The sequence below is a fragment of the Tympanuchus pallidicinctus genome, unplaced genomic scaffold (assembly GCF_026119805.1).
Source record: "Tympanuchus pallidicinctus isolate F22 unplaced genomic scaffold, pur_lepc_1.0 scaffold6, whole genome shotgun sequence".
Taxonomy (NCBI): domain Eukaryota; kingdom Metazoa; phylum Chordata; class Aves; order Galliformes; family Phasianidae; genus Tympanuchus; species Tympanuchus pallidicinctus.
In genome coordinates, this window is record NW_026294780.1 from 37,530,173 (window position 1) to 37,602,261 (window position 72,089).

The window sequence follows — 72,089 nt, forward strand, 5'->3', positions numbered from 1 at the left end:
TTAACATAGCCGTCAAAAAAGCATTTTCAAAGCATTAACATTTTAATAGAGAATAGTTTGGTCTTTCAGCATAAAAAAACCCCAGAAATATAAAATAACCTCTCACCCAAATGGTTCTACTAAATTACTGATTCTTATATTCATTAATCCCTTTGATATTTAAACAGGAATTTCTTGATAAAGGGTGAGATTTCACGCCTCTCAGGGTGATTGTTTCAAGACTACATTAGTCCATTGCACTTTATACTTCTAATGAGCGAGAAAAATATGATGAAAAAGATGTCTACTTACAAATATTGTTTAATTTCCACATGAGCACAGACTAATGTACCATATTCTTCTAAAATAAATGAAAGTTAAAAGTGGTACAGGAAAGGAAAGAGAGCATGATTGTGAGAGTAAGATCACTCAGGTAGGAATTTAAAGATATGAGTAGAAAAGGAGAGAATGGAAGGTCTGATATGAAAGAAAAATCTATACAAAATCCTGATAAAAAGAAAAAAGAAATGGAAATGTTAACTCCAAGGCTAGTAAGAAGTCTGCAGCTTAACATCTAATTAGGTTAAATCTAAACAGTGCAATGAATGCTGTGCCATGAAGACATACCTGAGCTGACAAATTAGTTTGTTTAATGGAAGTCATATAGTTGAGCTACCTTCATTGAGGCTAATAAATCTCATTACTTCAGAGAACTTATTCATCCCAGAGGAAAAATACAAAGATGCAATAAACCATTAGACAGAGCAAATACTTCTATCAAAACAAGGAGAGGGACTAGGAGAAAGAAAAAGCGTGAGTGTGCAATCCAGAGGTCAGGATTAGGTTATTTCTTTGGAAATAATTACCAGTATATTCCAGTTTAAATTGTTTGTAGAATTTGAATCAAGGAATTACAGTCCTATTATTAGACAATGCAAGAGATATTTCAGTACTGCAGGCACAGTACAGAGTGTTCCTGTTTATTGTGTGGTAATAGTTAAGTTCAAATATCTGTTTCCTTAGCTGTTCTTTCAATGTGAGTTCATAATTTTATTTTGTTTCCATTTATTTGTTGGAATTTCTTTTTTTTTTCAGCATTCCTAATTGGCCTAACTTTATTTCTCTTGCTAGAGTACTTTGGCATAAAATTTCTTTATCTCAGCTATTTCAAAGTCATTAGTAATTTAATTTTCCGTCTCAGTTATTAATGGACCTTCTTTATAGTGGTACCGATTTTATCCTGATATGTTTATACAAGACTATCCCATTGCCCTCTGTAACCTCATTGAGAGAGAGATGGTGCAGTTTGATTACAGGCAATAATAAGTGGTATTTTTCCAACCACTTTGTAAGTTAAGTTTATGCTGCCAGTCAAGCACAGATCCAAGACTGTGTTCAAATTCAGATGTAACTGTTCACTATCAAGAAGTAGTTCAGTCTCCATCAGAGAATTTATTCAGGAATACTTCCTAAGTGAGAAGTTCATTCATTTTATGATGATACATGACCACTATGCTTATTCTTCTGTTTTCTGGATAGAGGATGAAGGAACAAAAGCATGCTGTTTCTCAGTCCTGCAACAGGTACCTTCTAAGAATACTTTTACTTAGTAATTTCATCAATATATTATATAACTCTAATAATATAATGTATTATTCTCCTGTAGAAATTGCTTGTTTTTCATAGGCCAGTGAATTTCAGACACCAAGTACTCCCAAAAGAAGCAAGTAGATAATCCTCATTTCATTGATATGAAAGGACTGGAATCTTGTCCAGGACAAAGTCTAAAAAAATCTGTTGTTTAACAGATAGATTAAAAAAACAAACAAACAAAAAAAAAAACATAAGGAAACAAAGAAAAAAAAAAACAACTATTACTTTGAAAACTAATTTATTACTGCATGAATTATCTGATCAATAAAGATTTTGCCACTTCTTTACTGGTCCATATGGAGCTCATAAATGGCAGATCCATTTATGACTGTTGTCAACGGTTTACGGGCTGGTTCGGCCCGGTTCCGTGACGAGCTGGGTGGAGGGATCCTCAGATCCGCACCTCCAGAAAAAAAAGGAAACAGGGGACCCCAAAATAATTAAAAACAGCGGCACTGATCTGAGGAGAAACAAACTAATTTACTAAGTATATTATCGGAATGCAAGATAACACACTATAATACAATATAATCAGAATTGAAGCTAGTAAATCAAATATAATGAGGGAGAGAGAGAATGTCCGAAAGGTGGATAGGCTTCACCACAACGCTGAGGTGAGATGCGCAGTCCAGTTGAGCAGCAGGGAGACGGAGCAGCACCCACGAGGAAGGGCAGGCGAGAAAAACCTCATCAGGTGACCTTGCCAGGAGTTAAACCTCCTCTCCCTGACCGCAAGGTCCCCTGGGGAATGTAGTTCTTCTTCTCTTCTGGGCAGGTACCCAGGACTTGAGCATTGACAGTTGAAGTCCCAGTGCCCCACATGATGTTATGATGTGGAATACCGAAAGCCAAAAATCACAAAACCATGACAACTGTATACAAGATACTTCCATTCTAACTAGCTTTCTTCAAAGGCTGGTCACTCTGTTCTTCCTTTCATATGCGTCTGTGAGATTTTTCAAAGTTTTTCCCTCACAGATCTGGACTTCTTTTTCCTACATTATTATATTTACAATATTTATCACCTTTGATATTTTTTTCCCTGTGAGTGGCTTTTATGTGCTCTCACCAGTGCTTTACATGAAAGCTGAACATACACATAGGCACACACCCAAAAAATAAAAAATAAAAACAAAACAAAAGAACAACACAAAATTAGAGTAATGTTGGAGGTGAAATGAACTTTTGGAAGTCTTCTAGTCTGATGTTCCCTTCAAGGCAGATTGCAAATGTTATCAAGGTCAAATGTGGTTTTGTCTAGCCCTGTAAATTTCCAAGGTTTTTGAAGCTTCTACAGCCACTCTGGTAATGTTTCCCAGTTCAATAATTATCTCTTGTTCCATTATAGGAGGACAGATAGGAATAGTAACCACCAAGCATTTAAAGCTTGATTTTTCTGCTGGCACTTAAATAATGATGCACATTTTACCATAATGGTACTTTATATTCCAATAGCTCTTCCAGTGTTACAGCACAAAACTTTTAGGGAAAACTTCTAACAAGATCAGTATAAAAACTGGGCCGGTTTCTATGAAAGTTTAGTTATTTAAAAGTTATGAATCAAAGTATCATAAGTTATCTATCTGTAACTTACAGACAGTTCACCATTCCAGTGGAATTTTCTTAGGCTGTCTATACAAGAGAGACTCACACCTCAGAAAAAGATCTAAAGGAGCTGATACCTTCTGAAGTAAGTTAACTACAGTCAGAATGATCAGTATGCAGTACCTGAAGTCAGAAATGACTCAAGGCTTAATCACAATAGAAAGGTGCCTAAGGCAGCTGTCTGCTTGGGTGGCAAGGAAAAAGGATATGTAGGTGCAACCTAGCTGCCTGCATGTTTGGTCTCAATGTCTGCTTGTCTCTCTATTTACTCTTCTCTTGCTCTGCGGAGAGGGGATGATGCTTCGTATCATGTGACAGGCACCTAAAAATAGTGCACAAACTCCTGGCTTTAAAACAGCATTGCTGAGGGTTTTTTGTTCTGTTTAGTGACTTACATTATTTTTTTTAACTGTCAAGACTACAGACTCTTGAAAGTTTATAGCAATGATTTCTTAAAAGATTCCTCTTCATATTTTAACAAATATTTTTCTTTTTCTCAGACCATTTCCTCTATGTTTTCATTATATATATTACATTACCACTCAGCCTGTGCTTCTTCTAATCATGTTTATGCTTGCTAAAGGTATGTATTTTATGCATATTTACATACGAACAGATATGATACACATAATATTTTGGCCTAAAAGTTAAAATGGTGTAGGAAAAATCTTACAGTATTTTTTAAAAAATGTTCTCAACATGTATGTAGTGAGAACTTAATGTTATTAGAGAATACTGCAGAGGCCAGTAAAACTCAATGCTAAATGCCAAGATGATCAGAGGGCTGGAGTACCCCTCCTATTAATAAAGGTTGGGGAACTGGACTTTTTTAGCTTGGAGAAGAGAAGACTCCAGGGAGACCTCATTGTGGCCTTCCAGTACTTGAAGGTAGTGTATAAAAAGGTGGGGGAATGGCTGTTTGCAAGGGTGGATAGTGATAGGACAACGGGGAGAGGTTTTAAACTGAGACAGAGGAGGTTTAAGTTAGATATTAGGAGGAAGTTTTTCACTCAGAGGGTGGTGACTCACTGGAACAGGTTGCCCAAGGAGTGGATGCCCCATCCCTGGGGGTATTCAAGGCCAGGCTGGATGTGGCTCTGGACAGCCTGGTCTGGTGGTTGGTGACCTTGCACATAGCAGGGAGATTGAAACTAGATGATCATTATGTTCTTTTTCAACTCAGGCCATTCTAGGATTCTATGATTGTGATTCTCATGATCAGTAGTATCATACACTTATCTACTGACAGACTTGAGCTCTAGCCTTTTTTTAATGCAGATGTAATGATGGCAAAAGAATGAAATCTACTTATTCTAATGAACAAAATGATGTCATACCACACAAATGTCTGCTAAACTTCTTTCAATGAACATAAAGTCTCCCCTTACACAGATACCCTTTATGACAGCCAATTATTTATGGTCCTGAAATAGCTTCAACTATAACCACACCTTCTGTCAGCTCATAAATTTAAGACCTGCATAGATGACGTTGTTGACATCAATTAACTCTAATTAAAAGCATTTTAGATAAGTTGGCAGGTTCCGCCATTAACCTTGATTTCCAAGTCTCTGTGGCTTATCTAATTTTATTTTATATCAAAATAATTTACATGAGATGGAAGCCTGCAATCAAAGCTGTAAATTTCTTAGATAAAATGCAGTTGTTTTTTTGTTGGTTTTTTTTTTGTTTTTTTGTTGTTGGTTTTTTTTTTCCAAACAGCCTAGAATAGAATAGAATAGAATAGAATAGAATAGAATAGAATAGAATAGAATAGAATAGAATAGAATAGAATGGAATGGAATGGAATGGAATGGAATAGAATAGGATAATTCAGTTGAAAGGAACCTACAAAAAAACTTAAGTCTTACAGCCCTACCACTACAAGTTGAAGCATATTAGTAAGGACATATCCAAATGCCTTTTTATCACTGACATTTTTTACCTTATTTTCATTTAATATGTCAGTCATTAGAGTAAGGAGGTTTGTCAAGAGAATTCACCAGCTCTCCCACAAATTACTTTGCTTTTTATAAGTTTGAGAAATGTCATTAGATACTGCAAAGCAAGTGTTGCAGAGTGAAACCTAGATCTTTTAAAGCTCAGTTTTAAAAGTAATTTAGATACATACAAGATAACTGTTGTCAAGGTTTGCATGGAGGAGGACATATATCCTCCATTTTCACAGTTGGGATAGATGTAGTCATATGAATGACTGCCCCAAAGAAAGATAGTTGAGGGTCACCAGCACTTTCTTCATAAAAACATGTCCTTAGTCATCTCCCAGCCAAAGATGTGGCAGAGTAGAAGCCACAGGGAGGATACCAAATACTTTAAGCAGGAATTGAAAAGAACAGGGAGAACAGATGCTTCAGCTGTTTTAGTAGGAAAGTTAGTAAAACACTTTTAAATTTTGTACAAAAGAGATGAGGCCACATGCTTGGCAATATAATAGTCCTTTATTTAGTTCTCTTGCTCAGTGAATGAAAAACCAGGCAAACTAAGGGAATTCAAATCACATGAATTGTTTTCCTTTCAGTATTTTCTGGAGCTAGAGTACGAGTGGAGAATTCACTGGAACTGAGCATGAATATGAGCATAGAATTACCTGGGACTACCAACTGTGAGACTTAGTGAAAGAGTGAGAGAAGAAGGTGCCTTTGAAGCACTCTTCTGGAGAGCAGCAGCATCAGAGGGTGAGATAGAGATTGAACAGCAGATCCAGAACCCAGCTGTAAAGTCATTGCTGAACAGAACCAGACTGAGGCTGGAGAAATGAACGTACAATGCCAACCAGGAGCATTTACTAATTGTAGGAGAATTCAGTCTGTTGTGAAATCATACAGTGTATTCAAGTCAAGACAACAGAGCTGCTTTTTGACTTAAATTACTTAAATAGGTGCATAAAAATTCAGTACAATTTTGTTGTTTAAGTTAAATATACAGGATCACATTTAGAGTGTGAATTCACAGTGTGTTTTACTAATAGATGGCTTCAAAGTTAACAATCAAATAATAATACTTTATTTGATATGCAGATATTATTTTTAGAAAAATACATTACATTTTCCCAAAGAAAATTTCACACTATACATTTGATGGAACAGGTGAGTAGAATGTAATTCAAGCTGTGGCCTTCAGAACTGCTGTTATACTACATCACTGGGCAGTCAGTGTCACTCAGTGATCCATATGCTCAAATTGGTGTCTGGGGACAGCCCAGGAAACATGAAACTGTGAACATTTTAAAAGGAAATCAAATCTAACTTTACAGAAATTGAAATGCTACAGTTTTGTTTTGTTTTTTTTTTACACAGAGGAGAGCTAATTCACTGAGATTTGACCTCCTGCCCTTTTACTGACACGTATTGAATGCAAGACTAGCCCAAGCGTAATGAATGTGTTTGAATATGAGATGTTTTACACCAAATTGTGACAAGGGTAATAGCATGTCACAGAGACTACAACAAATGTCAGCAAAAGGCGGCTGTCATAATGACTTTGGAGTAATCATTATTTGCTTGTGGAAAAACTGCAGCAGATTAATTCACCACATATCCAGCATGAATGTGGTACAGCTCAATGTAATGTGAGTACAAGTATTGTATCCCTGCTCAATAGTCTTATTACATAAAATCCCATTTGATGAAACAAGTTATATGTCAACTAGCAACATATTACTTGCTTTGAAGAACCACATTAAAATTCATTTTGCACCAAATCCTTCAGTCCTGATATGAATAAAAAGAGTGTGACACTGACTATGTATATAATTCTTATACAAAATCATGGCATTTAAAATGAACACTAAATTATAGTCAGGAATCTGCATGATTTGAACAGACAGAGATTTTGTTTTACATGCTTTTTTGAAGAGAGAAAAAAAAGAGGTTCAGAAAAGAAAGAACATACTCTAATTAAATACTGCTAGTTTAATAAAAGCAAATTAGATTGCATTTCTGATATCTGGTATTTCTGCTATCCTTTCTTTTTGTCATTTTGACATGATAATACAAGTAACAGGAATAAGTATATTTAATACTTATTAAACTAAAAAAAAAAAATAAATTTCTAAATATATTGAGGTCAGCAACAGAATGAGAAAGAGAATTCAAGATACTAAGTTAAGTAGCTTACTACACTCTAGAAAAAGCTAAATAAAGCATAATCCGAAGGGAAGGGAAGGGAAGGGAAGGGAAGGGAAGGGAAGGGAAGGGAAGGGAAGGGAAGGGAAGGGAAGGGAAGGGAAGGGAAGGGAAGGGAAGGGAAGGGAAGGGGAGGGGAGGGGAGGGGAGGGGAGGGGAGGGGAGGGGAGGGGAGGGGAGGGGAGGGGAGGGGAGGGGAGGGGAGGAGAGAAGAGAAGAGAAGAGAAGAGAAGAGAAGAGAAGAGAAGAGAAGAGAAGAGAAGAGAAGAGAAGAGAAGAGAAGAGAAGAGAAGAGAAGAGAAGAGAAGAGAAGAGAAGAGAAGAGAAGAGAAGAGAAGAGAAGAGAAGAGAAGAGAAGAGAAGAGAAGAGAAAAAACTTCCCACTGATACTGTTTGCCAATAATTTTTGTAATTCAATGCGCTCAACAATAACTTCTGGTTAAAAATTTCTATGCATAAATTATTTTGATTTTTATTTTCTACTAAATGTTTAATGATAATTAGAATTCTAATAAAACTTTTAAGCAATAATCACCCTCAGCCTGCTTCTGGCAGACACTTTCTCTGAAGCGAATACATCTCTCATAGATCCTCATATAGTTCTCCTGTCCTGGCAACCATATTTCAGTCTTAATTGGATTGGAATTTTCCCTTGCTGCACCACATGTAATAATAAAGATAAGCCTCAGAACACAGGAAATCTATATCTATACGCTAATCCTGTAACAACCTTCTTACCCTTTAAGGTCTTGAAACAGTGGAGTTAGTAATTTGGGAAAGTTTTCAGGATCAAACATTACAGGCCTGCAATCAAAGCATCAAAAAACCACCCCACACCTTTTGGTGGTCAATGGCATCAAAAACAGAGATTCTAGTTGTTGCACATTCAGTTTGTGCAGCAACAGACATTAGTCCATAATATCACAAGAAATAATTACAGAGGAGGAAAAGATTAACCAGAACTACACTGAAATCCCAACAAGATAAAAAAAGAACTGCATGATGAACTCTCAAAAAGTGTATTTCACTGGAGACAGTCTATAACAAGGGTTTTTTGGTCTAACAGTTAGTATCACCATCAGTGAATCAGCAGGTGAATTTGCAAGGCTTGCATATTTTGGTATTAGAAGGAGGGAAAACACCGTACAAAAAGCACAAGTCACTGCTACTTGGTATTTCTCCTTTCAGCCTTATCAAAAGTTTCATAAAACAGGAACTCACTTTTTTTTTTAAGAGGAAATAACAAGGCATAATTGCTTTTTGTTTGTTTCTGCTGAGTGTTCTTACTAGTGTTTTGTTGTTTGGCTTTTTGTTTGTTTGGTAGTTTGGTTTGGTTTTTCAGTTACATTGTATAGTAATGTACAAATAATTGAAAGAATTACAGTCAGGGTTAATCTTGAACTGTGTAACTATGAGAAAAACTATTGTGTTATAAAGATTAAAAAGGAAAAATTGTAAGCCAGCCCAGGTTCTCTGTCTAGCAACCAGGCTCTAGCTTTAAATTAGCAATCTGATCATAAGATTGCCCAGTATAGTGAACATGAGATAAAAATTGAAATTATGTTTAGGAACACAAATAAGTATGACATTAGAAGATTTGAAAATTCAAAAGTGTTCTGTAGAAAGCTACTAGATTTTAGTGCAATTAGTTTTCAACCTGGTAATGAGAAAGGGTCTTATTTTCTTGCCTTATTTCTACAATACTTCTGCAAAGTGGATTTAAAGACCACCATTTTGATTTATTATCACAGAATCGTTTGAGTTGGAAAGGACCCTTAAAGGTCACCTAGTGCAATTCCCCTACAACAAACAGGGACATCTACAACTAAATCAGATTCCTCAGAGCCTCGTCCAACGTAGCCTAGAATGTCTCCAGGGACAGGGTTTCCACCACCACTGTGGGCAAATCATTCCTGTGCTTCACCACCTTTATCATAAAAATCTTTTTTCCTATATCCAATCTAATTCTCCCCTCTTTTAGTTTGAAATCATTTCCTGCTGTCTTAGCACAACAGACCCTGATAAAATGTCTATTCCTTTATAATATAATGACAAGTCATTATCAGGTCTCCCCAGAGCCTTCTCCAGGCTGAACAGCTCCAGCTGTTTCAGCTTGTCCTCAAAGGGGAGATGTTCCATTCCTTGGATCGTTCTTGTTGCCCTCCTCTGGACATATAGGTCCATGTCTCTCGTGTATTGAGGACCCTGCATCCTGACACAGTACTCCAGATGAGATCTCATCAATGCAGAGTAGAATGGCAGGATCTCCTCCCTCAACCTGCTGGCCACACTTCTTTTGATACATGCCAGAATGCAATTGGCTTTCTGGGCTGTGAGGGCACATTGGCCAACTTGTCAGAGGTTTTCACTGCTTTTGCTTGCCTCAAAACTAATAACAGATATGGCAAATTGTTAAGAAAATTTATGTGTGGTAAAACATGAAAGCAAGAAAAATAAGGTCTAGAATATCACTATTAATTAAAATAAATGACCTGCCCAAAATCACTGCTTGATATCAGAATGTATTTTCTAATATACTTGCTAATATGTTTTTCTTTATAAGTGGGATAATTTATAATGTAGCTGCAAACTTCAACAAGTGACTGCAACAGATGTGGTTAAGAAGAGTCAAGATGAGTCATGAATATCCAGTACCTGAGTATCCAATACTCTGAATACAGAGGATCCCTTCATCAGTCATGAATCTTAACAGTTTATGTAGGACATAGATCTAAGAATTTTTGATACTGTTACACACTTTGTTCAGACCATTTATGACACAAGACCAGAAAAACTTGATTTTTAGTGAACTGCGCAAATGTATTTCATAGTCAGTGTACCACAAGAAAAACTGGGAGAAATCAGACTCAAAATAAAATAACAAAATAATTACATAATTACATAGAAGTATTTTTACTGTTACTAAAATCACCTTGCTTTCTCAAAGGCAAAGGAAACAAAAGATTGGTGCTGCTAATATTGATCAGACTTTGTTAAAAGCCAGAGTTTTACTGAGCTTACTTATTGTTCATGAATCTATGATGATTTACACAAAGCTGAGATTCATCTTTTTTTGTAAAACATAATGTGACACAGATGTATTTAATTTTCTTTCAAATAGACATCTTCATCTCTGTTAACTCTATTGAATTCCATTCTGTAACATCCAGGTCGTATCTCATTTCCCAGTTCCAAACATTCATCAAAGGCTAAAAAAGGATCCGGTCTATTTTACACATTTTTAATCATGTAACAACAACAGCCACCACAAAAATTTCACTTTGTGAAAATTTAAACAAAAAATATTTTTGTATCCGTGTCAGACACTCTCACATAAATGTGCTTATCAGAAAACTATTAAATCAGATTAGCAATGATTTTAAAAGAAATGAATGGCAATACCTGTCAAAGAAAATAGGGACAAAATTAATCAGTTGTGCTCCAGTTTATTAAGAGCCTTTTTAGAGCTGCTTTCAGTTTCTGAGCCTTTTCCTTGTTTGTTAGCTTTTACTTTTATAATTGCCCAGCTCTTTTCTGATGTGATGTTAGTGAGAGCATTTGTTGACTCATGAAAGATTAATATAATTAATTTCACAGTGCACTGCAAGCATACACAAATATCAGAAGTTTCTTTGAACTAAAGCAATGAAAACTTTAAAACTCAAAAAAATAAAACGACAAACAACAACTAAGCATATTGCGTAAGAAAAAATTTCCACCACATTAAGCAAATAGCTTTCATGCAATGAAGCCTTAATTAAAAGATTATTATTAATTTATAATAATATACAAGAAATGTATTCTGAATTTCTCAGTTATCACTGTTATTGAGAGGTTCCTAATAACTCAATACAAACTTAAGAATGTATGTGACTAATAGTAGCATAAACTTATGTTACTACGTGTACTTTATGTACATGTCTTTATAAAATCATAAAATACAACAAACAATTATGGGAAATATAATATTTCTATATGGGAACTGCTGAATCACAGCCTGAACTTCTGATTGACCACCTGAGACAAACAATGAGTCAGCCACAGGAACACAGGTGACGGTAATTCACCAGGTGAAGGAAGGGGTGGAGCCTGGCTCCACCTCTCCTAGATGCCATTTAAGTGCTGATTGCCACTAAGGAAGGATCTCTTCCTAGAAATCATTCCTTGTGGAGATTATTGTGAGCCTACACCATCAGTAAGCATTTTCTACATATTATTTTTCTATTGCAATAATCTTACTTAGCCTGGAACTCTGTATGTTTAATGTACAATTTAATATCTCAATAAAGTTAATATGTGTGAATTTTAAAACTTGAAAGATTTACATGAATGATAGAGAATTGATTAACTGGTTGTTATGCTTGGATCATAGCCAATGACTATGAAATCTATGCCCTAATATATCTGTTTATCTCAAATTGTTAATATACTTTACAGGGATAGAAAACTGTTAAGAAAGTTCATTCTGTCTGCTAAATAGCAAAACGCAAATAACTGAGAGTTTGATCAGAGCTAATACCCTTGTATGATCCTAGGTGTTACTGGTCACCTTGCAATGTTAACTTTCGTCCTTGAGAACATGTTGGGAACATGTATGTAAGTCTCCGCATCTCCAAGTAAATGTTGGTCCTACTTCCTAAGTTGTAAGGCTAGTGTACATCATACTGTATTTTAAGTATCTGACTTGCCTTATGAAAGTCTCACGCTCCACTGCAATCTCCACACTAATTTGAAAACCTGAAGTAGGTGTCGTAAGAGATTATTCTTCTATGCCATTGCCTCAAAGCTTGCTGATGAACAAGTCCTGGGCAAAGGTTGCGAAATCCTTTGTCTGAGGGATACAGATGAACTAGGCCAGAGAGAAACAGAAGCTGCACACTAATGGCCAGGCAGTGGTCTTTTATGTGGGCTTATCTCAAGGAAGATGACTATTTCAAGAGGTACTGCATATGACTCTTACCCAAGTGTCCAGGAATGGCAAAAGGAGAATAAGAATGAGAAAAAAAAATCATGAGATTGAGGTTTTCTGACATGGGAAGCCTCACGATCTCCCTTCCTCCCTCTTGGACTTGCTTGGTGCTCTACATTCTTGCTGCCTAAGGCTGGTTGTGCTGCTACTGCTCTGCCCCCATGATTCCTCATGATCTGGCACCTGCATGCTGAAGAAGAAAGGTGTCTGCCGTCAAATCCCTCACTACAGAATGTGTGCATGATGACGGACTCTCCTGGGCCTGCTACCTGAGTCCCGCTTCTTTCTGCTATCTGCTTGCTGCCCAGGGCTGGCATAATAAATTTTCCCACTCCCTTCCCTATATTAAAAAAAAATAAAAATAATAAAAAAAAATTGTCCTTTCTTTGGTCCAGTAACTTCTACTGGCTCCCTGGGTTGCGAAAACTCTACACTGTCCTCTGAACATGAAAAATACTTTCATTTCCCAGTCGTCTGAGAACTCAATGTATTTCCAATCTCTGCTTATACTGCAGACCCAACTAACCATTCCTCTACTTTCTGGCATTGTCAGTGGCAATGTGGCCTATTTTTGGCATTGGTGAGGCCTCACCTCGTGTACTGTTTTCAGTTTTGGGCATCTCAGTACAGAAAAGACATTGAGGTGCTGAAGCAGGTCCAAAGAAGGGCAACAAGGCTTGTGTAGGGCTTGGAGAATATGCGCTACGAAGAGTGACTGAAGGAGCTGAGACTGTTCAGTCTGGGGAAGAGTAGGCTGAGGGGAGACCGTATTGCTCCTTTCCAATACCTGAAAGGTGCTTACAGTGCGAGTGGGGTTGGTCTCTTCTCTCTGGGGTCAGGGGACAAAACGAGGGGAAATGGCCTCAAGTTGTGTCAGGGTAAGTTTAGGTTGGATAACAGGAAACACTTGTTTACAGAAAGGGTTGTTAAGCACTGGAATAGGTTACTGAGGGAGGTGGTTGGGTCGCCATCCCTGGTTTTGTTTAAAAACTGTTTGGATGCGGTGTTCAGGGACATGATTTAGCGGAGGGTTGTTAGATTTAGGGTAGTATGGTTAGGTAATGGTTCGACTTGGTGATCTTTAAGGTCTTTTCCAACCTAAGTGACTTTATGATTCTACTTCATCCACTCCTGACACCTCTCTTCAGCATATCTTATTTAGTTGATCTCTAAGAAAGCACAGTTTCTCTCTCCTTCAAATACTGTCTAGTGAACCAAAATGCCATTACCTGAAATATGAAAATTCACAGCGTAGTCATAGCTTTTTAACGAAGTGTATTGCAGAGTAAGAAGTGAATAAAGAGATCATTGTTCGTAAACCCTTTTACTGTCCTGCTTAAGTCTCCAGAATAGCCTCTAGGAAGCAGAGTAGAAGGCAGCCAAATGCTCATCCAGACGGCTAAATCTGTGCCTAAAAACTGTGGAAAAAAGGGAGTTTAAAAATATATTGTAGGAGTACAACATTATCAAAGAGCTATAGGGAGAGCAAACAGTCTCTTCTTGTTGTTGCTGCACAATGGATAACTGAACAAAAGGGAAAACAAACAAGGGGAAGCTTGTCTGAGTATCTTAGTGATAAAGTGTTCATGTGGGAGTGGGAAATCCTGAATTCCAGATAGTTTTTATGACTCAGAATTTCCTTATTTGGCTTTGATAGAGTCTGTCACCCTCTTGAGATATCTGTCTTCACTCAGTAAAGAAGCATAAGTTGCTATGCTTTTAAATTAGTAACCTAAATTTAAGCAGGCTGAATCTAGACCTAAGCACCTATGGAAGAGATAGACTCACTTAAGGGAAGGAGAGAGGTAAAGAAGATACCAGTCCTTAGTTTATGTTCATAAGTTTTACCATATATTTAATCCCAGGTCATTCTGTGTCAAACATCTGAGAAATCTCTTTCTCTCTCTTTACTGTTTCCCACCTTTGAAGCCACACACACACACAAGGCTTTCAAAAAACAAACGAACAAAAAACCCTACTAGCTAACACTCTAGATTTCAATTATTTTGTAGCTAACACTGTGCCAATAGAAGGAAAAATAGGGATTAAGTACATTTAGAGCATTTCTCCAAAGTTTGCTATATATTGACTTAGTCCATATGGCAGTGAACATCTAAAATATGACATAAAGTCTATGCTTTCAACTACACCTAATCTCCGATATCTGCACTTACAGTAGTGTTCAAATTCCAGCAGACTGTTTACCTGATATGAGCAATGATACCTTTGGGAGCACACTGTTATTAATTTGTTGGTGTTTTATTTTTGTTTGTTTGTTGTTTTTTTTTTTTCCCATTGCATATAGGAACAAAATAAGTGTATTCATTTCCACAGTATGAAACAAAGAAAAGTGTTGGGGAAAAAAGAGATTTTAATGTCTGTTTTTAAGGCTTGCCTTTGAAACAAATATATATGTCTTTTCGGCATTGTTTCATTATAGAAGTTGTCAATGCATCTGAAACTAATCAAGCCATTAGGCAAAAATTAAAAGATGAGAGCTCTCAGAAAACTTCTCAGGAAACATCTTTGCTTGATAGTGAAAAAGAGAAGGTTTGAGAGGACTGCAAGAAGAGGATGTGATTTCTTCACTGTGCAAGCAGCATTCTGATTCTCTAATAACAACTTGAGCACAGAAAGACAAATAGGTAGCAAAGTACGGAAAGTTACAGATAATGTTCTTTATAACAAAAAGAGATTGGAAGTCTGTCATAAACACCCAATTTCAGTATATCAGATGCATCAAAATTTTGCTGCACACGGACAATATTGAGATTAGTCAAAGGTGCATGGAAAATTGACATTCCTAGTGGATATATTCATACTTCTAACCCAAGAGGCTATACTGAGTGGCCTCTCAGAAAGAGACTTCATGTTGTAAAAACATCTCATATTAAGGAACACTCAGAATATTCACATTTTAAATAAATCAGACAATATTTTGTCTTATTTCTGTGTGAAAAATAATTAAAGGCAAAATAAAAACAAACAATTATCTTGAAATTAAATATGGAGATGACTCATTAGAGATGTTAATAACTTGCAGGGTCATGCAGAATTTAGCAGTTTTGACTCAGAATGTGTCAAATGAGCCAGTGAGCTCAGAATAAGCTAGTGCTCAGCCAACCCACACAGTAAAGTGCTTCCTGAAGTTTAGATGAAATTTCCTGAGCAACACAACTTCTGGAAAGTGATAGTGGCTTCACAGTGGCAGCAGCAAGATTCTTCAATGTGTTTGGATAACCCTATTCATTGCCATTCCTTCATATATGTCCAGTTTAACTATTTAAATCTCCTTTTTCACGGTTACCTCTATCCCAAGCCTATCCTTGTGTACAGTGAACTGTAAGGAATTTGTGAGTTTACAATATCTCCTAAATGACTGGCATGATAGTCTACATTGGTAGAGCTTGTTAGCTACTCCAGAAGAAATTCTTGGGTGACCACAGAAAAGCGCTGAGCAGGGCTCTTCCTAAAGAACTACTTTGACTGTCAGAAGAAGTACTAAAAACAAAGAAAGAGAGGAGAGGAGAGGAGAGGAGAGGAGAGGAGAGGAGAGGAGAGGAGAGGAGAGGAGAGGAGAGGAGAGGAGAGGAGAGGAGAGGAGAGGAGAATTCTTCTAGCTCAGCTACAAGTAAAAACATTTAAAACTCTAACAACTGCTGATTTTTTTCAATCTAATTGGTCTTACAATGGTGGCATGAAATAAAAGTGATTTGACAGATGAAAGGAGAGAATGAAAACTGCACTGCTATTAATATATCAGATTTTTCTTAAAGTGTTTAGAAATAATAGGCTACAGTAAAACACTAACTTAAAAGAGTTGATAATAAATGCTTATAGCTACAAGATTGCATAACAGCAAGTGTTTTGTCAGAGCAACGTTAGTTTACCAGACTGTTATAGAGCATTCTGTCTAAAAGTATTTATAGGTGGTAAGACAGAGCTTGATTAAAGTATTGCATCTTGTCAACCAAAGCTCTGAAGTACGGTCAAGAAAAATTCTTCACAGCTTTACTGTGCTTCAGCTTCAGAAACTTAAATAAATCAGTAAACAAATTAAGAAATTATGTATTGTTTCATGGTGTGTTCTGAAAGCACTTACACAAGATATTAACATATTAATATTAATTAAGATATTAAGATATCATAAATCTTAAATAATTAATATTTCCAACATATTTTTCAGCTGTGATTACCTTTTTTATGATGGTGAATTTAATACAAATATGATAAAGGAATACCACAACAGTATCATGATCACGATAAGATATTGATAATCCTGCTAGCTTATTACGTAAAGTTGTCAGTGTGTTGTTCTGCTCTGGTTCTTTGCAGAAAATGCTGCAATGTCTCAGGGTGCTTTTAAGGATAAAAAGGATATTTTCATAAATGCATTTTCATTTCATAGGAAAAGGAAGAAGAGATCATCTGTTCACTACATGTACCGCAAGGAAGCTTAAAATTTTCTGCTTGAACTGGGCACACATGGCTCAAGCATGCACAGTAAGTTCACCATGACAGAGCAAATTATTTGTCACCTGGACAAGCATTTCTCATACAGTGCACAGAATAAACACCACACTTTTTTTGTTCAGGAAAGCCAGGATAGAAATGACATAACTTTAGGAATTCCCAACAAACCAAGCACATCCGATTTGAAATAAGGAATGTTCCATCAGTTTTCAAGTACTGCCTATGTCAAGGAATGAGCATACTGAGACTAGCAATCCCAGCAACATCATTCATGTTAGGGAAAGTCTGATATTAGTGATATAGAAGTTGTGAGAACCCTTCTTTGTTTTCTGGCTCAAAGGTTATTTCCTGATCTATTTCTTGTGATAAGACTCCAACTGATTTATTGAGGAGGCAAGTGAGGGGTGCTATCAACATCACTTGTGGACATTTGAAAGCACAAGCCTCTGGAAGAGAGTGCTCAGGAGTGTTTAATGGTGGAAGATCTGGCCTGTGACTAAATAGCTCCAGCTTGGTATGGGAAAACTGGGAAATGATACCATTGTATCCTGTGAAAAACAGGATGAAGGTGGACATCCCTGCTCCCTCTTATCTGCTGGCAATGCCTGGAATATGGGAACAAAGAAATTTCTGCTGAGATCCCAGAGTCAGATCCTTGTCACTTCAAGAAGAGCTGAATCACCACTTTGGATTTGAGCTGTCACTCCAAAGAGAGCTGACTTGGCCACTTCAGACTTACTAATCAGTTAGTACTACCATTGAAAAGTCGTCGTAGTCAATGGAACAACAACGCCTGATGACCCACCACTACTGAAGATCAATGATTGAACTATGAAAAACGCTGGATCTATGGTGGTAACTATCTCCCTCTTGCATCCTACAAAGACTCCTTGGTTCTATTTCCTATCATTCCTATTGCCCTCTTTCCCTTCCCCATCACCCTAATAATAGTTGCCATCCCCCCCTTCCCCATCTCCCTGAATAAGATTTGTAATAAATTGGTCAGCCCAACATTTGAGCTGTTGCTTCCTAATCTCATGCCGGTTATACATGTATCTCAAAGAACCTCCTCTCTCTCCAATAAATTGGAGCGAGACAGAAGTGTATATTTTATTTACAAAACTAGGCCAAATCAGTTTAGTACTTGTTACACACACATCGCCTTCGCCATGTGGTGGTTCATCCATCTTATTATCCATATTTTGAAAATAAATGATTTACTTATCTATCATGAAGAAAGACCAATATTTTTGCATTATACTACGCGCTTACTTGGAGGGAAGCTTTGTGTTTTGCTTTCTGGTAAACCTTAGAACTAATGAAGATCAACAACTGAATATACAAACTCACTCTACTATAATTTACTAATCTGATATTGCAAGAACATTCTAGACTTCACTGTTCAATCAGATTTAAAGTAGATCAACATTTCAATGCTGGGATAAAGTAACTGATATATTATTGAAACAGAACCACAATGTCACGAAACTGTGACTATTCTTACATTCAAAATAGGAATGCTGTCTCTATAAAACCTGATTCTTGATAGCTAGTCTTTCTGGTTTCCTATCATATAAATCCTAAGTGAAAAATGCTTTTTGCTTTTTGTTTTGTTAGGGAAGAGACTCGTGATAATCTCAGTTGCCCCACAGAATGAACCAGAAAGAGCAATAATGAAAAAAAAACAAAAACAAAACAACTAGTTGAGGTTAAGGATCAGACCCTTTCACAAAATAAATATAGAATATAGTATAGAATAATGTTAGAAATCCTTTGCATGGTTTCACAGTGATAAAACTTATAGAGAGTGACACTAAAAAGCAAGTGCCTGTTAAAGATTAACACCCAACAGTATCTCAGCTTCCACATACTCTCAAATCTCTAAGCCGATTTTTTGCTTTTTATATATTTGGGAAGCAAGTAATCATCTATACAGCAATCTCATGTTGAAAAAACAGCTCTTTAAAAATATTTGTACTTTGCACACCAAAAAATTTTTGCCCAGTTCTGTTTCTAATTCTAAAGTATATTAGTCATTAGCACTATGCAAGGACTATCTTCACAGGCCTGTAAGTTAAACACAGAAATAAAATGACTCAATAGAAGAAAGGAATTAGCTAACTATAAAGGTGTTCATCTACTAACAAGTCTAGGAATTGACTTGAAATGCATAGAACTGAATTAGTGGCTAATGCTGGAATTCCAGGTTTGACAAAGATTTAAATTTTTGTGTCCATGTCAATGAGTTAGTAGCTTAAATGCCTGTATACTCTTTTAGAAAACAGTTGTCCAGACTACCTCTATAGTTTCTTTGTAATTTCTTAAAAGTGTAGAGGAACTCATCAAAGTTCTTAGGAGAACAGTAAGCTCTGCAAAGGGTAGGAATTGATGTCATTGTCATTCCAATCAGAGCTAAAAGCTTTTATATATGAGTGCTCAAATCAAGCTGATACTAAATGTCACTTCTACCTCACTCCACCAATGAAAGTGCCATGAATTCTAAGTACAGTTAAGAAGAAGGAAGGCTGTATATGGTTTAAAGAAGACATGGAGAATGTAGGCGGGCAGAAAAAAAATGTAATCAGTCTGTTTAATTTCATTATGAAAAGCAAAATTCTAAGAGTCTAGTGTGCAAGAGTTACAACACAGAGAGAAGTAGAATTACTCACTTACAGAAAACTTGTGCTAACTAGTCTCGGAGAACAGCACTGTTCTGAAACAGAGTTCTGATTTCATCCAAGAACATCTCAGATTTTTTTAAAATAAAATAGGTAATATTACATTAAAATATTTTCCTATATCTGATGAGTGTTTCAATTGATAGTTACAACGAGGGCTCTAAAATATCCAAGTTATTCCTCTGGGTTAAATGAAAGAAAGATAAACTGTTATGTTCTACTGATTAACTTCATCCACAGAGATGAAAAAAGTATATAGCATGAAAATGTATATGAAGATGCAGTTAAGATAATTACTAGCAGTAAAAGAGCTGTGACCAGAATCTGAGTTCAGTAGCTCTGTACTTGAAGTTTGCATAAATGGTCCTGCAGATATCTTAATAAAAAATTTCACCAGGAATACAGCCCATGCCCATTTTGTTTAAACAGGTTTGGGAAAATAAAGTAGGAAGATGTTGACTCAATTCACATTTCAATAATTGCTCTTTTGCAAATCTGCTTTCATAAATTATCTCATCTGAGGCAGAAAGTACACAGGTAACTCTGAAAGTAATACTTCCTACTGAAACTAGTATGGAAACTACCCAAGATGTAAGGAGCACAAGAACACTATTTGATAGAGCAAATTCCCACATACAAAATGCTAGTAGTCACCACCATTACCGAGGCACTTTCTCCAGCAATGAACAAAAGCCTGCATGCCATGCTCATAAAAAGCTAGGCCAGTGTAGGGGACCCACTATTACTGTTACCACTACTGAAACTCACCACGCACCACCTCACTGTGCTCATCTCCACTGTTTGATCTCTATCTATGTTCAGAAAGTGTTGATGAATATCAATGAGTGCCATTTTTTCCTCATGGAGGAATTTGGTGACACACCATTATTTCAAACACTCTTCCATGTCAGACATTATTTTGTCAGACTGTTCCTCTGCTGTCATCTATTGCTCAGATGACAGATGTAACAGAATATTGTCAGGAAGGTTTGGTCTCTACTGCCATATGACCACTGTTCACCTCTGACACCATGGGCCAACACAATAAAATAGGAGGCATTTACCTTCATAGAATGACCATATAAAGAGACAAAACACCCTTATGTTTAGTTCTATGATCGAGCTTCATGAGATGCAATTCATTTAATCATATTAGAATATTTTTGTTAATAAAAATACAGACATTTAAAGCCAGCTATTTATTTTTTTTGCCATAAAGAGGTTAGATGCCAGTTTGCTCATAGACTTGTAACATTCGAACGTCAAACTTAGGCAAGAGGATCTCTTCAAGCATGTTTTAAACACAGTCATAGGAAGCTTAGAAAATGACTATAAACTTTAACCAGATAAAGACTTGCATGACTTTCATCAAACTAGGATTCATTTGAATTTGATTTAAGAAGCAAGAAACTATCATATACATTTCTGAAGCATAATTTTTTATATAGTATAATAAATAATATGTGTAGTATATAATCCATACATTAAACAAATAAAAATGCATATATATGCAAAATATAGATGTGTACACAAAAGTAAAGGAACTTTCTGGCAGGAAGGAGCAAAAGGAAAAACATGGAGTCATAGATCATAGTTTGGCTTAGGTTACAGGGACCTTAAAAGTAATCTAGTTACTACACCCAAATTGCCAGCCATCAGATCAGGCTGCCCAGGACTCCATCCAATCTTGCCTTGAATCCTTCCAGGGATGGAGAAACCACAGCTTCTCTAGCCTTCTCTGAGTAACCTGTTCCAGTGCCTCACCACCCTCTGAGTAAAAAATTTCTTCCTAAGAGCTAACCTAAATTTCCAATCTTTTAGCTTAAAGCCATTTCCCCTTGTCCCATTAAATGCTTTTTATAAAATATTTGCAATCTAAATCTTCTGTGAACATGTACAACTATGAGGATGACAGGAAAAAACAGATGCAAAATACAGAAATCCAAAATATCTTCTGATTGATGTGTTGTGCTAGTATTCCGCCTGTGTTATTTTTTATACAAGGGATTAGAAATAAAACAAAATTACATGTGCTAAATAGAACAACGTTGAATCCTCAGAATACAGAGTTGAGTTTTATATTGTTGAGTTGAAGATGTTAACACTGCAGTAAGAGGGGACAAAATAATTTTACAAAGAAATTTTGCAATTATAAACACAAGTAAACAGATTTAAACCAGCAGAGAATTTCATTGTTCCATGCAGAACTTTGCTTTATTATTACAATTACTTAATTTTATTTTTGTGCAATGCATGATACTAACGTAGTAGCTCAAGGGATTTGCATTTAAAGTTTCATTGCTTTGAACTCCTTTTAGTAACAAAAGGTTTTAGTATAGTTTTTAAAGTACAAAGATAATGATATTCCAAATACCTGTACTAAGTTGGAAATGCAACTTCAGGCAATGAGCCCAGTTCTCCAACTATACTATGCGGAAGCTTCTGCTGAGTTTGCTTTGTAAAAACTTGAAATAAATCAGTGTGCCCTATTTTTCTTATGTCTACATTTTCAGAGAAACCAGAAATACGTGAGCCATGAAAATAAAGCAGATATGAACTGGACCACCATTTCCCACACAAATATTCCACCAAAATTTTTTTCAGATTTATTCCACACATGACACTACAGAAAAACTTACAGTATGAGAATGGTCTTGGAGAGATGAACATAAAAGAAGCAAGAAAGGCAAAAATTGAGTACAATAACTTACAGCGTCAGATAAAATGTGACTAAAAATAATTGAGAAGTCTTTCTTTATAAATCAACAGGTTCTTTCTTAATGTCTCTAAGGTGTTCTTGTAGATTAGATGTGGGACCCTCAAGTGTTTCTTAAATGTGCTAAAAATATTGCTTTGTTATAGATCTAGATGCTATATCATCTTAATATCCCCACTTCTCACTCACTGAGCTGATGAGTTCCGGTGCAGGCATGTTCTATAGCAGAGCAGGGAATCATACTGTGAAAGCATGTTCCTAAAATGCAGCCCTAAGAAATGCTAACAGAGTGTGCCACATCAGCTAGGCTGTGGCACAGCAGAGGTCCCAGTATGCCAACCAGACCCAGCCCATAGGGATGTCTGTTACCTCCATGGGACCTGGGTAAGAGACATTACTAAGAAACTTCCTAGGCTGGTACGACCCTCTGGAGTACTGGGGGCATAGGTAATGATCTCTACCGTCCTTCCTGGCAGTTCCAGCAGATCAGTACATGGCTCTGAGGCTGTTCTCACTGGCAGAATTTGGAGTTTCTCAGTTACAGGATAGTCTATTCAATACTAGGCCTGCTGGCACCTGATGGAATACCCCTTTATTAGAGGGAGAAAAGGGCTGCTATACAGGAGTTAGTAGGGTTGACTGATGGAGCTGTAAATTAGATTAGAAGGGGGAAAAGGATTAAACTAGGCTCATCAGTGATAAACTGTAAGAATGCATGCCAAAATTTGAGGGAGTGTATGTTAGAGTGAGATCCCCTCACCTGCTCCGTGATGTGCTGGGTACAAAGAAGCACATTTTATGTTTCTACACCAATGCATGCAGGATGTGAAATAAGCAAAAGAAGCTGGAAGCCTTGACAGAGACTCAGAGCTACAGTATAATTCTCATAAGGAAATCTGGTAGAAAGAGTCCTGAAACTAGTGTGTCGTGATGGACAATTCCAGGCTTTTCAGCAGAGACAGGCAGGGCAGACAAGGCAAGGGGTGTCACTGTGTTTGAGGATCTGAGCTGTATGGGTATGGTCTCTTCTCATGGATTACTTCAAATTACTAGATGTTAACTGAGAATATCACACAGCTGATATGGACATGTTCAGGGAATTCCTACAGCATGTTTGCTATAACTTCTTGATATGGGTGTTAAGGTAGCCAACTAGGAAAGACCTTCTTGGAGTCAATAGAGAACAATAAACACTTCTGGAAGCTGACAGCCAAACTGAAGATATATCAAAGAAATTCTCTTAATTATTTATAGAGAATTATCAGCAAACTTATACTGGACACCTACCTTATATATGATAAATGCTGGATGAATCACTCTCCTAAGGAAGAATACCTTTTAAAGAAAATACAGCAGGACAGCTTCCTTCTCTGTTCCAATTATGTGTATAATTTTTCCTCTTAACAGTGAGATAGCAGGCCCGCTGTCAAGTAACTAAGTTAATATTATCAAAGTGCTGAATACTTTTATCTATATTTGAGAAACAGTATAAAATGAGAACCAATGGACATGAAAAGATAACGTCCTTAAGCCCAATAGTAATTCGAAGAGGACAGTATGGAAATCTCTGTTTAGATCACTGTTTCAGAGAAGCTTTCTTCTCACCAAAGCAATTTCCCTCTGCCAGTTATATAAGTTTGTTCCATCATTTTATTATCTAAAGCCCTGCTGCAAATTCCTCAGTTTTTCCATTTTCCATTTATACAATGCAAACGGCACAAAATATTTGCGATTAAAACTCATGGGCATACTAACATTAATCCTCAGAATAATCAGAAGAGTCCTGATGCAAAAGAGGCATGTTGCATTAACAGTAATTCATGCCTGCATAATGTATATAAAACGCTAGAGTGGAGATGATTGCACACTACTGGACTGTGTCATAGTTATGCAACAATCAAGCCAACAGGGAGCACAAGGACTTCTGTTGCAGTGACTGTCATGTCAGACTTGTCTTGTTGAGGTTTCCATTTAAAACATTAAATTCATGTTTTGGCTAGGTAAATCTTCAGTGTGAAGATACAGATGTTGTTCAACAGTGTTATCAATACTTATACTTTATGGTCTTATGACGAGATGAGAAGTGCAATAAAATATAGAAAAAATATTGCGGACAAAAGGCAAATTAAAAAAAGATTTTGAAGTCACTTATCACTTCAGCCATCTTCTTGACTTTGAGAGTTCTTGCTATTTATTTTTGTTGTTGTTGTTGAATATTTTAAGTTTATAGCTTTAGTATCAAGGAATGTTTTGCACTGATTTGTTTTTACATGCTTGTTATCTATACCGAACTGGGAAATCCTGCTGGACTTCGTGCAACAGGACCACACGTTAGATATAGGACCATAAAATGGAAAACATTATTACCCACGTGGATAAATAAGCTGCTTTTCTTTTTTTTATTTTAAATAAGAACAATCTAATTGACAAAAATCTGATACAAAGGTAAGAAAACACATGCATTCACGCTATTTTTTTGCTTAATTGAGACAAACAGCATACTGTGGTTAAACCAAAAGAAGTCATTTGTAGTCTAGCACAAAAGAAAATTGCAACTTCTCTAAACTGCAGTAAACAAGATCCGAGAAGAGCATGCTATATATATATAATAAATTTTTTTGGATTTATGTATATATTCCTATCCACGGATCCAAAGTGTAAGACCACTGATGTATGCCCTGTATGTGCAACTGTAGAATTAGGTCCCCTTCTTAATCTACAACAACTTAGTTTCTAACTAACCAAAGAAAGGGCAAAGTGTCTCTAAATCGCTGAATGAGCAAACAGTCAGATGTAAAAACAAATATAAATATAATATAAATATAAATATATAAATATTAATATTTGTTTCTACATCTGATTGTTTGCTCATTCAGCAAATTCTTCTGATATTCAGAAGATATTCAAATTCTTCTGGTATTTCAAGCTCAGACTAATTATCTGGGAAAAGAGGTAATTTTTTTGACAAGAAAACCCACTTGCTGCTCTCCAAAGATATGACTTACATAAGTATTAACTTACTGCTCTCCTCTCAGATTCCTGCAGGGAGCTCTGCTAACAATATGAGGATGCACAAACAAGGAGTTACTTTAGATCAGATTTTTTTTAGCTCATGACCTACAAGGTGTACAAGAAAGAAGCTCAGCTATTTAGGATGAATAGAGGATAAAACACTGAAGAATATATTTTTGGCTATTAAAAATGAGGGTGAATAATTGAGAGACATTAGAAGCTAAAATACTACTTGTTTGTAATTGTGTTCCTTTTTTCAATATTTCTTATAGTATGTAATAAATATTTTGCACTTCTTCCTAAATGCACAACAAGATCCTCTTATGAAAACATGACAATGCCCAAATTGTAGTTATAATCATCTTGCTATTATTGACTTTTTATTTTTTTAATTATTATTATTTTTTTCTCTTTTCTCTTAATCAGTACTTGCACCTTAGAAATTGAATTAATCAGTTAGAGATTGCAGTGTACTTTCAAGGCCCTCTGAATTAAGATTGTGTGTTTTTCAGAGATAAACATTACTAATACTAAACAGTAACAGTACTAAAAAAGTACTAAAAAAAGGTGGGTAGGGTCTGAAAGTACATTTTCTGGCTTTAGATAACAGAATTCCCTTTTTAGTTCAAGCAGTAGGCGTTAAAGCAGGGGGTACAAAGATCTAAATTCTTGTTTCACCACCTACCTCTCTGAAAATAAAACTGTTAAGTGGGTTGGATATCTGCTTACTTTGGAGATAATAGATGAGAGTGTTTCTATTAAAAATATTACAGTCAGAGAAGGTATTATTAGAACAGAGTAGAGTCAGTTGAATACTAAAAGGTACTTAGGATAGGCTACTGCTAAGAAAGTTCCCTTTGCATCCCTTCTACTGTTATTTCTGAAAACTGATATGCAAATATCTTGACACTAATGCTTGTTCGAGGTGACCATTGTATGAATCTAAACAAGCCCTTAAAATTCAACAGCACTCCTTCCAAGCTGCAGCAGCAGGGTATCTTTCAAACTAATCCAGCAACGCAGAAAAGATTTGGTGCTCATGTTCAAGGCAGATAGCAAGTCTAAAAGCGATTTCACAGATGAAAGAAAAGTTATCAGCACTGCAACAGCTGTACTGGCATATTTTCTTTGGAAATTATCTAGCATTTTCTACAGAATAAAGATAAAAGTGAAATCTGTGAGGATCTCTGTCTGCAGCTAGCATCATATTTGGATACCATGAGCCATTAAGTTATGCCCCATACCTGTGCCAGGAAACTGAATTGCAGTGATCTCTTCTCTTTGCTTTGTTATGCTGAACTGAATGACAAGTGACTAACTCCTGCTTCAAATGATATGGGAGATAACTGATACTCTCTAGAACATCCATAAGAATTGTTACTGTAGTTAAGTATATCTTCAAAATACATGACCTGCCTACTGAGTTTATGTGCATCCCAAGCTAACATTTTCATTATCTTTTCAGCTCTTCTTCCAAGCCCTGGAGGGAACATGTGCCACAGCGTTTATGGCTGAAGATGTAAATTTGTAGTAGCAATGGGAGACAAGCAATGCAATACTTGAATCCAGCAATCAGTGCTATAAGCCAGACCTCACTTGACTGGATTTCTTTTACTTCTCACTACTCAAGATGAAATGCAGATGAAGATTGACATGAAGAAATAGCATTAGTTTCTCCATTGATTTCACTGTATAAAATTGAAAATCATACGCAACATCTGTGGAAGATGCTGGTCTCTGTTTATACAAAGGAGTGGTTGTACCTTAAAAACATATATAGGCCAGTACTTCATACAGTATCATGTACAGGGATGAGTTTTAGATAGGAGTCATTTCAAACCGAAGAGCTGCTTCTTGCCATTTATTCTTCAGTGCTACCTTTGCCATGGAATGAAAGTAGAAAATATAAGAGTCTCATTAGCAAAAGATGAAATTACTCTGACTTGCAAAACCTGCAATGAAGTTTTGGGCAACTATTATTCTGGAAGTGAAAATATGTTTACAAGGTAAGAAAAATTGAATAAGCAAGATAAAACTATAGGCAAAAGATTAATTTAAAAACCTTTAATGAATTTGGGAAAACAAAATTTTCTTGGGAGAACATTCTGGCTTATACACATTACTGAAGACTTCTGAATGAACACTTAGGAACTCATTCTAAATATCTGCACTTTCCTATCACAAATTAACAATGCTCCTGCTTCAGAGACCAGGAGACAAGACTACTCCAGATCCACTAAAATGTATTTTAAAAAAATATTTTTGTGGCATGCTACCCATAGATTCAAAAGGAAAGAAAACATCCTGCCATTACAAATGTAAGAAATTTAAAAGCAGAAAACAAGCAGTGTTTAGCTACATAATACATTTTTTACCAAAATGTGAAAGGTCAGTAAAGGTCAGTAGATCAGCAGATATATGTGACTCTCCAGTTCTGCTTTGAACCTGTTCTCTGTAAAAGAAAATGTTACAAAATGCATCACTCTGCTCACAAAAGTGAGGTTCTGACAGAAACTCGGCAGAAAAGACCAGAACTAGAAGATTGACTTTGTAAGATGGAATTTACAAAGGCAAAGAGTGCCCCAGAAGACCAATACTCAAAGTCATTTGCCTAGAGCTATGCTTATAGGTGATACTCCTGCCAACAGACAGATAGAAATGCAGCATGTAGTAGGTGACTTGAAGGTGCTCCACATTTTACACAGAATTCTTTGGCCTTTGCTTTCTTTGTGATGTCTCTCTGCATTAAATATATCTCTGATCTCCTTCCACCGTATCCAATCCTCTGCAGTTTCTCATTTATTTTTTTCCCTGACCTCTTTTTCTTTGTCTTCTTTGTGTACTCCTTGTATGTTTTTACCAAGAGATTCCATCAAAGCAGTTCTGTCATCTCCCTTCTAAGGCATTTATTGCACTTGAACTTATCATTGACCTGGTATTAACTCATGTTAACTCATACAGCATGTAAGTCATTAAAAAATAAATAAATAAATAAACATAATGCACAGACTACCTTTTATTTTATTATTATTATTTAGAATTTGTAAAATTTGCAATGGCAAAAAAAAAAAAAGAACAGTCTCAAGGAGTCAAGTAGTGAACAAAACCGACCTAGAGGTCCTGAAAGCTGGTGCTGTGTGAATAAATAAGCATTTAACCTCCAACTTTGGATTGTTTGCATTAAATGTACGTGTTATTTTCTAAACTGTTTATGAAGTTCATAAACTTCATAAAACAAGGCTGTTTAAATAAGTAAGAGTTTGACACTGTGAAGCACTGAATAACATATCTAAGAAATAGCATTTTCAGTTTACATGACAATCTTAAGCACTCTGTTCTGCTTTAGAAATAAAAAGCTCTGATACAGGAGCACTCAGCCCAGGAGGAACTTTCACAGTCAGGCAAATATTATACTGTACTGCATACCACTAATTTGAAAAGGTAAAATTGTTTTTCAAACACAGGCTAACTTTTTGCATCTGCTATGAAAAACCATACCCTGTAAAATATCTGAAGCAGCTCTTCTTGTTTTCAGTTCTGTGAATTCCAAAACTGGGAAGATGTGAATCGTTAATGCTGGAATAAGACAGTATTTCTTGTACAGTAATAAAAATTACCCACTTTAAATACAGTATTTAATTTCCATCCATTAAGTCTGTTTGAAACACATTTGACTCCTTAAGCTCAATGAAATGAATGAGCATTATTCCCTACCTTCTTCAAAGCTCAGAGATTTGGACATGTGGGGTTTGGATACAAATCCCATTTGATTTTCTCTTTAGCCTTCTTTGCAAATCAAAATACATCAGACTTCCAACGATTTCTTCCAATAAAAACTATTTTTAATTGATTTTCTTGTTTGGTTTTCATCCATTTTTCTCAAGAAGAAAACAATTCAGACCAATGACACCACAGATCTGTAATTTAAAATAATAATAATAAAAAAATTGAAAAAAAATGCTTCATATTTCTTTGACAAAATTCCAGATGAGTCACATGTTAACATCATCCTGTGATGAAACAAAGGTTAATGGAAACAATAGTGTTCATAATGGAAACCCTTATGTGAACTGCAGTGGCTCTACTTATGTCAATAATTAAATTCTGTTTTCACGTTGAGGAAGAGCTTAATACAAGATCTCCTGCCTGTTTACTCCTGATCCTAATGGTGATTGTTTACCTGCTCTTTCTGAAGTAATTCTACACCATTGTTTGATTTTAAATTTCTTCTGTGTTCTCTGTTAATTCTGTCCTTAATAGTTTTATATGCTTGTGTCTTTATCAAAGAGTTGCCACTGCAGCTTACTTGATGATCAAATGGACTGGCTGATGTAATTCATCTTTATCATCTTTCTTTTCACTTGAAGTGTAAATCACATCTTCACTCACAAAATAGTCAGAGTTAGTCTTCCTTTATGCTTTTCTCAGTAATGAATATTTTTTCCCTGAAAGATTTTTTAATAGTATCTGCAATTTAGCCAGAAACCAAATAATGAATATAATGTCCTTTCTTATTTATTCAAGAACACCTAGCAGAAACTCTTTAAACAGGTGTACAGGCTAATAACAGTTTTTTAGATGCGCTGTTTCTACAAAAAGAAAATCATAATGAGACACACATGAGAGACATAATGCAATTTGTAAAGATCATCTAGCTTTTTAGTTTTGAATCTTGCATACTGAAGCCTCAAATGATTATTTTCCCCATTAAAAGAAAAAAAGAGAAAAAAAAATGACAAACCTATATCCAGAGATAACAAGAAAGGTTCTGTTCTCTGTTCTCCCTCTGACTGTATCTTCCTTTTTCCACATGTAAGATTATAACAGGAGTGTTTACACATCTTTAGTTTCTTTGAGATCCAAGAAAGAAAAGAGATGTGAAATGTCAAGTATCGTATTTGAAGGCATATGTATCTTCTTCTTAACGTATTTGTGTTGTCAAAATAATATTTTGGAAACAGATGCAGATATAAGAAACGAGCACAAGCAAGGATGGAAATTTACTACTTTGTATGACTTTTCTGATATGTTTATAGCAGAGGTGGAGACAGAAGACTAGTTAAAGGTCTACTGCTTTTCTACCATTGTAAGGGATAAAACATTAAATATTTTCCCTGTGTATGTTGTGTTTTCAGAATGGAAGGCACATGAAATAAACCTGTGTAATTTGTATTGACAACTTAATCATATAAGCAGACAAGTCTCCTAAGATATAGACAAAAATTCATTTCTGATATCCACAGTTCTCAGTGACCTGATTTCCATTCTTTTGTGCACAAAAATAAACCTTCATATACCTTTTTCTTTCTTTAAATCTAAGAGCCTACTGAATGAACTTTTAGGAGATCTCTTACGTGTTTTAATTTTCCTTTTCCACTTTCACTAGCTGGTCAAATAAAACCAGTCTACCTACAGACCTTGTTTTTCCTATGTCATCAGACTATCACAGCTATAACAGCCATAACTATTTATTTCTATGACATTACCAAAGTGCAAGAAGGCCCCTCAAGGCACTGAGCTCTGCCTACCCCTCATAGTTATTCATTTGCCAGCCAGCTAGTGAGTCAGTTCAAGGCATGGTTTTATTTAGCTTGCTAGATTAGTGTGGCACTGTATTTGAAGAACAGATCTTAAGACATGAAGCAAGACTGAAATCAACCTCCTTTCTTAGAGCTCACCTCCAATAAGCAAATGAAATAGCGGCGTAAAGATTACTGCAAATGGTCAGAGAATTGGCCATGCTGCTCTCCAGAAGGAGAGGAGAAGAGGATTTGGGGCTTTGTCTTAGCCATGGGGAGACCATTCAGCCCACGGAATCATGATGTTGAACATTTGCTATTAAAAATATTGCAGTATGTGATGCATTACATTGCATAGCGTCAGTTTCACTACGTAGTGTCATTTTGTACTGAGTGAAACTCAGCTGTCACAGTCCAACTCTCCTTGTTGACTAGGGTTTAGCTTCTATAACCAATGCTTAGCTAAACATCATCATTACTGGCTTTCCTTCCTCACCTCTGTGATCTCACAGAGCTACAAATGAGATCTCTAGTTTTTTGGTTTGTTTGTTTGTTTTCAAGACCAAGTTAAAAAAAATCATACAGGGGAATTGTTCCTATAGTACAAACAAATGAGGAAGAAAATGTTTATAGCATGCATACAAGGAAGGGATTACTGAAAATCATGACTTTTGTCATACTCCAGTTGAAATGCAGCTTTGCTTTCTTATCTATCCATTTCTCTTTGTTTATTTACTGCCATTGCTGGTGGATAGTAATTTTTTTTCCCCCCGTGGAGTCAAATAAATCTTCAAATTTATTTTACAGAATAGTAGTAATATTTAATCCCTGGCTTAATTATTCAGAGTACTTGAGCAATTTCTTAAAGGAAATAATCACTATTACCTAATATTTGTGATATGCCCATCTTCTTTCAAACTATAGTCTCAAGTGTCTATGTTCTCTTCAGCATTCTGATTATCTTGTGTTGAATTTATTCCATTGCCATATGTAAACAAATCTGAACAACTTGTCAAGGTCTTTTATATGGAAAAAGGAATAAAGATCACCTTTGTGAAGGTAGAACTGGTTATACAGGAAGCAGTACAATGAAAATGCAACAATGAAAATCCATGTAGAGGTTATCTGTTCTAACCTTCAGATACTTGTCCTTAAGAAAATGAAGATAGCTCTGGATATCACAGAGATTGTAGAATCTCAATTAATGGATATACTCAAATTTAAATTATATGTGTAAATCTGGATTAGAATAAGGGAAACATTGTCTCATCTCACACATAATGAAGAGACAGGGTCACTGTAAGTGAATTCATCTCTTCTAGAGCTAGTTATTGAAAGTATCAATCTTAGAACAAATAGTCTTTTGAAGTTGTTTATTGTTTAGCTATAAAAGGAACTTTTCCTATCTAAGGCTCAGATGTTTTATTCTAGACATCTAAAAATAGATGTATCCTAAATACAGGGAACACCCATGTCATTGCTGCAGAACTATCAAAATTACAACCAAACAAAAATAAAATACCAAGGTGATAGAAAATTTATGCAGTTTTAATGATACTATTCCTCATACAAGGTTCCCAGTTAAAGGAGTTTCCTAAGTGATATTGAAAAAAAATAGGAATCTTTCAGCAAGAATGACAAGGTGACTGGAATACATGAAAGGCAACGAGAGTCTGCATGAATTTACAGCTCATAAAACATACGCACCGTTTCGTTTTTACATGTTATCAATTCATATGTTTTAGTTTCAGCTAGGGAATTATTTTCTTCAGAGTGTCTGTTATGATTGTTTTTGGTTCTAGAAAAAAAACGGTGTTGATAACACACTGATGTTTATAGTTGCTTTTAAGCAGAGCTGTACAGAACCAAGGCCATTCTCAGCAAGGGTTCCTAGGAGCTGGAAGGAAATAAAATTAGGACAACTGACTTAATCTGGACTAAGAGTTATTCCATACTATATGATATCATGAAGAAAAAGTTTTGAAGGGGTTCGGAGTTCTTCTTGCCATCTTTTGCTGCTCAGGGGACTGGCAAGACATCAGCTAGGAGTGATGAGCAATTGCTTGTGCGTTACTTGTAATATACATTTATATGCATATATGTAGTCATAACTACTATCTTCTTTTTCTCTATCTTAGTAAATATGTTTATATCAACTCATGAGTTCCTTTTTTTTTTTTTTTTTGTCTGATTCTTTCCCCCCATCCCACTGGGAACAGGAGGAGTGAGCGAATGACTATGGTGCTCAACTGCCTGCCAGGGTAAACTACAACATCACGGAGCCCAAAAATCAACTTAAGCTAACCTATCTCCGAAAGCAGGGAGGTAAAACTAGCCACAGGGTTTTGATTATATGAAAACTGATATAATTTTTTTTACCAGTGCCAATGACAGCGTCCAGTGTAGCTACTCTTGGCACTGACAAGCAGTATTATGCAAATTTTTGCTTCATTTAATGCAGCCACAGTTGTAAAACAGATCATTGTTTTCAGAACATGATTTCATCTGCACTGAGGTAAAAGTCATATCTTTTAGATTTATCTTGAATAGATCAGTTCCTCTGAGGAACTAGATATAATTTAGTATAGCATCAAGCAGTCTGGAGATCTATCTCAGCACCAGCTGGGAAAATTCTTCTATTATTTTTCCTTGAATCATAATTGCTTTTACTTTTCCTGTAGACAGCCAACATTCCTGTATGGAGTTAATGGAATTTAATTCAGATACCTATTTTTCATGGTCCCAATGTTAGGAGCCATGCCAGTCTTGCACATTCCATTGACATGACCAGGATGCTTTGTGAGAGTGTGAATTTACTGCAATGGGATCAGACCCCCTTGTATGCCCCGTGAAGGCAAAGAGTTTCTTGGCTTTTTCAAACCTTACTGCTATTTTCATGATCATATGTTCCTGAATCAGGTCACATCTTTTCTAGTTAGGAAAATCTGAAACCTGCTCCCACAAAATTTAATGAGCAATAAATCTATTGTTTCAGAATAGTATCTTTAACACAAGGACTTGTGGACAAAAAGGACCACAAGCATTGAAAGTGTTTGCAAGAAAGACAGTGTGCTCTCTGTCCTTAGAGATTTTTAAGACCAGACTGGATAAAGCCCTGTGCAAATTGGTCTAATTTCATATTTGACTGTGCTTTCAGCAAGAAGATGGATTGTATTCTGATAGTCTTTAAACTTGAATTACATTGTGATCCCACAAATAGCACTGAGACATAGCTTTAAGTCAAAAGCCACTTAACAAAAACCCTTCTGATATTGTGAAACATCCTTCTGTCTGACTCTGGGATAACTGAACGATTACTACAGTCATCTGCTGTACCTTCTTCTTTGGGGTCTACCTGAGAGTTTACTTATTGCTACAAAGAAAGGGTTGGGCTTGAACCAAGAGCATCCATCTCTCTCATCTGCCCTTGAGATATGATGTCGTATGATCAATGGCAACATAACCATGTAGAGAATTTTAATAGAAATGTTAAGATTATCATGTGAGATGGATAAAAGTTAATGTCTGCTATGGAAAGAAAAAAAAAATGGAAGGAACAAACAGCAATAGACGGCTAGCAAGATTTGCACATACTGATGTCCAGTTGATTTACAGATCACAGAGAGTCCAGACACTCAAACTGAGAAACAAAGAGTAGTAACTAAATCCTAATGACTCATGGAATTTTTACAGAGGAGAGAATCTAAACACTGTCAGCTACTAAAATGTATGAAAAGGCATACACAAAACTATGTGACTACCAAACTAAGAGAAAACCAAGAACAGTGAGGACGTTCTGATAGGTGACATTCTATGTCTTCCAGCTCAGTGAAGGAAATCCTGGACAAATATTATGTATACCATCATTGTGTTGTTCATGAGTATATAGATAGAAATGTGTGAGTGTAAATGATTGAAGTCAGTTTTGATTAAAAATAAGATAACCTTCTCTTGTAAATTCTGGAATTAAGATTTGCTGTATTGTTGTTCTTATAAGACAGACTGAAACTCTCTGGGGATACGGTTGGCAGCACAAAGACAACGAATCTAGGAGTAAAGTAGATTTTAGGCCACCACTCCAGAAAATTCCACTCCAAAGGCAACAAGACATACACTTTTATTCATTTTTTTCTCAGTATCTAGAAGACAGCCTGCATTACAGTTTGATACACAACTGTGTATCTGCATACAGAAACAAAAACAATGTTTGCTTATGCTTTATAAACATTATCCTCAGATACTTTCCAGAATTCTGTTAGATCATTTCAATTGTTTTCTAATTTTTTGTAGTAGTTGTAGTAGTAAAGTTATTCAAGGTAGAGAGTTTAAATTTCTTAGTAACTAATTAATTGTATTTATTATTTCATACAATTAGCCCAGCCAAGTAATTTTGAACTATATTTTGCTGTTAGTGACTGCTGTAACATTTGAGTTTTAGTATCAGGGAATTTTCTCTCACTACAGAATATCTCCTACTCTGGGTCATTGCTTTACAGATCATTGATAGTCATTCACTCCCTCTGCCCATTTATTTAACACATTTTCTCTCTCAGAGTTCTGAAACAGTTGGTCATCAACTAACGTATTTACCAGCTTTGGAGGTGTACTCTGAAAAGTATTCTTGCACCTACAGTCTCAAAACAGGAAATAAGGTTTCACTTGCCGTCTCCAATGGAAACAAGCTTAGCTTTTAGTCTATATACTACTTTGATAATAAAATTGTGAATTAATGCACGGATATATTATCACTATGATTCTTATTCATCAACTTTTTGTTACTTTTTAATGAGTTAGAGCTTATTTTTACCAAAAAAAAAAAAAACAAACAAGCAAACAAACAAAAATCCCACCATGTTAACTATAACTAGTTTCATTGCCACTTTCTAGATAGTACCCTGGAGACTGTCAGTATTTCTGGTGCACTTACACTGCAGAATTCTATCTTAAATATCAGCTGTTGTTTGGAATTTCCTTAACTCTTTTTAAAAACATGGATGACAGATAAGGCTTCTTATTTCATCAGTTTTATCATCTTTTTCCAAATGTGATATGGAGGCATATCCTTCTTCAACCACTGTCTGTCCATGTCCTTAAAGTAAGAAAAGAACACAACTCAGACAAGTCTTACAATCAGTGCCTGGTAAAATCAACCTAAGTCTTAGGTTTCAATTATGACCACATTTCCTTGAGGAAGTCTTGCACAACTGCAAAGAGCTTCTCAATGTTGGGGAGTATTTTCTTTCTTTCTAGGCCAAATTATAAAAGGTTTTTTTAGTCGCATACTAACAGAAGATCCTCATGCCTTAGTGTTTTGCATCTTTATCAGCTGAGCTAGTTTTCATTTCAAGTAAACCTCATAAGCTGTAGGACAAATACAGTGGGAGATTAATGTGGCAAGTATCATCCATGACTTTCCTTAAGGAGCAATCATCTCCATAACGATAGCAAACAACATGAAATAGTCTCTAAACACTGATTTCTCCAATGATTTGCCCAGTCAGGCATTGAATCTATCAATAAAACAAGCTCAAATAAGATAAATTTAACTTATATTTTTACCATGCAGCGTATGTTAATTGACTGCAAATGTACTTGTTGGTTCTTTCTTCTGTGAGATGTGCAGTACAATCCTATTAAGGTTTTGCATTTGGCCAGAGGAATCCCAGGTATCCATACAGACTGGAAGGAGCAGTCCTTGAGAGCAGCCCTGCAGAGAAGGACCTGGGGGTCCTGATAGATGAAAAACTTAACATGAGCCAGGAGTGTGCTCTTGCAGCTCAGAAAGCAAATGGGCTCCATCAGAAGAGGGGTGGCCAGCAGCGACAGGGAGGTGATTGCCCCTCTCTATTCTGCCCTTGTGATGTTGTGATGTTCTACATCTTGTACTGTGTCCAGGTCTGGAGTCCCCAGTACAAAAAATACAGAGAGCTGTTGGAGAGGATCCAGAGGAGAGCCACAAAGATGATCAGGGGACTGGAGCACCTCCCCTACAAAGACAGGCTGAGAGAGCTGGGTTTGTTCACCCTGAAGAAAAGAAGGCTGCAGGGTCACCTCATTGCAGCCCTTCAATGCCTAAAGGGAGCCTACAAAGAGGAGGGGAGTCAAATCTTTGAAAGGGCTGATAACAGCAGGACAAGGGGAAACGGTTTTAAGTTGAGGAAGGCAAGATTTAGGTTGGATGTCAAGAAGTTCTTTACTGTGAAGAGTGGTGAGGTGCTGCAACAGGCTGCCCAGAGAGGTTGTGGATGCCCCATCCCTAGAGGTGTTCAAGGTCAGATTGGACGGGGCCCTGGGCAGCCTGGTCTAGTACTAAATGTGGAGGTTGGTGGCCCTGCATGTGGCAGGGGGGTTGGAAATTCATGATCCTTGAGATCCCTTCCAACCCTGGACATTCAGTGATTCTGTGTAATAAATTTATATTTCATTTAATTTTCGAAGATAATAGAGTGGAAGTAAACTGAAATATTTTAATAACATTTTATTTTTAGGTTCTTAGTTTATTTTAATGCTTGTGGCGGTCAAAAGCTTTCATATTTACATGCTGTCAAAATAAACAGTAAAATGTACATGAGAGTTTTGATTTTGGCTGCAGGACAATTGATTCTGAAAAGTTTGCATTGATAACTAAGAATCACTCACTCTTAAATGTTGATTTTTATTACAACCAACCTCTTAACAATCAATGTCATTTGTAAAAAGAGTAGTCTGTTAAACTAAAAAATATGTTACGAGGGAAATTTTTTTTTACCTGCTTTAAAGCTGATAATGTCTTCTTCTCTTCTTCTCTTGCAGCATCTTTCAGCTACATTGCAGCAAATTTTATTGCCTTTATTTAACATCATATCCTTTCATGGCAGACATTAGGCCACATTGCACCTTCACTTTTATGTTATAAAGACTACACATTGGTGAGCTGTGTTGCGCTTTGAATTAAAAACAAAGAAACAAAAAAAAACAGCAATAGCAACAACAACAAATCTATACACATCAAAATTATTTTTTATGTCATAGAGCTTACACTTTTTGCCCAGAGGAGATTCACAGCCAAGTCCTATGCATTGTGGATAAACACAGACTGTACAAAAAGGGAGGCAGGTCTGGATTTGGGTTTAGGCATGAGAATTCATTTCCACTGGACTGAGGTCCAGGGTTGCTTAATCTAGATGTATTTGGTTTCCCAGAACTGGAGAAGAGCCTACTGATTACCCTTTCTAGAAGGCAGGAAAAATTACCAAAAACTAAAATGACACTGGTGATGTGCATATGATTTTTGTTTATTATTATTTATTTCATGTTTCTTGTAGCAAACTCTTCATAGAAGTGAAACAGTTATAGGCTGCAACTCATAACTATGCATCATGAGAGGCCAAGAGCAAAGCTAATTCCCGTGTTTTCTTTCCCTGAGCCAGATGAGTTTAGTCAGTCAGAGAGTGGTCTAGTCAGCTGGGATCATTATAAATGGAATTGGCCTAGAAAAAATCATGAAACACAGAATGACAAGTAATACAGATTTATATGTAGATGCCACGAGATGAGATCCCTCCCTGTAATTTTCACTCTTATTGTATAACACTGTGAGAAGTCTAATTGCAGCCTACAGAAATTGAAATGGTTTAGGAATAAAATATCTCTGACCAAGAGGCATTTTTAAGATATTCAGTTTTGATATTTTGCATAGGAAAACCATGCCTGTTTTGTCTCTGGATTTCTGGTTTAATGTGACTTACTCTCATGGGAATATATTTACTGCATTAGTGCTATTCCACAGCCACCTATGAGTTACTGATTAGATAGGATACACAGGAAACAAAAGGTATATTTGGGAAAATATGGGAATGAAAAATGTTCTTGAACCACTATTACATACTCTCTCTGGAAACATTCATTTAAGGCAATAACACTTCTTCAGGAGTGAGCAATGCTTTTCTAATTACTTGGATCATCTTGCTACTGGTGTTTCACAACAGGTAATAGATAGATTGTAGGTGGAAAATCTCTGAAGTCTCCAGATGGAAATACGAACACGCAAGAAAATAAATATATAATTTCAGTGATTACCTTCCAAATCTTCAGTAAAAGTAGTTAAGGCCTGATTTAAAAGCCTCCCCTCTGATAGTAATAGCCTATTTGTCAGATGTTATTATACAGTGATGACAGTCATTCTGAAGTAAAGTGCTTAATTTTTAGCACTAAATGCTCGGTTGGTGTTGGGGAGGATTAGGATGTTAATATCATAGCAGAAAGATTGCCTGATGCTACATGAGACAAAAGAAAGTCCAGATCTAAGCTAAATTTTCCAACCATGCACTTATTTGGTTTTGAAAGAAAAGCTATTGCATGTCAATAAGCATGAAATATGAGTAAGTGCCAACATATATTAATTCTTAACATATGAAAAGGATTTACATTAATTCTAATACTGAAATAATGTTTATCCCATTTAATGCTGCCTATGAGATGAAATATTCCTTTCCTAAAATGGGAATTCCAAGAATGAATATGTTTCTCTGTAAACTCTATCCTTAAGATAGGCTTTATCATTTACATTATAAGTTGTATTCAGATATATTTAACTGTGGTATCACAAGCAAACAAGAAATTATTAAAAACCTTAAAAATCTTGATAGAGCCCCAAGAAAACTTCAAGTATTTAAATTATCTGATATATTTTTGCAATTATATTAGTGTTCAGTGAAAGCGAGTCTAAATGACTCAGATCTAAATACATTACAGCTGTCAGAACTTGAGCAAGAGGAATCTCACTTTCAGTAATCCCAGAAGAGTTGTACCAGGTTGTGCCCTTTGAAGAAGTAATTTTGTAGATTTCTTCTATGGAGTCAATAATTACAATATTGTAAACCATTTTATTTTTCCATGGAAACATGACTACTGGTGAATATCTGCAGGGCAAAGTTACTGCTAGCATTCTGAAAGTTGTTGGTGTAAAAATACTTAAAATCTCCAGTGTTTTCATATAAATTCACAGCAATTTAGACAGGTTACAGTCTAATAGTAATGCAAGAAAAAATACTGAAAAGTTTGTGTGAGAACAGAGAAATTGAAATAATACTTTCTTTACCTTTATTTACATTGTTCTTCTAAATTATTTTCATTTAAAGCAGATTGATCAATGCAAGAGAAATAATTTTTTTTAAAAGAACTAGCGATTATATTTCCTTTAGTAAGCTACCAATACTACATAAATTATATGGTTTCATGATATGATTTTTGATATTCACAGCACTTAATGCAATAAACATTTTGCATTGTTTATTCAGTGCGAGTGAGACTGATTTGCTTCTAAAAAACCTTTTCTACAGTAACCATTAGGAAATATGTGCAGTTTTTTGTGAAGAGTACTATTTTGTGTATGAATGACAAAATATCCACCAAATTGACATTAGATGTACGGAAGAAAAAAAAAAAAAAAGAAAAAAAAACAGAAAAGGAATATGATAATTCCATTGAAATAACAAACTGGAAAATGAATTTTTAAAAGAAATACTGAACAGGTCCCTTATTATGCTGCTTTGAGGTGAGAATCCTCTGGGTAGAAATTTAATTTACTTTGAGAAAATGCCTCGGAAGTATGTTAGATTTACTTACTTACCTCATCTATATTTGTCAAGCTAGTTTATATTTATCTAAAATTTAAAGCACTACTAATATGAGATTAAATGTTTAATAACATCATTGTTATGGGAAGTAATGGTTCATTATTTTTAATATAATATGCTTGATGAATTTTCTCTCCATCATAACTTCTAAATTAAATTTAAGTAATTTTTAGGAACAAATTAGCTCGCTAGCAAGAAACAGAAGGGCAGAAGGGCAGATGCTTTATTTTGATTGGCTAAAGAAGGTGTGGAGGCAGTGATTTTATGACTTTTCTTGATGAAGAATCTTTTATTTTTGGACTGATAAATGGTGGAGTTGTACTCCAACAGACTTACAATCCTATGATTCTTTGTAAACAACACTGCAACAAACTAGAAACCTCTGAAAATATTTTCAGTAAAATACTCAGCGCATTTAACAAATAGATAATGGTGGCCAAATAAGTTTGCATAAATTTATGCAGAAAAGTCCTAAAAAAGCAACATTCAGTGGTTTCACCTTTGAGTCTCATTCTTACTTGATACTTTGCTTCTGCTCCTGTAAGACAAAAGTAGGTGAGAAAGAAAGGCTGAATATTTTCTGTCCAAAGTGTTTGAAAGAATGTAAGGACCACAATGCAGCCCAATAAGGTTGTTTTCTGAAAGCATGAAAATGTGAATGCATTGCATAAATCAATATGCTGCCTGTAGGGTATGTGATGCATTTGAATGTTCAAAGGCTGCTGCAGTAATGATGACAGGTAGAGACTGTAAAACCTGGGGCAACTGCATTCATAATGCTTACTTGGGATAGGTCACTTAAATGATTAGATTCTGTTAAATCACCTTTTGCGGTCAGTGTTTTTTGATGGACATGTGTGGATAACACAACTCCAGCTTAGCTGATTAAATTCATCCTGTTCATTCTGGTTCTTATAGCTGTGTCACTAAAATGCCATTAAAGCAATTTCTTTAAGCACTAGAGTCTAATGATTCGGGACCACTTCTTCAAAGTTGCCCTTTACACTTGTAATATGCATAAGTGTTCTCAAAAAGCCTGAGATGTTTGAAAAGTTAAACACTTCTATTAAGCAGTTATTGGAAATAGAGAAATATGAAAATTTGAAATTCACAAGAGATCTGTTGCAGTTTGTTTAACTGTAAAATGCCAATGACATTAACTGTTTACCCACTGCATCCAGATATTGCAAGGGATGTCTAGACAGTGTTTACAAGGAAGGTTGGTCCCAAATGAGAAAACCTTCATTTTCCAAGAAGCCTCTTAGACAGACAGTTATAACCTTTCCAGACTGAAGATCACAGAAGTTTGAAAGACTAATTTACTTGAAAATCTGGTAATGCCATTTGTTTAAGACAGAAAACAGCTACTAAAAATTCTTATGTACAAACATTAGCAACTGTGTTTCTTCTTTAAACAAGATTGTATCAGTTGTTTAGGGCACTTCAGGGGCAAGGAGGAGACTCTTCCTTCTGCTCTGAGCAGAGATGAGGATCCAGTTTCCCTCATCTTGCATGTTTCTGTAGTCTGTCTCCTAAAGGCTGGACTTTCAGGGACTTAACAGAGGGCTGTTGGTCTGCCTGTGTCACTGCATGATATCATGCATCAATCTCTCTGGTTCCAGAATACTACTCACACAAACTAATCACTTTCTTGAAAAGTTTGTTGAGATGGAAACATTTGCACCCATGACACCGTAATCTGCCACCAGGTTCTTGGGGGACTTCCAGATTCTGTAGTTCCTGCAGCCAAAGTTTTGGGCAGCTATGTCCCTCCATGGGAGGTCTGTTTTGAGTGCATGTGTCAACACAGAAATCCATCCAGATTTCCACCCCAGCCTGGCCACTGCAGTGGGCAGTCACTATTTTTGTTTCAATAGAGTGCAGCTCCCTGCCACTCCCATAAGAGAAAAAGGAGTTACTTTTTGCCATCCCTGCACTGCCTCCCACTCTGCTAACTGCCACTCTCTCAAGCACTGGAGGGCTCTGGCAGCTCTGAGCAGCTCTCTCCTTGTCCTGCGTTTCAGGATCCCCTCACACACTCTGATACTCCACACTCCTCTCCAGAACACAACTGTGCTGGAAATGATTGCCTTTGAGGGCCGTCATCCAAATATGGAATTCAGTATTCTTAAAGGATATGAAATGCAAAGATTATTAGTTCTGAAAACCTAGGAGAAAATACTGTTCATTTCTCCTGAGACTAAAATATCTGTAGGGAAGATTCCCTTTTTACTTTTCTCTCTTTTGACACATTGTATGTACCATATGAGTTATTTATTGAAACGATAAAAGGGAAAAAGTTTAATTTCTTCTGAACAGAACCCGCTAACGCAGCATACCTCCTGAAGAAAGGAAAACTGCAACATGGTGTTGAATTTTTCATCTCAAGGCACCTGATAGAAGACAAATATGTCACCCATAATAATTTTCAAAAACCAGAGGCACATAAGGAAACAATTCTCGGAGAGAAGAAGAAAAGCACTAATGGCAACTCAAAATACAGGTTTGCTCAGTTCTTGTTTATGCACTCATTATTTCTAACACTAGAGCAACGACACAATAGTTCATTATTTTCTAGAACTAGATTAAATGTCAACATATGATTCCTGCAATCTTCATAGCAGTACTTACATTTAGCAGAAATTAACTGTGTGGCAGACTGCAGTGGGAAACTTGAAAAAGGCTATGTACACAACACTGAGATAAGACTATCATACATTAATTACATAACAGTTTTTAAAGTTCAAGAATGAAAGTTAAACTACATTTCATAGCTATTACTGAATTTCTCATGCTAAACCCTTACATGGTAGTAACATCCTCTCAAGACTAAAATTTCAGCTTCAGATGTACATAGTATTCCTCAACTTCTACTCCTTTTAGAACTTTTAATTACTTTTTTTGTGAAGGCAGAAGCTACCAGAGAAACTCGACTGTTTTAACATTAAAGACACTCTCACGTCTTTTCCAAGAAATCTCAGGCCATTTGCAGTTTATTCCAATGACTTATGCAGAAATTTCTACAGCAAGTCCATGTATAAAAACTCTAAAAGCTATTGAAATAAAGGCATTTTTCAGTACTATGCTATGTAAATATGAATGATTCTCCCAAGTCACTAAGATTCATTACAGTTTTCCTCTACCCAAGATTGATATCTGCATGTTCAGAGGGGTCTCTTTCTAAGACTACTGAATTTTCCTCAAATTGTTTTTGGACCTGATTTCTTGTTAGGACATAGATTTATACATATAGATTCTTTCACTGTTGCATGTGGAAAAAGAATAAATATAATAATTGGTTTGATGACAGTTAGAATCCAGCTGGAAAGACTGAAGCTGCATTTACTGCTGTAAGATATTTGCTCTTTTAAAATCTATGGTGTGTTGATATTTACTGTTCACCAGGTGCCCACCAAGCCACTCTCTCATTTCTACTCCTGAGCAAGACAAGGGTATAAAATATAAAGAAAAAACCATAGGTTGAGATAGAGACAAGGAGGTTACTCACCATTTATCACCCTCATGAGAAAAATAGACCTGACTTGGAGAAGATTAATTTATTACCAGTTTTTAACAGAATAATAGTGTGGAGAAAAAAAAAAAAAAAAAAAAAAAAAATCCCTCCAATACTTCCTTCTCCCCAGGCTCCTCTAAAGAGGCTCAGGGGAATGGGAAGTGGGGGCTATAGTTAGTCCGTAGCACTTCACTTCTTTTGTTCCTTCCTTCTCTTACCTTTTACCCGCTTTAGCATGAGATCCCTCCCACAGAAAGCATTAATTGCATTAAATGATCTAATGTGACTCCTTTGCGTGATCTGCAGTTCTTCAAGAACTACTCCAATGTGGGTCCTTTCCATTAAGCACAGTCCTGGAATGGATTACTGTTGCATTGGGCCTCCATAGGCCCATGTCTGGATTCTACTGGACAGCCAAGAATCATAGAATCATAGAGTTCATATATTTGCTGTCCACAGACTGTAGCTTCCTTCATGGCATATGCAGCTGCTGTGACATAGAGACCTTCACAAGATGCAGCAAGACATTTGCTCTGCTATAGTCCTTGTATTTCAGGGGGGACAGCCTGCTCCATCATGGGCCTCTCCATGGGCTGCAGGTGATCTGCTCTGGTGTGCGAAGCACTTCCTGCTCTCCTTCTACACTGACTGGACTTGGAATCTGCAGGACTGTTTCACATTTTTCTCGTTTATCTCTTTCAGAGAACACAGCCTTTTTACCCTTTCTCGAATGTGTTATCACAGAGGTTCCACTAGCACCACTCATTGCCTCAGCTCTGGCCAGCTCTTTAGTAGTCTGATAATTGCTTTATCCATCATAAGGGTTGCTTCTGGTTTCCTCTCATAGAGACCACTCTGACAGCTCCCATGCTACAAAAATCTTGTTAAATAAATTCAATATGAAATTTGAATATATATATACACACACCAAAATTAGCAGCCATACTGACTAAATAGTTATTCACATTAAGCAATACACCGCATGCTAAGCATATTAAGAAAGGTACAACCATACTGTGCCATCAATCTGAAAGATATTTTACTTTACTAGGAAAAATATAGTTTCCAAATTCTTTTTGATCCTTTGGCTTGTCTGCCAAGTGTATACGCATTCTGGTGCTTTCAATAAAACTGAAAATAATAAAAATAAAGCAATCTCAGATGGCAGTAGGTTTTATTTCCTACCCTCGTGTCTTGAATTCTAAAAGATAATCGAAAAATGCATCATTGGTTCACCGAGTCCAGTCTTCATTCTACAACAGTTGACAAATATTGATAAGATTGCATTTGAAAAGTAATGTCAGGCTCCACTAAACTTCAAACAGCTACAAATTTAGGTCACTTGAGTCCTCTAATTGTGATAGAATCAGATGTGTCAGCTCTCTGATACCATTAAAATTATTGTGGTTATCATCAGAAGTATTCTTCATTGATCAGTATGTATAAAATTTTCAGAACTATTAATTCCAGAAGAATCATGTGATATTAGTATACTACTTGTATTATTTTTTCTTAATTCCTATTAGTTGTACCTGAGTACTTTGGAAACAAAGTATAATTTATCTTGGCAGAAAACACAACTTTCATTGCAACAAAGGCTCTATTTATGCATATGTATACAATACATGCATGTATGTATATGTACATATATAAGCACAATTGTTTTTACAAACAAATGTGTGAAGTGGACTTGAACCAGAAGATGGAATTAATGCGGGCTTAAGACCATGGACTGTGGATCTGATATAGAAGACCAATGTAAATTCTTATCTTCTTGTTCTTTGCAGTATGTACCACTGATATTTTTTTTCTGCCCTGTCAGAAGCAATTTGTATCTAAAAATATTATGAGACCTCCCTACATAATACCAATAGACAATAAAGGGAAACTGATCCCCTGTTTAGTTTATTTATGAGATCTTAAATATACCTGTTGTCTTCTCTTGCTTTTTCAGCCCTGGTAACCCTGGTTGTTTCTTCATTAGCATTCCTGTATACAAATTTACATCCTGGCTATATCACTTTGTTCTTTCTGACTGGAAAGAAACCCTGGCATGGATTGACTGGAAGTCACGGTGTTCTTCAGCTGTTTTCCTGATCTGAAAGAAGTAAAGTCTGAAACATAAACACTTCACAGTATAATTCTAGCCATTGGTACAAGTGTGAATTATACGCTGAAGATGCACAGTGCTACTACACTGGATTACTATAATCATAATACTAGAGTGCTAGGAAGATTACCTCTTGAATGAAACAGTTTGATGAAGACTCAGCTGTGATTGAAGTTGAGTCCAATCAGGTCAGCAATATTCTACCATCTATATTCAGGTTGGCAACATCTCTACAGTTACCTGACAAAAGGCTGTGACCTGTCTTGATGGAAAATGATCTAGGCTCATTTATTTATCATTACTTATCCAGAGAGTGCTAATGACATTTAAGAAACAGTGACACCTTCAGTGCTTTGGGTTTCTCAACTGAAATAGAGTGCTACAGTCCATCTGATCTGCAGTGCAGTACCTAGTACATTCTCATAAATTTGATAATTAACTACAGTGCCACTAAATGTAAGTAGGCTAGGTATTTCAGCAAGGGAAAAATGAGATGAAAAATGAAGATATAATAGGAGTCAACAATGCCATGACTGGTACACAGAGGATAAATACGGATTGACTGTTCATTCTTTCTTTGAATGAAAGCACTGCAGCTATCAATGTTAGATGTGACTGAAAAGAAGTAAGGAAAGTGGGTGTTCACACACTATTTAGTTAGGATGTAGAACTTCCTGCCACAAGACACTGCAAACACTATATGAATTTGTAAGTTCAGTTGGAGACTACATAAGTTCACGTAAGAAAAAATTATCAGCAATTTTTAACTGCAAACAAATCAGTGGTTCTTGTTCAGAAGCTCTTTGTCCTGTAGGTTTCTAAAGGAAGAAGTTAAAGTGTATTAGTTGTTTTTATATAAACCTTCCTAGATGTTCTCTTCTGACTAATAATGGAAAGGCAACACAGTATCTTTCTTTTTAACCCTTATAGTAATTCTTTAATCTTTATTTTGTCTTCTTTATCTTGAAAGAACTCTGTGACCCTGGCCACAAATATCTGGCTACTGTATTAAAGAGAGTTAGTGGATGAATCTAGACTGCAGATATCCCCCAACTATCTATTCTTTCCTAATGTGGTTCCTTGGCTTTGCACTCATTTCCTCTGTAACAAGAGCAATCTGAAGCAGTTAGAGTTAAGGAATGAAATCTCTTAACTGCCTATAAAATTAATAGGCTGCAGCCCTGAGCAGTGAAGACAAAAGCCGGTTGGTGCCCTTTGGCCTTAAGGCTCTGGGTTTGATTTCCAGCCCTTACTGTTTAGAAATAGAGTATCTTGTGACTAATGACATCCAGACAAGACGTATATGTCTTTTATGTTGTAAATCCACTGAAGAATCATCAAAGTTAGGTATCTGTAACATTTACAGCCCTAAATATCAAAGCTCACTTAAAATAGTTATCTCTCCCCTGAAAACTTACGGAAATAGCCTGCCAGCTAATTACAGAGCACGCTATGGTATGTTTGCTCCAGAAATTTCTCTACTCCATTGATATCTGAAAATAACAGCAGATAACTTCAATATTCTTGCAGATCTGAACTGCCCTACAAAAAAAAAAAAAAAAATTTCCCATTCCCTGTAGAATGGGGAATGACTTTGGTGAAGAATTGACAGTTATGAATGTTAGCACCAACTGTTTTTGAAGAAAAATCAACTTTTTTCAATCTTTCATATCCATTCCTCACTAAGAGAGGATCTTACCAATACTAAGAAATATCTAATGTCAAAATATTGGAGACAGGCTCTTTTTGGCAGTGCCAAGGGACAGAACAAGGGACAACAGTTCCATGTGAACGAGGAAGAAATTATTTACTTTGAGGGTGACAGAGCACTAGAACAAACTGACTGGAGAAGTTGTGGAGTCTCCTTCTCTGGAGATATTCAAGTCCCTCATGGATGTTTTCCTGGGCAACCTGTTGTAGGAAACCTTCTTCAGTGGTGGGGTGAACTAGATGATCTCCAGAGATTCTTTCTAATCCCTATAGTTCAGTGACTCTGTGGCAGGGAGAAAAAAAAAAAAAAAAGAAAAAAAAAAAGATGTCCAAAGGTCCTAGTGAAAGTTTATGTAAGAACAAGAAATAAAACTTAAATATTCCAGTCCGTTGCCTTTATCACAAGATCCTCTTGTGTCTGTCACAAAAAAGAATATCTTCTCTGGTTCCCAGCTGTACCATATTCTCAGGACAATAGCTCAGTAGCTTTCAACTTTTACAAAGCAACTTAAGACCTCTTTATTACATCAATAAGCCAACCTCTCATAGATATAAAGCTGAATTGAGATCTTGATCCTCTATTTAATGGCTTCAGAGAGCGAACTTAAAGTACTACTATTTCAAGAACCCTTTCAGTTTGTATCATTTTTTTATAGCCCCATCTTGAAGATTTAATGTGTTCTGCGCCACTGACCAAAACTGATGCTTACATTTACTGCACATGTATGTGTTTAACCTTATACATTAAGTTTTTTAAAGCTGAATTTTCCAAATATCAGAAGTGCAAGTGTAATCTAGTCATTAAAGCCAAACTTTGCAAATAAATAATCCTGTGTTCTAGCTCTGACCTTAATCTCCAGGTTTTCAAGTAGGAATAATTCTTTTACACCTCTCAAGTGCTCAAATAGAGGGAGATCTGTGCAGGGAAGTCACTACATGGGTTAAAAATGTTACAAGGGCATTTCTTTTTTGTTGAAGTTCAGACTTGCCCACACAAGGAAATTATTTTGTGCTAAACTGTGATACTCCAGTCAGAATGGAGTAAATGTTCCACATTCATTTCTATGGCTAGCTTACTCCAATACAGGTTACTTTCTCCACGGTATTCTGGCCAGGTGTTTTGGGGTCCTCACATTGTGTTTCAGATTTCAGTGGTCTGGATGTCCGCATCAAAGCTAGACACCCTACATTTTCCTTTCTAGACAATGGAAAAGGATGGGTGCTACCAAGATGCAATGCATATGATCCTTTTACTCTCACCTTTTTCAGGATGAGATCAATCAGTCATAATGATTGCTTTCCTGTGAGAAGAGTACAGATTAACTATTCAGACATTTGCACCAGCAATGTCCGTAATTCTCAGATGAATTCCACCTATCACCTATTAATGGACTATAGTCCTCCACCAGAAAATAGAATGCTCTGGCTTCTGTTATTCTTCCCTTCCTCTTCCGTTATACAAGTGCATCTTTTTTCTCTTCTTTCTGATTTAGGTCCTCATTTTTATCTTGCAGTAGGAAAGTTGAGGCTTGTGGTAAAATATTTTCCATCTTACTGTGGGTTAGTGCATGTCATATTGGACAAGAAATTTTGCTAACAATACCTGATACCAGCAGGAAATTCAGAAATGATATAGATTAACAGCTTGTAAAGCTGTGTCCGTGTATCAGCCTGTGATTCAAGCACAGTCATAAATTACGCTTTAGCAGTCCATGTACTGGATGAAAAATTTTACCACTGTGAGCACTGATTTGACATCACCACCTTGTCTTGAAATCACTTGAACGCAAGGCTAAGGCCTATTCAAAACTTTCTACAGACTCATTTCTAGGAAGAAAAGAATGATCTGTAACAACTAAATAGAATATCAAGAAGACAAATGCAATTTTTTTCTGGGGCTCTGTGCAGATCTCATTGCAGTACTGCAAGTCAGCGTGAAACCTGTCTGTACATTTATAAAATTTTGGCCATAATTCACCACTATGAACATCACTTTAACTATCAGATCTGAACTATCAAAGCTCCCATGCAGTGACAGCCTATTCAGTCCTGATTATGTGTCTAGATTTTAATGCCTGCAGTTTCTTAGAGACTATGGATAATTTTCCGTGGAGTTTTCATTCCGAAAATGCACAGGACTATAGAGAGAATCACATCGATTATTTCTACTGCCTGTCTTCATTCAAAAGTTGATTGACCACATTGTTAATGTCATCAGTGTTATTTAAAGCTTATCGTGAAAGGCTTCAGAATGTCAATTAATACTTATTTAATTTTAAAAGAATATTTGTTAACAAAGATTATGGATGTTGGTCCCAATTAAATTCCCTTGTAATCTCAGATAATCTAGTTTATCCTTTATTAACTTGATCTATTCAGTTTTTAGACTCTTGCTATGACTAATTTCCTCTAATTTTAGGTCTGTGGACAAATAATTATCTAATCTCCTAATTAATAACCTCTTACTTATCTAACTACCTAGGCAATAAAAAATGACTTCCCATGCTAAAACAGATATCTCGACAAGGTAAATTTTCCTCTGCAGTAACAGTTCTAATTAATTCTAGTTAGATTTCATGAATTTCTACTTGGATTACAAAAAGAAAACTAAACTAACATCAAACGACAATCAAGGGTTCATTTGGAAGACTGAGGGGAATCTGCTGTCTCATGTCAATTTGTATTTTCTTTTGCCATGGCTGTACACAAATAATCCAAAATACCCCGAGGGCAAGTAGAACAAGATTTCTTGAGGACTGGAAGAGGCACATTAGAAGATTCTTAAAATGAAGTGAGTCAAATTTCTCTCCATTCAAATGGCAGATGCCAAAGGCGCTAAGTGACCAGCGTTCTTATTCTGAGGACTAGAATTATGTTAGGGATTTTAAATATACTTTTTGTGACTCGTGAGATTTCCTTTCTCACTGTTGTACTATACATTTCATTAAAATTTCATGTGATAACTCATGAACAATTTCATGCATATTTATAAGAAATGCAAAAAATATTTACATGTAAACAAGCTGCTTTCATGTTTAAGATCGAAGATGGCTTGTGTGACTGGAGTGTTGCAATGAAGAGAGCTTTTCTTTGAGAATGACAGTCATGGAAGTTGAAGAGGTGGAGTAATCTGGGGTTCTTGTGGAGTCAGGAATGTGTTCGTGCTGCAGAGTTGGCTAAAGTTATCCTTGGGATACCCTCTATTCAGCACGGGTGAGGCCACACCTGGAATACTATATCCAATTCTGGACTTTCCAGTACAAGGCAGGGACGAACTTAATGGAACAAAGAGACACAAATATCATTAGAGAACTGGAGCATCTATCCTGTGAGGGCACACTCAGAGAGTTGAGTCTGTTCAGTCTATAGAAGAGGGGAAAGCTCAGGGAAATCTTATTTATGTCTATAAATACCTGAAGTGTATTTGCACTTTGATAGAGCAAAGAGGATGGAGCCAGGTTCTTCTCAGTGGCACCCAGTGACAGGACAAGAAGCAAAGGACAAAATCCAGAACAACAGGAGGCTCCCTCTGAACTATCTAAGGCAGCATTTCCTTACTGACACAGAGAGCTTCCCAGAGAGCTTCCCAGAGAGCTTCTGAATCTTCATCCTTTGGTGATATTGAAGAAGCACCTTGACACGGGTGTAGCCAAATGGCTCTCAGTGTCCCTGCTAGAGCAGGGGTGTTGGGCCAGATGATCTCCAGCAGTCCCTTCCAATCTCAACCATTTTATCATTCTGTACATCCATGTAACGTATATATGCTATTTCCTATGAATTAATATTTTGCTTCATATTTTACCACAGTTGCAGCTTAGTGTGCTGTTTTCTTTATATGATGGTTAATATTTCATTTTATAAAAATATCATAAATCTTACATGGCATTTTCAGAAAGATCTCACATGACTGTTTCATGAAATACATCATGAGCACTGCTCGGTCTTCATAAACTTTATTATGCTTTGGGACAAGATATATCATCAAAGATTTCACAATTTTTTCCAGAATACTGAGTATTTAAGAAAGCTATTATGATATTTCAAAGATAAAAAAAAACCAAAAGATCGAGTATTTGAATCTCCTCAGCTATTTTTAGGTGTCAGTTTGACACAAGAAAGGTAGCAGTGTAAATGTCGTCCAGAACATTTATTGCCACACACGTTTGTAAGGAGGTAAAAATACATGTCTATTTGGAAATTCAGGTTCTGCTCAGGCATGCAGGAAGCTAGAAAAAAATTTTCCTTTGCTTATTTCTCTTTCCAGCTCTAGTACTGCTACTCAGTACAGTATGTAAACTCTTTGCCCTCTGGCATAATAGCAAGCTGATGGCTCCTCATCTTTGCTCATCTCATCCCTGTCAACATCTTAACAATATGTTTCCATATCATAACTATATGCTATGTGTATTTCAGACTTTCTATACAATCTTGATCTACTAGGTCACTTTCTAGTAACTTGTGACATCATAGAAAAATGCTTCTCCTGGTTACGTAGTTACTTTTCACTGTTTTATGTGAGGTATGTGTCTGGGATATAATATATAAATTTACCAGGAGTGATAGATTCGCTGGCTGAGATGGTATACAGTGTTACACAAGAAAGAGATTGTTACAATTACTTTCAAGTAAAGTGGTCTTCAATAGACATCTCCATTTCTCATTTGCACATTGTGATTTAACCCCAGCAGGCAGCTGAGCACAAAATGCTCTCTCTCTATCTCCCTCGGGTGAGACAGGGAGAGAACTGGAAAGATAAAAGTGCAACACCACTTGGATTAAGTCTACTCTCTGCCTCCTCACTGTCAGGGCAGCAGAAAACTCAGAACAGTCTTTGGGTCTGATCAAGCACTGCTTGCAGCATTTGAAATCATTGGTCTGTTACCACTGCTATCTTCGTTTTGGAAGGAGTTAGCCTGGCTAGAGGCAGGGATCATAAAATTCTTAGAGAAAGTATGCATTTGAATCAATCCCTTTGCTCCCATTAATGTTTCAAGCATATTATTTGAGGAAATAAAGCTTGAACCACCTTCTAATTCTGCAGAAAATGGCAACGTAAATGACAAAACTGTCATTTATCCTGAAACAAACAATGATTTTTTTCTTTTAACACAAACCAAATTTTTCTCAGAGATATTTCTGAATGCCACTGCAATTCACCATAATATGTCAAAATGCATGCCTGCTGAGGCAAACCTGCTTCACTGTTGCAAACTGTATGGACATATCATCACCTTCTAAATTGCTTCAGCCTCCTGTCAAATAGTTTAGCTCATGAAAAGTATTGTTTTCTCATTAGAATTTTTCTTGTGATACAAGAAAGGACTCAACTGTCACACCTTCAACAGCAAATAAACCAGAAATTGCTTGCTATGGCAGCGATCCTGGCATGTCATGCATTCATGTACCTAAAGCCCTTTTACATCACCAAACTACATACCTGTGTTCCAAGTTAACATCTAGGAACACATTTTGGCTGCTACTCTCCCCTAGACCACTCCTGGTCATTTTCTGCCAGGGTGATGTATAACTGCATTGGAATTTTCCCTCAGAACATATGTAATAATTGTATGGGCCATTGTATATCAGTATTCACACCACTGCTGGGCATAAGTTAACTTGCATAGAGACAGCTGATGCCTTTTTGATGTCTCCTACAACTCTGTTTCCTCTTACTTTTAAGAGAGACCTAACTAAGCCTGAGACCTATGCTTATTCTCATTGCATTCCAGAGTAAAAGAACATCTTTTTTTCCACAGTAAAGGAAGAGCTCTTCACAGAAAAAAAATATATATATCCGTATAATTTCTCCTTAATATGAGCAGGCGACACTTCTTTTGGACGCTGCTTGATCATTAAGATATCTCTCCCTTTTCTCAAGAGATCTCCTTGTTCTGTTTTACAAAAGCTTCTTACCCCATTGAGCAAAGTGGTCTAATGGTCTAAAAAAAGCTTCTCACAGAAGGTTATATAGAGGCATGAGAATTTATAGTGTGTTTGAATATTGCTTGAAGCAATGCCACTGACACCAGGAAAATCCAAACTCATGCTCCAAATCTGGTTGTCAGCCATTATTTAAAAAGGAAGGTTGTACACAGCTTAATCAAACCTGAAAAATAAAGAATACACATTGAAATTAACCATAGGCTCCAACAAGATGCAAACAAGCTGGAGAGCTGCCAAGCCTGGCCATGACAGGAGAACATCTGCACAATCATTAGTCAATCTTACCACACTACAGTGTAAATTCGATAGTGAGGAGTTCAGGGTGCACATTATGTCGCTCTAACAATTGCATGATTTGTACACATTGTTTCTCAAAGTGAGTGAATTTGGTTCGTGAAAAAATTAAACCACTCCTGAAGCATGATTAGGCAAGAATTTATTAAATGGCATGGCTGTATAACTCAAACAGCTGCACCTGCTTACCATCATCTATCTAAGCAAATCATTAGGTAACACGCAGGAGAGTGAACAACAGCTTAGCTTCATTTCCACTGAAATTATATAAAATGTTCATAATATGAAACTATTACAGCTGTGAGCTGTAGCTGGAGTCCTCTGGGCAGCCTGGTATAGTGGTTGGTGACCCCGCACTTAGCAGGAGGGTTGAAACTAGATGATCATTGTGGTCCTTTTCAACCTACTCCATTCTATGCTTCTGTGATTCTTCACAGCTGTTACTTGTGAGCATGTTAGAGGTTTCTCACAACACAGTGCTAAATATTCCACCCCTGTGGACACTTTCACACTTTGTATTAAATTGACAACAGTAATTGACCTTGAGGTTTAAGTGGACTAGTGCTATCATCTGTTAAGATTTTATACTCAACAGCATTATTTGTTGGCTTTTATCCTGAAAAAAGTACTTCATCTATGTTTATACATTTTTATATCTGCCATAACATGGAAAAATAGCACTACTATGAAAATTAATTTTCCCAGTTCGGGATTTTTCACTTCCAAACATCCAGCTTGGTATCTTCTTTTTTTCATATATATTTTTCTAAATCTTTGCTTCTCAGCTTTTTTTTTTTCCTATCTCTAGCCTATTTTTGTAACATATTCCTTATCAAAACTACTGATAAATACAAATTACGGAAAATTCAATTCAAAATTTTTATTCTTTTTTTTATTCAAAAGAAAAGTATTCTTTTGTTTTGGGATATTATAAACCAACTATTAGAGAGCTGACATATAAGTTACATCTGTGCACCTTATGAGCCAAAAGATTTTACATCTGACTTGTCCATGAAAATTGGAAGAAATACATTAAAGCAAGGCCCAACAAAGCTCTTTGCATTACCTTCATGGTATTAGACTAAGAAATAAAAGGTTTTTTTTTTTTTTTTTTTTTTGCATTGCAGTCATTAGCTTTCACCTATTGCACTGAATAAGTGTTAAAAATCTACTTTGTTTTTATAAATTTTTAATGAAAATATATTTGACTTTCTAAAATATGCCTATACACATATAAGTGCCTGAAGCAGAACAAGAAATAGTCACTCCATCTCAGTTATAGATGGACTGTACACTGATGCTTAACTTAATAATATCAAGTAAGATGGGGTGCTTCTGTGCATTTGAAATACCCAGTCCATTCTTTGTTTTAAAACATGTACTTCTGAGAGAGAGAGAAAGGGGTTTAGTTCTACACTTTTTAACTTTATGCAAGCTCAGCTCAAATGAATAACATTTACAAGTATGAGCAAGGCTTGCTGCCATGACTTTACTCTTTTTTATCTTAGGTGAAAAGATGTGAGCTTATAAATGTATTTGTCTTCCTTGTAAGTCATAAAAGAACTCATAAAACCCGATTTAATTATTGTACCTGTATTCTCTGATAAATTTTATGTTTATTTATAGCAACGAGATGCATAATTAGAAGTATACTAATGCACGTAGTTACATGGTTCACTTTGAATGTACTGCCTCCTCTTTATTTCCATGGAAACGACAACAGATACAAAGAGCTTGATAAAACACCATTGGATAGAGAAGATTCTCAACTACAAAACACTGTTTTTCAATATAGTTAATACCAATATTGCTATGCATTGCTATGCATTGTCATCACTGATGAACAAGAGCCTGCGTGCCACACTTGTAAAAATCTGCATGGCCATCCAGAATGTGGTTTGTCTTTCACATTGTTGTCACCACTGCTGAAACGTGTTACCCACCACCACACTGTGCTAACACTCACTGCTTGGTTTCCATAAGCATTCAGCAAGCATCAATGTATATCAATGGATGCAATCTATTCTGCAACTGACAACATCTGGATCCGGCTTTGTGGGCCAACATAATAAAATAAGAAGCATTAATTTTGGAGCAGCTCTCACACTTGAATTTTTTCTTAATTGTTACTGATTCTGTGTGAATCAGGATCAAGTTTCTCCCGTTATAGAATTGTAAATCACTTCCTATGTGTCAACATAATACTGTAGTAGCTGCATGGCTATTGTTATGTACTACCGACTCCCTGGGTAGAGGCAGTTACATCTGTCAAGACTGAGCAAAATTCAATAGATAAAGTGGAGAAAGATAAGTTATGTAGTACCATGCATTTATAGCTTGATATAAGAGAGAGATCTTGGTTATAATTCTTTCACATGCACACACAAAAGAAAGCATATTTCTAACCAGAATGCTTGCATTGCCATAGTCACGAGCAGACATGTCAAAGTTCTGCTAGGAAGATATATAGTGAGAGAATTTCCAGCATTTTTACTATAATCTACTACTTCAATTCTCTAAAACTGGTTCTGCTCCAGTTTGACTACCCTGAAGAAAGTAATTTCAATTGCAGAAGTTTTATCACCAAGTACTGCAACACCATAGCCCCACTCTAGAATTCTATTGAATTTCCTATCATCATGTAGACTTTGTGACACATTTACCAGAGATCAGGTTGTTGATAAATTGAAGTTATGCCTTATTGACCAGTATATTGAACTGGTTCCAACCATGCAGTGACCTGTTGAAATATTCACTGCTTTGTAACTGACTTTGCAGAAATGAGAAGCTGAAGTGTCCTTGTTCTGCTATTACTGACTTATATTTGACTGCCAAGACATCAAAGGACTGCTGGCAGAATTTCCTCATCGCATACCTTTTGGTACATTTTTTAACTTAACACATTCATGATTATTATCCTAACACTACCGTGTCCAGTGTCAATACTAAAATATGCACTGAAGAGTAAGGTTGTACATAATTTAGTTACAGATATAGATATGAGGAAGACTGTTAAGCAAAACAGGCCTGGCTGGCCTGAAAGGGTCAAACAGGGAACATGCAGCCCCTCCTGAAAGGGAAGGACTGCCATGTGGAACATACTGCCACGTGAAACATGCAGCCCCTCCTGAAAGGGAAGGACTGCCATGTGAAACTGGCAAGCATAAGCTACAGCTTCTTCGTTCCGTGACCAAGAGCAGAACGTGTTCTGTGGAGAGAACACCTTTTGATCACTGTACTGACCATAATCCACAAAGAGCTAATTAAGTAATGATGTATTGCTGTCAGCTGCATGAATGTTATCTGATTTAAGTATTGTATACTCCTGTAGCTAAAAGATATAAAAACCCTGTAACAACAATAAACTTTGCTTCTTGCGCCACCAGAGCCTAAGCCCGTCTGTCCCAGGCGTCTTGAGCTGGTCTCCGTCATAGACACTTTTAAAAATAAGGTTGAATAAATATTGCTATATTACTATTTCTATTTCTTGGAGTTCTCCTTGATAAATGATAAGTAAAAGTAGTGATAGTTTATGTTTTTTCATTCCTTTGTTTAGTAGGTTTTCAAAACTGTATATTTTCCTACCTGATCCCAATGTTTATTACGGAACTTGAATTAGGAACTTTTCCAGTTGGTTTCCCTGACTCCATCAGTTGCTCAGTGATGTATATCAATCCAACAGCTTCATACTTCTGAAAGTCAAATAAACTGCTTACCTTTAGGTAGCCAGCAATGAAAAAGTTAAGTAAGAATTTCCAAGTAATAAAAAGTAAACAGAGTAATGTGGAATATGTCCTCATAATCTTACATTCAGTTTTCATACTGCTAATTTCAAAATACTCAACGCTTCCCAGAAAAAAATAATAATAAAAAAAGACTCAGTTCACTTTTTCTCTGCTTTCAATGAGAAAGTGCCGGACACTCTCAAGTCTATTGCTGTTGTCTGATTTTGCCCTATTCCAGAGCAATCTGGTATGCCTTTCAGGAGTGGTATGGAATTTGCATTAATGTATAGCTGATGCACATGTCTCAAACATTACTCTTTACCAAGAAAATTTGGGGTAACACAGAGCACTGTGAAACTTTAAATTAAAAAACTTGAAACTCTATCAATCATTTATACAAGAGTTTGTACTATGTTACCTAATCAAGCAAAACTTTTAGCAAATGGCTTTTGTAAGTATTTCTGAAATATTTATCACCTTGTGATTTTGTGACTTCCTGTAGTGAATAAATTGGGCACAAACAGGAAGCCCTGAATCACAATAATTATGTTTTCTATTGCTACATACTTCTTATAGGATATTATACAGTTTTGCAATTTTCAAGGACTAGTTATATTGAAAGTCAGTAAGAATTACCACTACTTCATGAAAGTGAAGCTGAGATACTGAAATAAATTATATAAACTTGGATGTAGATTTGAAAACTGTCAAATAAATCCTCATAACTTGATAATAAAAAGACAGTAAAAACATGACAACTCACACTATGAGTGCGCCTTTTAAACAGACATAAATGACTCAACCAAAAATAGTTTAAAAAAAAGAAATACAGATAACATCCTTTCTGAACTGTCAAGAAAATTCCAAATGTTGTTCTTTTGTTGAAGGAAAAAAAAGAGATGATATCAAGTTGGTCCAACCAACCAATCAATTTAATAAAAATTGATTTAAGAGACAATGTAATTAAGCCAATCAGTACCATCTGTAGAGTCAGAAGCTAGATTTTTGCTTCTGAATTAACAAGGTCAAGGCTAAAGGGCACTGAATTGCTCTACATCATTTACGACCAACCCTTGCTAATGCAGTTGGTGGTTATAGAAGACTTGTTGGAGCAATTCAAGTATTGCACTAAGAATTAGGCAGTATAGACCAACTTTATTTTCATTTTGCATGGATTTAATGTTAGTTGTATTACCAGTTCAAGGCTCAAAATTTGTCTACTTAATTTAAAATTATGCTTTTGCTAAAGTAAGTGTAGGGGCTGGTTTTCTAGGAGCCAGAACCATAACTAAATTTTGAATATTTACTAAATTATCCTGTCAAATGTGCATCCCTGAATTATTATTAATCTTTATGAAAAAAATTAAACTGCCATGAAAACAAGGAAATGGGATCATTTAAATTTCGGGTACATTAGTGTGCACCACAAATCAATTGACAGCAGTTGATCACTGGTGGTTGCATACCCTATACATAGATTCTTCTAAAGAAATGTTGATAACACTAAATAAAAATTCATTTTCAAGAAAGTGCTGAAACTATTTAATGTGTCCTCATTCTAAACTATTTTAGTTGATCTTTTAAAACTTGTCTAATTCAGACAAAACATAGACTACTTCTGTATACACCTGCATTATTTCCAGATGTTTAACTCTTTGGCCACTTGGGGTCTGTGCATTGGGTATGACATTTCTTTCTGCCCAATTTTTGTGAGGATGAAGAATACCTAATCAAATTCAACAACTGTCATTCTAATACAGCAAGTCTAGTATCTGCTTCTGAGCTCATAATTCAAGTTATTAATTACAACTATTTAAGTATCATTCAGCTCTTGGACTGTTAATTTATGTGATCAAGAATTAGATGCAAATAGACATTTAATGACTACCAAGTGTGGTATTTCTCCTATTTATCAAGTACACATTTCTGTCTAAACCTGTCAGCCAAACAGCCTTCACAGATAATTAAGGAAAATAGGCACTTTTATGGTATGATTTACCTAACTCAAGACATTCATGTTAGGATAAGACTCTGTATCACTCAAGTTTTTACTTAAGAATGAAAATTTCTATGCAAGTCCAATATGCTATCACTTTGGACAAGCTGACCACCATAGCATCTTACAAATATGCAAACATTTCAGAGAACAGACTTCCCTCTAGCAACATGTCCTGAAGAGTCCCAATTTCTTTGGTCATTCACACATACTAGTACACAGAATGTCATTGAATTTGTCACAAACCACATTCACCTGTATTGCTATTCAAAAATGTGAAAAGATATAACGCCAGTCACATATCTTATATGAGAGCCTTGTGACTGCAGCATTTTCTTGAGTATGTGAGAGATATAGTTTCCATATTAGCTTTAGTGTAAAAGGCTACAATGTTATTTATGCAGACCAAAAAACAGCTGAAAGTAAAGCTCCTTCAGACATTCTCTCAATGCTGCCTGCTGAAATGCAGTCACTCAGGACAGCCATTTATGAAAATTGTATGATGCAGAAAGGCCATGTTTCTATGCTTTAAGCACTCTTCATGACAGGGAACTTTTCACCTTTACTCTTAAGAACCACCAGTCCATTTTAAAGTCGAGACCCAGCATAAAACATGCAAAGAAAGAGACAGTGATGACACCTTTCAGTTTTCTTCTGCCAAAGCAAACATATTGGCTACTGTTTTAATGATTAACATTTGCAGTTCCCATGATTGAAATAAGGGTTTTAACCAACCTGTAATGCTCAAAAGGGTGAGTAAAAATTTTATCTACTTAATCCTAATATCAGTTGGGCACTTATATTAGCCCTGCAGAAAAGATTTTAATTGTCGAGGAACTTGAGTACTACAGACACACCACTCTCCAACCTTGTAAAGGAAACCTACTTCACTCTTCATGAGTAAGCTAAGTGAATAATAATTACTATTGCATTATACTACAGCTCCCAGTAAGCCCTTGTCATGAGAAAGGTCTGGTGAGCTATGCTGTGGATAAGATAGCACAAAGGCAGAACCTCTTCTCTAAGGACAAAGAGAAGAGTGTTCCAAATAAAACTGAACTAACAAGATGATAGTGCCAAGAGTGAGAAGTGTTTAGTGATTATAGAATATTTCAAACTTGTCTAATGAAATCTAATGAAAAATACAATTATCAGCAAGAATCTGCCCTTCTCAGTGTTACTTGATCAGATCAGATATCCAAAGATAGTTATTAATTCTATATCTTTGCATCTTATAGGATGATTGCAAAGGCTGGAGATTAATGTGAATTTTGGAGGAGGGATGGATTTACTGCTTAACCAATATCCTTTCATTCCTCAGTTAAGAAGAGGAGAAATGACAAAGCTCTGGGAAAGAAAAAAAAAAAAAAAAAAAAAAAAAAAAAAAAAAAAAAAAAAAGAAGAAGAAAAGGAAAAAGGAAAAAATGAAAAAAATCCATCTCTCTCTGAGGTGCTCTTATGTTTCATTATAGGTTTGGTTCTATTGGTTCTGAAATTCAAAATGAAAATTCTTGAAGTATACTTTGCAAATGGTATGTAAAATACAAGCCATACAACTTGTGTTTGTTCATTGTTCTTGCTAACACAGACTCACAATATTCGAGAGGTTAATAAATGCATTAACAAGAAAGGAGAAAAAGCTAATGATAAATAAAATCTCTGTAAAATAGGCTTTGGAAGTAATAGCATTAAAAAATCAATGGTTTCTTCAAAAGAGACTAATGAAACCACTTATGTTATTCTACCGCTACAAGGTTTCTTATTTCAACCCATTAAGAATAGAACAAGCAAATTAATTTATTAACACAAAGGCCCACTAATCTCTGTATGTTCAGTGATATTTTACTATAGATACAAGAATAGAAACTAGAAACTCTTATATAGAGGAATAAAATTGATTTTTTTAAAAAAAATTCTTTAAATTTTCATACAGCATCCTGTAATTGTCATATTCAGATAATGACAGATAAAGCTAATCAATTGTGTTGATTTTGGATCTTCTGAACACAGTGATTAAATTTTAAAAACAAAATTATTTCATACAGCAAAAATGCATAAATATCAACTATTACTGTATTTCAGGTACTTGCAGAAGAACTTAAAGTACTGTGAAAGAGTACATCTTTGCTTTCTTCAGTGGATGAAGAGCTCTGTCATCTTTATGAGACTTCTGACAGTGAAAGACTGACTGATTTCTGATTTTTTTATTGTTTATTACTATAATTGGTGCTAGAAACTAGAGTGAGAGTGAAATATAACTGTCAACTACATGTTGATGACATCAGTAATAAATTCAGGAACCTGAGAATAATGGAATAGAAGAGGTAAAAAAATGGGATAAAAATTGAAAAAATAAAAAATATTAATTGTTGCAGAAATTGATAGAGCCAATAAAGGCAGTTAGATGAAAAACAGTAATGGCGTTACTTAAAATGGACAGAAATGATAAATATTGACCCTCAGTGGCAATCCACGGACTTGGGTTAATAACAGCGTGAAAGGAAAAGATATAGAGATACTAAAAATAGAGGGCTGGTAAGTCCAACTTGTAGAGCTTAAAAAAGATTTGTATCATGATAGCATGGAATGAAATTTTTACAGTATTTTTGCAAGATGTTTCATTTTCTAAGGTCAAGAAAATGAAGTCACTACTTCTTGTTTTTCACTTGAAAAATGGATCAATGATACGTCTTCTTAAAGAGAATGGGTATTTCTCCAGTTTCAATCTCTCTAGATATGTTTGCCAAGATAGGAAGGGAAATATGACTGCTGCATCACCTTTATAATGTCTTTCTTTTTCTCAGTTTCTATAAGATATTTTATAATGCATTTAAGCATAAAAACAGGTACTTCAATTAGAAAATGATCAATGTGATTCTTTCATTATGGAATTGAAAAGCTCAGACTGAAAAGGCAAAATCGCAAAGACGTAATATGACTCGCTTGAATAACCAACCCAATTACATCCTTCAACTGCCATAACATCACTTTAGTTCATCAAAATGAAAGTGGTATGTATTTAATAAACCCAAATACTGGAATATTTGCAAGTAATTAAGCTGAAATTTACAAAGTCCATCATACTAATCAATCTCTCAGGTCTTTCTTATGTTGCCATCAATGGAAATATCAAAAATCTCTCATATGGTACTCGTTTCCTTCATTCATGAATATCTTCACTCTCTTGAAAAAAGAGACAAAAAAAATTATCAAACTTCTCCCATATGGAGGCTAAGGTCTACTTTCAAATGGAAAAACAGACTATTAAAGGAAAATTTTTATCACACTGAGATCTGATTCCTCATATTTTTTATCCTTCTTTTTGAAAGATAGGAATACCGTATATTTAATTACATGCAGCACACCACAGATAAATATCTAAAATAAAAATTAGCATCAACCTGGGCAGGGGAAATCTTCAATAGGACATAAAAATACAGTATAACAAAATCATTGTTCTAGAAAAACTGTCATGTAATTAAACATAGACATTTTTACAGATGCACTGAACATATATTGAACAAACAGTTTCGAATGAATTAAAAATTCATAAATGGGAGAATTTTTCACTTGAAAATGAGTACAAACAAACTAGATAATTTAGTGTTTTAATATAAATGATCAAAGCACATAAATTATATTTTTTTAAAAATACTTGAGAATTAGTCATGTCAGGTAAACAAAATATTAGATGTTATTTTCTGATTTATGATGTTTTCCTATTTTTATTACCAGTTGTTTACGCATTTGAGTAGACAGAGTGTTCAGTGAGGATGGGCTCATTGTGAGGATGGGCTCATTGTCTCTGTTGAAATTTTGAGTTCTGTGCTGCAAAACATGTTATTAAGATTTTTTTTACACCTTAAAATTATGCACTGCCTGTATGTGTACATTCTTTAGAATTAATGATATGTTAGGGAGGAACATTCGTTTGAAAAGTAGAAAAAGCATGGATTTTGTGGGGAAGGAAAAGCATCACAGAGCAAAGTATATTCGTGATTTCTCTTCTCCCTTCCTCTATTCTATCTACTGCTTCTTTGTAAAAATATAACAGAAATTAGCAGACTTGAAAACCACCAGGGTATTGTTTTTTTCAGGAAGAGGCTGAAAATCAGGAACCAAGTTGATCAGCTAACAGTGATAAATATGGTGAGTAGTGGAAGGTCAAAACTACCCGCTGGTCAATAAATGAAGTAAATAACTTGAAAAGTAAAGAGTTTGTAATTAGTCAAGCAGTTAAGCCTACATTAAAGAGGTAGTTTGCTACAATAAAGAAGTGAAGCAACAATATACAGAGTTGAAACAACATCCAAAGACTGGAAATATACATAGAAGTGATGTGTTCAGAGCTAATTTACACTTTGCCAGGCAAATCAAATCAAAAATTAATATGAAGAGAATCAAACCCCACAAAAGTTACTGTGCAATATACATAAGCTATTCTCCATTCCTAACTCAGATCACTAGGGTTAGTTCAACCTAATATGAATCGGAATGCAACCAAAAATGTTCTGTCACTGAACACCTATTAGTATTCAGAGTTCTTCATCCACATTAATTTCAGAGGCTCAAGATGCATTAGAAGACCTTATTCAGATTGCAAGGGATCCTAACTTGGACATCTGTTTCTACATTATGAAAAAGATGGGGCATCTTTTATAGCTCTTAAGCAACATCACTGAACTGCAAAAGCTAGAGAAGCTGCTGTGCAGATTTTTCTTCTCCGTGTAACTGCTGATGACCCAAGAAAAACACATTTAGAATTCTGTGTGTGCTTGGTACCATCACACTTAAGAGCACAGGAAATAGAATGGAAAATGTATCTCAAGTATCTAATGCTGAATTATTGATCCTTTATCAAACAACAGACTGAAGAATCATCCATCTCAGTTGTCATTAAATGCAAAAGATACATCACATAAGCACAAAACTGCATTACATGATTCTATGATGTGTATGAATAAGAAATAGTCTAGCCTATCAGAAGTATTATTGCACATAACTTTTTGTGCAGACATGCATAAAAAGTATATGCAAGATATTTATACCTAAAAGATAGCATTTTAAAATAGTGTTTTTAATAAAACCAAAACATAGTATAATCTGCTAGTCTATTTTAAATGTGCTTTAAGGAAATAAATTTTCATATTGTATTCTTAAAATTGGAATTCTTCATTCAGACATGATGATTTTGTTATTTAAATGTATACCTAGGCCCATTAGTTTTACAGTTAACAGCTAGTTTATTCCAAGAGCAGTTAAATCATGTTACTTTTTAGCTTAAAAGTGACAGTAATTGAGTATAGCAGAAAAATAGATAGGGTTGTAATTTTGCTTTCTATACAAGTGTACATCATTTTATCATATTTCATAATATAACATACTATCCTGCCATTCTTGTTGACATACATTTTTTCCACTTACCTTGTCTGGTTTTATTTTAAAATGCTCCTATGCCATTTTGTGGTTATCCTTGTACGAAATTTGTCTTGGGAGATAATTAAAAAAGGTTTAAGCTATTCTAAGTTATACCTCAGTTATACTAATTAGTGTAAGCATTTTTTTTTTCATATGCCTCAGACAAACATAAATAAAATTATGACAATAATATTGTTCGTTTTATGCCAAAAGATAGAAACTTATACAGTTGATTTTTTTTTCACATTTTTATTTAGGTTTTTCACAATCACTGCAGTGGGAGGTTACCTCAAGGATAATTCAGTCCATCAGAGCTCTAATATCTAAAATATGTGGGACTAAACAACTTTCAGGTGTTTATTCCTTTCCACCAGCTCTAGAGAAAGTCTTGATGACTAATGTGGGCTTTTGACTTTTAGATAGGTAAATTTGTACAATTTTGCCTGACACTAAAATGAGGCTTTTTTGAGTTTTAGATTAACAAAATCAATGTCAGCATCCTTTGTCAGAGTCCAATACTCTTACCTTCTAAAGGAGACCATGAAACACTTGATATGAAAATTATGAACCCAAATTTTAGGTTAGATTTCAATGTCATTATCTGATACCTTACCAGATCAGATCTCTTTTTTTTTAACCAGCAAACCTAGTTCTTTAATACACATGCAGATTCCAATAGTGGAAGCTAAACCCCGTATCAGTGATTTACAGGCTGGTTCAGCCCACTTCCGTGACTGGCAGGGCGGACGGATTTCACAAAATCCACGCCTCCGGAAAAGGGAAACAGGGAACTCCAAAATAATTAAAAACTGTGGGAATACAAGAAAAACTGTTCAGAGCAGAAGCTGTGGAGCAAGATAAATAGCATGAGAACCAAGGACATCTCTAGAAAAAGAAAGAACGTCTCACGACTCTGATTGAAAAGCACCTGCATGAATTGTTGAAGGGTGTTTTGTAGAATGCTCTGTTGACATGCACAGGTAGATGGGAAAGTTGTAGGGGTGGATAGGAAAGCTAGGTATATAAGTTATGTGAGAACTTGTAATAAACGATTTGGATCATTCACATCTGAGTCCGTGCAACAGACGCTGCAAAAAACAGAAGCAACAATCTGAGGAGAAACAAACTAATTAATATAGTATCAGAATGCAAGATAACACACTATAATACAATATAATTAGAATTAAAGTTAATAAATCAAATACAATGAGAGAGAGTGTCTGAAAGGTGGATAGGCCTCACCATAACACTGAGGTGAGATGTATAGTCTGGTTGAGCAGCAGGGAGAAAAGCCTGATGGAGAAGAGCATCAGGAGACCTTGCCAGGAGTTATATCTCCTCTCTGACCACAAAGCCCTCTGGGGTATGTAGTTCTTCTTCTCTTCCAGACAGGAACCTGGAACTTGAGCATTAACACTTTAAGTCCCAGTACACTACATAATGTTATGATGTGAAATACCAATAACTAAAAATCATAAAACCATGACACCCTGCATGTAGGAAATACAGAAAACAAAACAACACACTTGTTATTAGGAAAAAAGAAAAAAAAAAAGGATGAAATAAAATAAAACATTAAAATAAAACAAATGAATTAAACTAATATGCTCCAACTGAATGATTCAGTTCTAACAAAGCTTTAGATACCAGTAAAAAGTCTGTTTCATCAAAATCTTTCAATCACCTTTTCATAATACAATGCAACACTGTCTGGCACTTATTCAAATGTGGACGAATTGCTTTTATCTGAAGCAATACCATATGGTCATCCAATCTGTTCTGTGACTCCCCTTTAGCCCTTCGTCTTTAACTCTGAGTTCTGATTGACAGAACACACTGAGCTCCTTAGTTCTTTCATTCACCTTTCATTCACCTGAAGATTAAAGAAGTAATATCCTAGAAGTGAAATTCTCTTGCTCCTTGTTTAAATATTTAAATATCAATACTTTAAAAAGAAAACAAGACATCATTTTTTTCTCTGCATGATATTCCAGTGATCTATTTGAGACTTTTAGTATCCATTTTTGCATGGCATCACCATGCTCTTATAAAATTTTATGCATCTTCTGTGGAGAGTCAGAAACTTCTCTGTTGAAATAATAAATTACTTGCACTGAATCAATACATCTGATGGCAAGTTAAAATGAAGCTACAATTTAAATATTGCGGAAAAGTAGTTTTATGAAAAGAGTAACATGTTGGAGTATTCTGTTAATGTAATCTTAAGCAGGACTCAATGAATAACTGTGACTTAAATATTACTGTGTACTCTCCTTGTTGTATATAAATCCAGTAAGATTTTGTATTTGATTGTCAGTCAATTAGAGCTAGACATCAGGCTCTTCTTGTGATTTACTTCATCCTTTATCTCCTAATAATAAAGCCAAAAATTTGTTACAAATTGTTGTAAAATGTTATATAGTGATTTAGCAGTTAATATTGCTAACACAATTTAAATGTGTTCAGGCTCCAGGCTTTCATACAAAATTTACTCACAAATGTGTCTTTTGGTGTTTTTTTTTTTTCATGTTGGCAGCAGCACTGTTACTTCTGTAAATTCTTACTCTCCATTCTTACCCTGGCTAGATGATGGGGAGTGTCCTGATATTTCGTTTTTATAGAACGGAATGGAACGGAGTAGAGTAGAATAGAATAGAGTAGAATAGAATAGAATAGAATAGAATAGAATAGAATAGAATAGAATAGAATAGAATAGAATAGAATAGAATAGAATAGAATAGAATAGAATAGAATAGAATAGGAATAATTTCAACTGCCAGACAAATTCAGGTAAAATTCAACCAAAAGTTAAAGCACATTATTAAGGCATTATCCAAATGCCTCTTGAACACTGACAAGCATGGGGCATTAACAGCCTCTCAAAGAAGCTTGTTCCAATGTTTGAGCATTCTCAGAGTAAATTTTTCCTAATGTCCAGTCTGAGCTTCTTCTGCCGCAGCTTTGTGCCATTCCCATGCATCCTGTCATCAGTTGCCAGGAAGAGACAACACCTTCTCCAGTTCCCTTCAAGAAATTGCAGAAAGCAATGAAGCCACATCTTAGCCTCCTTTTCTCCAAACTAGACACCCCAAGAGTCCTCAGTCTCTTCTCATAGGACATGCCTTGCAGCCTTTATTACAGTTTTGTTGCCTTCTTTCAGTTGTCTTAACATCCTTTTTTACACTGTGGATACCAGAGATGCACATAATATTAAAAGTGAGGCTGCATCAATGCTAAAAACAGCAGGAGAATCATTTCTTTTTACTGTCTGGCTATGCTGTGTTTAATGTATCCCAAAATGTGACTTGTCTTCTTATCTGACAGGGCACACAGCTGACTCATGCTGAGACTGCTGTTACCAGCACCTTCAGATCTTATTCTGCTGAGTTGCTCCCTAGACCCTCATCTCCCAGTCTATACCAGTGTCCAGTATTACTCCATGCCAGGTGCATCACCCACTGTTTTCCTTTGATGAACTTCATGCTGTTGATGGTGGCCCAGTGCTGCAATCTATCTAGATAATCTAGATATCTCAGTAAAGTATGAGCAAGTGTGGAAACACCAAGGACTTGAGTTCCTTGATTCGTTTTGCAACGACTAGTTAAAAATAGTTTTGATATTAAAAGATCACTCTGGAATTAAGAGATTCTAAGTACTTAGGGAAAAAAAAAAAAAAAAAAAGAGAGACAATCTGCACACATTAAGATAATACAGTTGATGTGTCTATTGTGACTTTGAAATAATTAAAACAAAAAAAGAGGAGGGCGTTATATGTTATCTGTATTCCTTTATTATTTACTGCATTTGTTCTTAGTGCTTCATTTGTATAGGAATATTCCTGAAAAACATACAGTAATGGTTAAAAAAAATGCACTGAAAGTGACATAAAAATATTCCCATTGGCTATCATCACAGAATTAAATGCTTCACTTCTGATAAAACAAGCATCATAGAGGATTTATATATATTAATCTCATACAAAATCTTCTTATATTCAGTTTAAATGGTAGCATATTGTGTAGCTAGCAAAAACTAGAAAAGTATTATAGTAATCAGGCATACAAGCCAGAACTGCCAATAAATGAAATGTGAAAACTTCCTTGTTTTTACTTTATGATTTCGTATTCCTACCCCTTGTGATTTGAATGCATTCCAGACTCTACCACTGAACTTCATTACTCTCATGCTCAGAGTGCACAACATAGTCCTCATTTTAGCACAATAAAGATGTGAAACTTATTGTGTATGCATAAGGAAATCTGAATAAAACATTACTTAAATGTCTGTGATCTTCAAGTTAGAAAAACTAATTTACTTGAAAACAATGTGTACAACTGAAATACACATTTAAAACTTCTGGAATCAGGGACACAGGAGTAATCATTTATTTTACAAAAGAGTCTCATCCTTAAATCAAATCAAATTAGACTAAGTTCTACCATTCGGCCCTTTACATATATTTCTGTGATTCCTTTTCTGACTAACTGAAACATAGTTCATCATTTATTTTCTCAAGTTAAAACTCATCACAAATGAAGTCCTGAAAACTTTCCTATCTACTCCTCATATGTCTCTTATCATCCTACCAGTACTTCTATCAAATTTTAATTTACATTGCTTCTTATTTGCCAGCCATCTGAAACCAAAATAAGCAGACCAAGGCAAATGCTTAATTGAATTCTGTATTTTCTCCTGAAAGATGTGATATAGGAGGCACATAGATTTGGTTTCTCTTATTCACATCTAATTTTTTATTCTGTTCCTTCAGCTTACTTTCTGTGCTACCTCCCCATGTTTTACAACCTCTTTCACAAACAATATGCCTGATGTTTTCTCCCGTTCATTGTCATCTCTAACATTTTATTTGCAGTATTTCTCCTGCCTACGTTTCAAATTGTTTTGACATACCATACTTTACAGCTAGTCCTCCTGAAACTGTCACTGTCCTCAGCTTCCCTCTGAAATCTGCCATCATCCCCAGAACACAATGAACAGCAGATGCAGCATTCCATGCAGACACAGCAGCCATGTAAAAAGAATAGGAGCTGACAGCAGTTGAGTGTTGAGTTGTAGCCGTACTTGAAGCTACAGCCAGCTCGTCATCCAAGGCATTCACATTCTGTGCTATGGCACTGTGCACATACACCCAAGAGCATGTTGACTCCTGAATGGTAGGTCAGAAAATTAAAACTGGTAATTCAGTTTGGCTAGTAATATAAACCATGATAATGCCTATTCTGTATTCTAAAATATATTGCTAAGGTTTTTTTTATAATTCAAGTAATAATAACTGCATTCATAATCTTCCGTAATTCAGGGAGTGACAGCAGAGGATACTGTTTTTAGTATGAAACCTAAATGTTTCATAATAGCACTACTAAGTGTTTCTCTTTTTTTTTTCTAAGTAGAAAAATAAAAATACTATACATATTCAATTCAGCATATGCTTCAGTAAGATTTCACAGTAATTTTACACATTTCAATTATACACGAGGCATGAAATTCCCATTGTGAAAATAAAAAGTTAAAACCATTATGTAAGGGCTGACACTGCATATTCAAGCCATAAAATAAAAATAGAATCATGGCAAAGTATTACGTTCCCTTTGCAGAAGTGAAAAAATAGATTTATTGGCTTGAATCACTTTTTGTTTGTATCCTAAAAATCTTTCTTTCCACTACTATTTTCTGTCTTTGTCACTAATATGTCTCAAGAACACTAGAAGATAATTACATATATTATATACATACATATAAAATACCTATGTGTATTCTATCTGGTTTATATCTAAACCATGCCATCATCATCTTGATAATACCATTAGAGTTTAAAAAAAAAAAAAAAAACAAGTCTGCAATGGAACAGGTGAATATTGCATCAAAATCCAGTTCCTAGTTGTAACAAATAATATTGCACTTCACTGGAAGTGGACTCTGTCCACAAAACTGGTTTCATTTGCTGTAGGGAAATCATCTCAGCATAGAAAAATTCTTTGGTTCCATAGCGCTTCAACTGTATGGAAAAGGAGGCATTGCTGTACCATCTCAGAGATATTCATCATGTTTACTGACAGTGTCAAATTCTTCCATAATCATTTTCTTTTTATTCTTTTTATCAACAATTTTATTTTTTTCCTAAACTATAGTAAATATAAACCCAGAAGCAATTAGATTAATAATAGCAATAACTGCAAGCGTGGCTGTGCCTTAGTACAACTGGATTACTCTGCAAACCAGAGACAGGCTCTCATCCAGGACTCATGCAAAATTAATAAACAAACAAACAAACAAACAAATAAATAAATAAATGAAAATCATTTAACTAATGTGTAAGATACAAGCCAATATAGGATCCAAGCCACTCACAATGATATTTCATGGCTGCTTGATGAAGTTCATGGTGACAGAAAAAGGCAGTATTGCATCCATTTTTAAGAAGGGTAGAAAGGATGACACAGGGAACTACCAACCTGTCAGTCTCACCTCTGTGCCAGAGAAGATCATGGAGCAGATCTTCCTGGAAGCTATACTTAGGCAATATGGAAGAGGGAGAGGTAACGCAAGGCAATGAGCATGGCCTCATTGAGGGCAAGATCTGCCTGACCAATATAGAGACCATCTATGATGGTATAACTGCAACAATAGACAGGGGAAGAGCCACTGATGTCATCTATCTTGACTTAGTAAGATCTTTGACATGACCCTCCACAGCATCCTTATCTCTAAATTGGAAAGAGATGGATTGTATGGATGGATTGTTTGATGGATGAGAAACTGGTTGTGAAATCATACCCAGAGAGTGGTGGTCAATGGTCAATGTCTAGATGGAGATCTGTGATGAGTAGTATCCCTCAGGGGTCAGCATTGGGACTGATGCTCTTTACTAACTTTATCAATAGCATTGATAGTTGGATCAAGTGCACCCTCAGCAAATCTATGGATGACACCAAGCAGTTTTACAGACAGGATACCATCCATAGAGACCTAGACAAGCTTGGGCAGTGGTCCCAGGA